General features: G+C 54.7%; 1 protein-coding gene across 2 annotated transcripts; it reads left to right on the top strand.

The window, feature by feature from the left end:
* Positions 1-12,098: 12,098 nt before the first annotated feature.
* NFAM1 (NFAT activating protein with ITAM motif 1) lies at positions 12,099-60,223 on the top strand. Of its 2 annotated transcripts, XM_032138707.2 has the most exons (6): positions 12,099-12,265; positions 33,361-33,690; positions 35,536-35,648; positions 47,093-47,191; positions 57,977-58,066; positions 59,856-60,223. In XM_032138707.2, exons 1-6 carry the CDS (start codon positions 12,145-12,147, stop codon positions 59,913-59,915), a joined length of 813 nt encoding a protein of 270 aa, XP_031994598.1. In that variant the 5' UTR covers positions 12,099-12,144; the 3' UTR covers positions 59,916-60,223. The 2 variants fall into 2 exon arrangements, with proteins under 2 accessions (XP_031994598.1, XP_058287104.1); XM_058431121.1 differs by lacking the exon at positions 57,977-58,066 and having other exon boundaries at positions 12,130-12,265.
* The last annotated feature ends 9,459 nt before the right edge of the window (positions 60,224-69,682 follow it).

The raw sequence follows: 69,682 nt of genomic DNA, 5'->3' as shown, positions 1-69,682 counted from the left end.
AAAGAATTGCCCAGATAGAAGCTGGCTGATCTGTTAGCGAGACTAACTAACCCCATACTTGCCCATGCCCTCTTCTAGTTCACAGGGCACTTTTGTGGCAGGGGAATATGAACTCTTCTTGCTAATGAGGATGGTGAAGCTCACAGGACCTGCACTTGTCCAAGGCCCCACAGTTAGGAAACGGCAGAGCTGGGCCTTTAACCCAGATCCCCTGCCTCCAAGTCCTGGAACAGTTGTTTCAGAGGCTGAGCCTTCTGAGATGATAAAACTAACAGGAGTCTGGCTGCTGAATCCTCTTTGGGGCACTTTCTCTAGAACAGCCAAAAAGTGGTCCCCAGACTCCACTTGCTTGTATGTACCTGGTAAGTCAGTGCCATTCAGTAAAAAGAAGTATTTTTTTTTTCTGCTGAATTGCAATATGTAATTGCAATGTGTTCCTATGTCATATGTTTCTGTAAAGTTTGCAAAGGTGAGACATCAGTTAGTCACACCAAGCCAGCTTGGTGGCACAGCACATGCTTGTAGTCCCAGCTACTCATGGGGCTGAGGTGGGAGGATGGCTTGAGCCCTGGAGTTCAAGGCTGTGATGAGCAAAGATTGCACCACTGCACTCCAGCCTGGGTTAGAGTGAGACCTGTCTCTAAAAAAAGAAAAAAAGAATCAAACCTGGGCAACATAGTGATAGACTATCTCTAAATATACACGTATGTCTATGAATAAGGTTTTTAAAAATAATAAAAATAACTCAGTTAAGTCTCTTTCCACTCTGATTCCCCGCCTTCCCCGCTCCCATCCAGTTGGATGGTGTTGGACTGGCTGTGGGTATTTTGGGAGAAGTTGATATGGAAATAGTTCAGAATTCAGGGGTATTTCTTGTGGTTCACGGTTCTATCCATGTGTAGCTCAGTTGTTGCTGGCTGTCCGAGGGTACAGATGGCTTCCAGGAACACGCTCACCAATGAATGAAGGAGGATGAATACAATGATCATGATGAAAAAAGATTTAAATTTCTTGCTGATTTGGCATAAAATATTGACACCAACAAAGACAACATAAAACTCAGAACAGCTCCCTGTGATGAGAACATCAAAGCCTCGCTTGGTAACCAGTGTGGTCCATCCAAGGAGCACTTAAGGTCAGGTCCCACATGAGAAAACTTGACACAGCCATGCCCTGAGCTCTTCCTGCTACCATATCAAAGAAATTTGATCAAAGTTTGTGTTTTCTCTATAGAATATGGCATTGCAAAATCCTTATTGTACAAGGAAGCAATCAGGGTATAGAAAAACATACGGAAGCCAGGTGTGGTGGCTCAAGCCTGTGATCCCAGCCCTTTGGGAAGCCGAGGCAGGCAGATAACCTGAGGCCAGGAGTTCGAGACCAGCCTGGCCAATGTGGTGAAACCCTGTCTCTACTAAAAATACAAAAGTTAGCCGGGCATGGTGTGGGCACCTGTAATCCCAGTTACTCAGGAGGCTGAGGCAAAAGAATCACTTGAACCCTGGAGGCGGAGGTTGCGGTGAGCCGAGATCGCACCACTGCGCTCCAGCCTGGGCTACAAGAATGAAACTTTGTCTCAAAAAAAAAAAAAAAAAAAAGGAAAAGAAAAAGAAAAACATAGGGAATGCATTGTAGAGGTGGTCAAGTTGTTGATACAAAATGCCCTGTTATGTTTCCGAGTGGCTTGATGTTTATGATATTTACCAACCTTCTAAAAATTGTAGTGTGATTTGTATTTGTCTTAGAATGGGCAGTTAAAATTCACTGTTGGCTGGGCGTGATGGCTCACGCCTGTAATCCCAGCACTTTGGGGGGCCGAGACAGGCGGATCACGAGGTCAGGAGATCGAGACCATCCTGGCTAACACGGTGAAACCCCGTCTCTACTAAAAATACAAAAAAATTAGTCAGGCGTGGTCGTGGGCGCCTGTAGTCCCAGCTACTCGGGAGGCTGAGGCAGGAGAATGGCGTGAACCCGGGAGGTGGAGCTTGCAATAAGCCGAGATGGCGCCACTGCACTCCAGCCTGGGTGACACAGCGAGACTCTGTCTCAAAAAAATAAAAAATAAAAAATAAAATAAATAAATAAAAAAATTCACTGTCATGCCTAATTTTGGTTTTGTAATTGTGTTTTTTTTGTTTTGTTTTGTTTTTTGTTTTTTTTTTTTAAATGAGTGTCCTCTTGAAATTGTATAAGCTTCAGATACCATAAACCCAGCTCGGCCCCAATGACCAACTCTCTCTGTGCTGTAAACAGGTGGTTTATAGAAAAGAGGAGGCTTGAGAGCCAGAGATATCTGGGTCCGAATCCTGGTTCGGCCTCCTCCTCACCCTGAGAATCCTGGGTGACTTGCTTCTTGCAGACTCAAGTTCTTTCCCTATAAAATGGGGATAACCTGCCTGACCAACACGGAGAAACCCTGTCTCTACTAAAAATACGAAATTAGCTGGGCGTGGTGGCGCATGCCTGTAATCCCAGCTACTCAGGAGGCTGAGGCAGGAGAATCGCTTGAACCCAGGAGGCAGAGGTTGTGGTGAGCGGAGATCGCACTATTGCACTCCAGCCTGGGCAACAAGAGCAAAACTCCATCTCAAAAAAAAAAAAAAAAAAAAATGGGGATAATCTGAGTTCCACAGGGGGCTGTGAGGTCTAGTGTGTGTGCAGCACCTGGAGGACTCTGGATTCCTTCACCTCTGCCATTCTTTGCCCCCTCCCTCAATCTTTCCTGCTCTGTGGCCCACCCTGTGGTCTCCATGCCTTCTGCTCAGTGCAGGGCTATTACCCTGGCCAGGCATCCTTAAGGAGAGTAGATCCCAGAACCTGATCATATCTTTTTCTAAATCAAAATGACAAGTGTACAATCTCAGCCACTGAGCAAGGTCCTGGAATGAGGATGGGACAGAGGAGAAGGGCAGTCAAGGGGTCTTCCAAAACAGCTCCCTCCCTAAGGGCCACCTCGAATGGGTCCCTGCGAGGAAGGAAGGGCCTCGCCATGAGGGAGGCCCAGGTGGTTCAGCATCACCAGGCATCCACAAGACAAGCATGTAGGGACGGCGCCCTCATCCCAAGAGGAAGGAAGGGCCTCCTGGGGCCCAGAAGGGGCACGGCAGAGGGTATCCTGCAGCTGGCTGGCCCTGACCCCAGCTGGAAGGAAATGGGGGACCCGAAAGGAGCCCGGGGTCTCCCAGGAGCCATATGTCCATGGTGAGGGGACCACAGTTCCACCAACCTCCATCCTAGTCAGACCCCATCTGAACTGTAAATGCAGGCTGGGGTCCCCCACGGAGAAGGGTCTGGAAGCCGTGTTGGGAGGGCAAACAGGACCAGGGATGTCTTGACCTGGAGAAGGGGAGGCTGCATAGCCACAAACCCCCATCGACACCTACCGGAGATGCTGGGGAGAAATTCCCCGGGAAAGGGCTGTTCACCAGGCCAGGCTGCGGGCAGTGGGGGAACAGAGTAGAGGGGGTGGGCAGGGGACTGAGCCACGAGGCCTCGGGCTAACCAGGGACCCGGTGGGGAGGGGCTGGCGACCCAGGAAACCCCTCCTTCCCCAGCCCGCCTCCCGGGCTTCCGGGCCTGCGTCCAGGTGGCTGGGCCTCGCCTGTACAACCCGAAGCAAGGGGAGAGGAGGGTCCAGCGGGGTGTTCTCTTTCCAGGTGCTCTCAGCGCTTGCTCAGGCCACCGTGGGGCTCCCTTAACACCCATGGAGTTGAACGAAAGAGAGACCCCAGATCCGAAGCCACCTGCCCTCTTTCGTCTGCCCCCTAGCCAGCTCCTTCCTACCTAGGGCCAAACACAGCCTCTCAGATTCTGACCTCCACTTTCCATAAGCCGGTGTGACCCAGGTCCTACTTATCTTCTATTAAATTTGGTAGAATCCACCGAGGTGTCCTTTTCACCTGCGCATTGAGGGAAAGGGCTCCACCTTCATGCGTTCATTCAAGAGATTCCTGGGCTTCAGCCTAAGCACTTGCAGAGAGCAAGCGGGGCCTGAAGCAGGGCCGGGGAAAAAGCGAGGGGCTGCAGCGAGCTCTGGTCTAGCTGGGAAGCACAGACACCTCTAGAGGTTATCTCCAGGCAGTGTGCCTGATCCTAGGATTCGAACCCCAGCCCCACCTCCACTGGCCACGTCGCCTTAAAACTGCGACTTCCCTTCTCTGAGCCACAGTTTCCTCATCCGCAAAATGCAGACAGAATAGCACCTGCCTCGCAGCATGGCTTAGAGAACGGACTCAGCCAAGCGTCTGGCAAGTAATCCTTTCCCACCTTGTGCCACCTCTTCCTCATCTTGCCCTCACCCTCACTCACTAGCCATGCACAGCAGCTGGTGGCCCAGTGCCCAGAAGGGGGTCTGAAGGCTGTGGCCACCTGGAGCCAGGCCTTGGGGTGGGTGACCAAGGGCCTCCCGCCCACTCCTAGGCCAGCTGCTCCTGGCAAGTGCCCAAGTCCCCGTCCCACGAGCAGCTCAGAGTTGGCCTGGCCCCATGCACCCTGTTTGACACAAAATCAGCAGACACCGGAAGGAAAGAAAAGGGAAGCTCGAGAGAAACAGTGACTCAGGCACATGCTCCCTGCCAGGCAGACGAAAAAGCCCCAAACACTTTCCTTTTGCCCCAGGGGAGTTTCCTGGGGAGGGGGCTTCTGACAAGTGAAGCCCTCGGTCACCTGTGACCTGCTAGAAAGATCATGGTCCAGAGATCCAAAGGCGGATTTTCCCTTCCTCATTCTATTCCGACGATGGAGGGCAGGCTGGGATTATTGTTGATCTGCACACCCCTGGGAGATTTCTGGTCCTAAAACAGCATCTCACCTGTAGTCCCAGCTACTCAGGAGGCTGAGGCAGGAGAATCACTTGAACCCGGGAGGCGGAGGTTGCAGCGAGCCGAGATCGCACCATTGCACTCCAGCCTGGACAACAGGAGTAAAACTCCGTCTCTAAAAAACAAACAAACAAACAAAAACAAAACAGCATCTCTTCAGTATTGCGGGGCATTTTGTACAGAATGGACCTTCGAGTTCAGTAAGTGCAGGAAGTCTCTAACTTCCCAAGGAGCTGTCTCCCAGAGAAAGCCGTTCCCACTCAGAAACCGGATTATAAATGACGTCGGGCTTCCAGGAACCACCCGAAAGCTGCTGAACTCTGAATGCAGCTGAAAATCTGTACATGTGAAATGAAAAGAGTAGAAATCAATACTAGTTGCAATACCAGTAATTTCTGAACAGAAAAAATAAATGGTTTTATGCATCTGACTGTAGATGCTGGAGAGAGAAGGTAGTTTTCATCAGAGGAGGCCTAGGGGAGGAGGGAGGCTTCTCATTCCACTTCCTCTGCATCTCTCTCCAGCCTCGGCCTCTCAGCCTGGAAGGAACACCCCAGTCCCTCCTGCGAGCCCTCCTGTCTACTCCTGGAAGCTTCTTTTTTTTTTAGACAAAGTTTCACTCTTGTTGCCCAGGCTGGAGTGCAATGGCGCGATCTCGGCTCACTGCAACCTCCACCGGCTCACTGCAACCTCCACCTCCCCACTCAAGCGATTCTCCTGCCTCAGCCTCCCGAGTAGCTGGGATTACAGGCATGCGCCACCACGCCCGGCTAATTTTGTATTTTTAGTGGAGACGGTGTTTCTCCATGTTGGTCAGGCTGGTCTCAAACTCCTGACCTCAGGTGATCCACCCGCCACAACCTCCCAAAGTGCTGGGATTACAGGCATGAGCCACCGCGCCTGGCCTAAAACTACTCTTCTATCAACGTCTCACTGTTTGCAGAGTGCTCTCACTTCGATTACTTCCATTGCTCTTCACTAAACCCTGACAAAGTGGGTATTTCATCCCCATTTGGTGGACGCAGTAACTGCCCCCCACTTCAACGCCTGAGGAGACAAGGCTGGGATGCAAACTGAGCTCACACCAGAGCCCCTGCCCTTCCCAGGACGCGGCGCTGACCCTCCAAGGAGGAGGGAGAGGGGAGGGAGTGGGGAGGGGAGAAAGGTTGTCGGAAGGAGGAGGAAAGAAGGGAGGGAGGGCAGGTGGGGGGCAGAAGGGGCGAGGAGGAGGGAGGAAGTGGGAAGGAGGGCGAAGAAGGGAGAAATGGGGGAACGGAGAGGGGGAGGGAGTATCAAACCTGTCCCATATTGGAGAGGTGCTTCGAGCAGTTTCCGAAGTGTGAGAGCCAGGGTCTGTTGAAATGCAGATTTCCTGGCCCTGCAACTCTCTGGGATGGAGCCAGCGTCTGCAGATTAGTGGCAGCCACACACACCCTCTGCTCACGGGAGACTGAGGCTCTGGTCTCACAGAACCTGGGAACTGTGGGTGAGGAAGCATGAATAGCCTCAAGGGAGGCTAATTGCTTCCTTAATTAGCTGAACCCGCGCTGGGGAGCCCTGGCCGGAAAGTCCCAGTTGCTGGGAAGGATGGGACTGGCTTGCCTGGCAGCCAATAACCGTCTCCGCTGGAGGCTGCCCTAGAGGAGATTGTGCGTCGTTTGCAGCAGAAACAGCACGAGGGGAAAGGGCCGGGCCACCGGGGTGCCCAGGAAGGGATTTAAAGAGGCGAGCTGAGGTCCTGCAGCCGCCACGCCCTGCACCCCGTACCCACAGCCCTCCGCCGGCACATTCCTGGTTCTGCCCGCACCGGACCCCCTGGAACCCCCACTGCCCTATCCCACTGCCGCTCAAGCCCTATCTTAATCTTGCTGGGCGGTGGCCTCAGGGCAGCCCAGGACCCCTAGAGGGGGAAAAAGGGTCACGGAGAGATCTCAGGTGAGGGCGTTCCCATGTCTACCACCAGGTGGCACCATCAGCACAGACCAATCCTGGGGCTGTCCTGCGTGGCCAGGAGGGGAAGTGGGTGGCACCGTTAGTGGGGGACTTGGTGGCTCTGGCGTCTGTTGTCTGAGGGCCTCCTGGTTCTGTGCTCCTCTCTTTCAGGGACATGGTTGTGTCAAGGGCCCGAGCCTCCCAGAACCTTGGCACATGGTGGACGCGGAATAAATGTAGAAAATTGTGGCTGGGTATGGTAGGTCACACCTGTAATCCTAGCACTTTGGGAGGCTGAGGCGGGCGGATCACTTGAGGTCAGGAGTTCGAGATCAGCCTGGCCAACATGGTAAAACCCCATCTCTACTAAAAAATACAAACAGTAGCTGGGTATGGTGGTGGGCGCCTATAATCCCAGCTACTTGGGAGGCTGAGGCAGGAGAATCACTTGAACCTGAGAGAAGGAGGTTGCAGTGAGCCAAGATCGCACCACTGCACTCCAGCCTGGGTGACAGAGCGAGACTCCATCTCAAAAAAAAAAAAAAAAAAAGAAAAAAGAGAAAAAGAAAAAATCATGCCACCTTTGTTTTTTGTTTCTTCCAGATCTTGAAGATTCCTTTTGGTGTGGCGGGGTTGGGGAGTGGACACTAGCTCCTTGCTGCCTCTTGGAAACCGAGCATAGCAGGGGGACCATGATATGTGTCCAGTAGGAAAGCCCGGGTCCCCTCTGTGACCGCAAGCAGGTGAGTCACTCTGTTTTTCTCCCTCACTAAATATGTCAGCTGAGGCGTATAACATCTGCCCTGATTAAAGGACCAGGTGAATTGCAGGAGAGCGCAGTGGTTAAAGCCAGGTCCCGGGAGCTGGAGCCCTTGTTCCACTGTGTCCTCGCTGTGTCCTTGCCCACTGTGTCCTTGGGCAAGTGGCTTGTGTTCTCTGAACTCCAGTTTCCTCATCTGCGAAGCAAGGGCAGTCATAACACCTCCCATACAAGGTTTCTGTGAGGGCCGAAGTACAAGAAAAGCCTTTAGAACTGTGTCTGGCATCAAACAAATGCTTAAGAGCCAAAAATGCAAGCAGCTGGAACTGAGAGGGGATTCTGGAGACAAGCCAGGCCGGGCTTCCAGCCCAGGCAGCCTGCGGGCAGATGGCCTCCAGGTGGGTCTGCCTGCCTCTGGTGGGGTCAGCGCCACCCAGCTGCAGGGCCACTGCGAGGCACAAGACGGCCCCAGAGGTAAACCCGGCTGCTCCTAGGATGGAGGCAGCCCTTTTTGATAGGGTGTTTGAGAGAGAGGATGGATCAGCCCCTGAGTACCCCGGAACCCTTTTTGCCTCAGCGAAGCCAGCTCAGAGGGTCATTCTGAGGGGTCCCTCCTGCTGGTCGGCTCTGCTCCTCTTGGTGCTGGTATCTTTGGGGAGGAAGGAAGTGATTTCTGCAGCTGCAGCGGGGAGCAGAGGGATCCCCTTCCCACGGCACTTCTGCTTCCTGTGCAGAAAGGAAACATGAAGAGCTCAGGACCTCACTGTGTCCCAGCTGGAGGCCCCTCAGCCGCCACTTGCTCGCTGGGGCATTTGAAAATCCTGGATTGAGGCCAGGTGCGGTGGCTCACGCGTGTAGTCCCAGCACTTTGGGAGGCCAAGGCGGGCAGATCACCTGAGGTCAGGAGTTAGAGACCAGCCTGGCCAACATGGTGAAACCCCATCTCTACTAAAAATACAAAAATTAGCCAGGTGTGGTGGCATGCACCTGTAATCCCAACTACTCAGGAGACTGAGGCGGGAGAATCACTTGAACCTGGGAGGCAGAGATTTCAGTGAGCTGAGATCACGCCACTGCACTCCAGCCTAGTGAAGTCTTTTTTGAGCCTGTCTCAAAAAAAAAAAAAGAAAAAATCTTGGAGGTGGTTGTGGGTAGGGGTTCTGTTCTTCTCCCTAGACAGGGAGTGCCTTGAGGGCAAAACCATGACTTATGTTTTGTCTGCCCAATGCCTGGCACGCAGTAGGCACATAATAAGTGTTTGTGGAACTAAACTGAAAACAGAGACCATCTGGGCAAAGTGGCTCACACCTATAATCCCAGCACTTTGGGAGGTTGAGACGGGCGGATCACCTGAGGTTGGGAGTTCGGGACCAGCCTGACCAACATGAAGAAATGCCATCTCTACTAAAAATACAAAATTAGCCGGGCGTGGTGGCACATGCCTGTAATCCCAGCTACTTGGTAGGCTGAGGCAGGAGAATCACTTGAACCCAGGAGGCAGAGGTTGCAGTGAGCTGAGATCGTGCCATTGCACTCCAGCCTGGGCAACAAGAGCAAAATTCTGTCTCAAAAAAAAAAAGAAAAGAAAAGAAAAGAAAAAACAGAGGCTAGTAATTGTGGTCTCATTTGGAAAGCTTTAGTCTTAGTGTTGAGGAGGCCCCTGGGGACTGCAGGGGACACCTGGGCTCCCCCATTTCCCCACCCAGCTTCCACCTCCTTCAGGGCTGCCACCTCCTCCATGAAGCCCTCCTGGGCAGCCACTCAGAAATTACATTAACTTCCCTGTTCCTCAGTTTCCTCATCTGTAAATTGGAGGTGATTAGAGTGCCTGCCCCATAGGGCTGCAGTGAGGATTAAACTGGCGAGGAGAGCAGGTCCCCTGGAGCAGTGTCAGGCACTTGGAAGCTGCCTGGAACTGCTCTATTATTGCTTCACTCTGCTGAGGTTTCTGTGCCCCTAGGCTTCCCAGGGAGGCTGGGCTCTTTCACTTCTACAGCCTCTGTGAGGCCAGGGCCCAGGGCAGGGCAGGCGTTCAGTATACTGTGAGGCATAGATGCACGGATAAACGGGGGATGGACGGAGGCCTGGGCAAAAGCCAGTGGCTGAGAGGTGTGGTCCCCCAGGGACCCCACCTGCAAATTCAGCTGCCAAGGCCTAGCTCGAAGGCTGTGCCACTGCAGCTGCCCCTGGGACACCCACAGAGCCTCCTCCCATTCCTCTGCTCCGCCTTCAGCCTTTGGGGCCTTTACTGTTTATTCACAGCTCTGGCTGAGGGCACAGGAGAGGAAGCACATGAGAGGTGCTAGAAAGTGTTGGTAGAAATGAGGCTCCTGGATGCGCTGCGGTTTTATTTCTATCCCCCGGCTCCCGAGGAGGATCAGGGCCAGACAGGAGGCCCCGACAGCGCAGCCAAGGCTGCTGGGCTCCTTGCCAAGGCCCGTCCCTGCCTCTCCCCAGCAGGCTGCGTGGCTGCAGAGCGTCTCAGAAACTGGGCAATGAGCTGGGACCCTCAGCTGCTTGTTGTCCAGTCATGTCTGCGCTCTGCAGCCCAGGGCCTGCCTGGGGAGTGTGCACGCCTCCTCCCACCCTGCCTCCCAGAGCCTACCCCTTCCCTTGAGGCCTCCTGTGCACCAGCGTGGTGTTGGGCACCTGCCTTCACATCAAGCCTGGAGGAAGGCTTCTCCCTGCCTTATGCTCACCCATCAGTCCATTCATGTACCCCTGGGCCAGGCTCAAGAAGGAGAGGGGAGGAAGACAGGCAGCTCAGGCAGGCGATCGTGGAAACCAGGTGTGCAGCAGGCTAGACCCAGACTCAGAGGCGGCAGAACTCCTAGGAGTCCGGGGTACAGAGCTGGGGTGTGTGGGGCACCGTGACAGGCTGAGGGGCTTGTCGTCTGAGAGGCAGGGGCAGTGAGCTGGCACAGGGGCAGGAGCAGAGGCGGCACCGGGGTTGGAAGAGCAGGCTCCCTTGTTCCGAGGCAGTTTGGCATTCAGCTACCTCCCAGTGCCAAGTCGTAATGAGACTTGTGGAGGCACAGACCGATGCTTTTCCAATGCTCCCCGTGTGCCCTGAGGCATTGACACGAGGTCTATCACCATGGCATCAAGGTGCTTAGACAACCTGCTACCCCCAGGAGCTGGGAATAGCATGAAGCAGCGGATCTGCATCTCACTGTGACATATGCGAGCATGTATCACTGTGATGGATCAACAGTCAATACCACTGAGGTCCCCGCCTGCCCCCTGCGCCATAGGAAACGTCTCCTGTTCATACGTCTTCCTCCCCCGGTGGGCGGCCCCTGCTTGTGCCAGCCTCCCAGTGCTCGTGGCATTGGTGGAAACGTCTTTAGGCTTTCACTGTTCATGTTTGGAGCAGCCCAGGGAAAAGCATGTGTGCAAAGAACTGAAATGGACCTCATGATGCCATCACCGGGGGCTGCAGCTGGACACACCTGAGCAGGCAGCAATGGGGTGGGAGAAGGCTCGGACATCACACCGCTGGCAGTTCAAATGCCTGCCCCAAGGACCTGCCCTGATCCTGGGCATGTTGTTTTGCCTCCTGGGGCCGAGGTCTTCTCTTTTGTACAACTGGGATCATCATATTTATCTGGTGAGTGAAGGGACACCTGCAGAGAAGGGAGGTAAGCGCTCAGCATGCGCTGAAACTCAGCCACCTTCCCGCCTGCATCTTCCACGTACCAGGTGCCTCCAGCTCCACCAGCCATCGCCACACCCCAGCCCCTTTCCTCTGCTACTTCAGACATGCAGGCAGACGTGTGGGTGCCAAGGGTGCCAAGGGTGAGAGGCTTCCAGTCTGCTGGGGAAGGGGGTCCCGGCAGCAAACAATTCCGGTCCCAAGCTGATGCTGCGAGAAGTGAGAGCAGGGGCTGTGACTTGCAGCTAATGGGGAAGCAGTTCCAGGGTCTCACAGTTGGGAGGCTGAGTGAGTTAAGCTTTAGGGAAGCCACAGGGAGGAGCTGACGTTAGAGATGGACCAGAGAGGAGGCGTCTCCTGGGCCTCTGCAGGGGACCCACAGAGGCTCTCGCTGGGTGAATGATGGGCAGCCTGCCTTTCACCTGCCCTGGGTGTTTGGCCCTCTTTAGGGCTGGGAACATGAGGCTCCTGCCCTTCACCCCAGCCTCCCTACCACCCCCCACCAAAAAACCTACGTTTGGTAAACACATTATCAAGGGATTCTCGGAATATTTTAGAGAAGTTTGTGTGAATATGCTTGTGGTCGTTTTAAAAGTGTTTCAGAAGTGAGAGGCTAAACCAAGGCCTGAAGTTACTCATGGAAATCCCATGACCCGTTTGCACGGTTACCAGTGTCTCCTGGATGGGGCCTCTGCTGGAAAGGGGCTGAGACGGAGTGAAGCCCACCAGGGGTTGGACTGGGGAGGCTTGGGTCCCGTCTCCAGCTCTTCTTCTGGTCGTGTGGCCTGGACCAGTCTCAGTTGCCAGGTTCCTCATCTGGCGGCCACCCTGCTGGGCTGTTCCAGCTTTGCTTCTGAGCGGAAGGTCAGGGGCTGCCAGGGAGGAGCTTCGTGGGGAAAGCAAAGGGGAAGCTGTCAGCGCAGGCCGTCCCCTCCTGTGAACTAAAGAGTCGCCGCGGACAAGCAGGCCCCCAGATGGGGAGCCAGCCTCTGAGGTGGCGGGCCCTGCCCGGCCTCCCATGCCCTCCTGGGCCCCCCACAGCCCCCTGGCTCCTCCTTGGCCTGCTGCTGCTGCCCGGGACCCTGCGACTGGCAGGTAGTGTCTGTCCTCCTCCTTCTCTCTACTCTCTCGCTCCAGAACATCAGAGCGGCTTTCATCCCGCCCGGCGAAGCTAATTCCCAGGGACCTGTCTCTGGGGATTTGCTGGTTGTCGTTTGAACGCTGCAGACTTCACAGGGGAAGCCTTCGGGGACCGAGAAGATGTTTAGCTAATGCCTTGCTAAGGTGGCTTTTGCAGGGGAGGGGGACAGCGCTCTCTCCCTCGCTGCTGTGACAGCTTCCCCCCAGCAGTCTGGCCTCCTGGCCTTTAAACAAGGAGGGTGGGCACTGTGTGGCTGGGGTCGGGGGCGGGGCAGGGGGGAGGGACAGCTCCCCACCCGAGGAACCTCACGTGGCTGCTGTGGGGGAGCCTGCGTTGAACCTGGCAAGTGGTGGGGCTACCCTCTGGGTTGTTGCTGGCATTGGCCAGGGAGAGAGGGGGGACACCAGGGCCAGCCACAGGGCGCTGCGCCCAGAGGCACAGAACTGTCAGTCACCAGAAAGGGTCGCACCTCCCAGTTCCTGAAATACAACCAGAGGCCAAGTGTTTTAGGACGCAAATGTGTCTTTCCACGCCAGCGGCGCTGCTTTCCTGGTCCCAGGCTTTCTTGGAAGCTGGGTGGCCGGGCTCCGAGCCAGGCTGTGGGGTAGGTGGCCTCACGGCCAGTTCATCAGGCCAGGGAAGGCCCAGGAGGGTCCCATTCCAGGGCTGCCAGCACGAGGGCTCAGTGAGTTCTGCCAGATTCTCTCCGCCCCTCCTTGGCCGGGCAGCAGCCAACCCTCCCTCTGGCCAAAGGGGTGGCCTCCACTGTGGAGACCGGGTGCCTTCCTTTCTATTCTCTTAGAATTTATGGGGCTTCCAAGAGCTGTCCCCACCCTGTCCTGCTGCACCCCCTCTCATGACCACGAATTAGGCTTTATGGAGCCCTTCGCAGGGCACGCACTGGCCACCCTCACAGCACCCCTTGGGGCCCCTATTGTCCTCACCTGCACCATTTTAAGGACAGGGAAAAGGAGGCCCAGGGAAGCCAGTTCATTTGCTCAAGACCTAGCTGGTAAGTAGAGGCCAGCCTCAGCCCCGAGCTGGGCCCCTCGGCCAGTAGGCTTGGAGGCTCCTCTTACTTGTAAAGAATGTTCTTCACCGGAAACTTACCCTGGGGAAGCAAAGGCTGACCTGTGTGTATCTCCCCAGGCTGGAGCCCAGAGCCCTAGGATCCCATCTCCTTTAATCCTGTGCACGCCTCCCCCCACACCCCAGACAGTTGGTGCAAACACAGTCAGACCCCAGAAATGCAGCCTGTTAGTGTCAATCTGTCTCAACTCACAGTCGTTTTTAACTTAATTTCCCCCAATTCCCATCCTTTCCCTTTGTGTGGCTCCTCCTCCCCAAAAGACACCCAGCACACCCTGGTAACCGAGCAGTAAGAGGTTTTCTGGGGTGCTGCTACCGAGGAAAAGCTCTTTTGTAACTGTCTCAACTACAACAAAACATTCCCAGTGCCACCCTCTCCCACCCGGTATTGCAACAAACATTACATAAAAGAGAAACTGTTCTTTCACAAGAGGTGAAAACACCCTTGTGGTGTCCTAGAGTCCCTTGGAGCAGCAGACAAACCCCCACCCACGCTTTTTTTTTTTTTTTTTTTTTTTGAGAGAGTTTCACTCTTGTCACCCTGGCTGGAGTGCAGTGGCACCATCTTGGCTCACGGCAACCTCTGCCTCCTGGGTTCAAGTGATTCTCCTGCCTCAGCCTCACGAGTAGCTGGCACTACAGGCGCCCACCATCATACCCAGCTAATTTTTGTATTTTTAGTAGAGACAGGGTTTTGCCATGTTGGCCAGGCTGGTCTTGAGCTCCTGACCGCAGGTGATCCATCCACCTCAGCCTCCCAAAGTGCTGGGATTACAGGCGTGAGCCACTGTGCCCGTCCTGTTTTTATTTTTTTGAGACAAGGTCTCGCTCCGTCCACCAGGCTGGAGTGCAGCGGTGCAATCTCAGCTCACTACAACCTCTGCCTCCCTCACTCAAATGATCCTCCCACCTCAGCCTCCCGAGTAACTGGAACCACAGGCATGTGCCACCACACCCAGCTATTTTTTAAATTTTTTTGTAGAGATAGGGACTGGCAGTGTTGCCCAGGCTGGTCTCGAACTCCTGACCTCAGGTGATCCACCCGCCTTGGCCTCCCAAAGTGCTGGGATTACAGGCGTGAGCCACTGTGCCCAACCCCCAACCTGCTCTTTGTCTTACCCCTGTGCATCCCCCTTCATCTATCTGTCACTCCATGTCACACCCCTGCCTTCTCGTCTCAGAGCTTTGAGGGTTTGCTCGAAGGAATCTTGCCCCTCCCACATCTTCCAAACCTCCCCTGATCATAACCATCAGCCTGGTGCAACCAGCTCTGCCACCTATCAGTACCAACCCAGCTTGCATCCCTCAGCTGCGTCCACAGGGGTGTCACTGAAGGCCAGCATCCCTGATTCTGCCCCGTATCCCTGAACTTGCAATAGGATGCTGGCTTAGGAGTACAGGCCAGGGGCATTCATCTTCAGTTTGATTTTTCATTTATTTATTTATTTTGAGACAGAGTCTCGCTCTGTTGCCCAGGCTGGAGTGCTGTGGCATCATCTCGGCTCACTGCAACCTCCGCCTCCCAGGTTCAAGTGATTCTCCTGCCTCAGCCTCCTGAGTAGCTGGGATTGCAGGCAACCACCACGATGCCTGGCTAATTTCTGTATTTTTAGTAGAGTCAGGTTTTCACCGTGTTGGCCAGGCTGGTCTCGAACTCCTGACCTCAGGTGATCCACCCACCTTGGCCTCCCAAAGTGCTGGGATTACAGGCGTGAGCCACCATGCCCGGCCCAGTTTGAGCCCAGGCACCCTGGGCAGATTACTTCTATCGCTATGCCTCAATTGTCTCCTCTGTTAAATGGTTGTGATAACACTGCCGCCTAAACACATCCTGAGGACTGAGTGCCCAGCATGTCATTAGCCCTCCCTCAGTGAGTGTCAGCCGCCTGCCAGCCTCGCCAGAGCCATGGAAACTTGAGGTGCAGCTGGTGACCCCACGGCCTCCAGCTCATCCTGGGTGCCCGCTCCTGCTCCCAGCCGCCCTCCTCCTCCCACTTAAGCCGGGACTTGGGCGTCCCCTCTGGCTTCTTGACCCCTCTGCAAAGCCTGCTTTTCTCAAAGGTGGTCTCCCCAGACGGGAATTGTTGGGGGCTTGGCTTTTCCAGGAGCTGCAACTCAGCTTCCACGGGCCTCAGTCCTCCCCAAGGACTTCGGGGCTGGACAGACCTGAGTTCCAGGCCTGCCTTCTTCTGGTGACAGCTGTGTGACCTCAGGCAATTACTTAACCTCTCTGCACCTTAGTGTCCTCTGCAAATGTCAGTCCCCTCTCTCTTTGTGGCCTTTCCAGAACTCTGGGCTGTATTTATTTCTCACATATCCATTGAGAAGGACCGGTTCTAGGCACAGGAGGGACCCAGAGGTGAACAAGCCATAGGCCCCACTCTCAGCCTGGTGGGACCGTGAGCCTCGGCGGGAGTTACCAGACAGGTTTGTTCTGGATCCAGGTGGTGCGCGCCTGTAATCCCAGCTACTCAGGAGGCTGAGGCAGGAGAATTGCTTGAACCTGGGAGGCAGAGGTTGCATTGAGCTGAGATCGTGCCACTGAACTCCAGCCTGGGTGACAGAGCAGGACTCTGCCTCAAAAAAGTAATAATAATAAAAAAGGACGTTCAGGAGCCCCTGCCTGCTCCAGGCTGAGACCTCCTGCCTCCCTTCCCGCCGCTCCGGACCTCGTCAGGAGTAGCCTCTGTTTTTCATCTTTGTCTAATCCCAATAAAGGACTTTCGAGGCACAGGCAGAGGCGGGCGGGGAGAGGCAGGGGAGTGCTGGAAAGGCTGCCCGCTGAGTGGGGACAGAGCGGGAGGTGGCTGAGGGAATGAGGGCTGAAAGCCCAAAAGGCAGGGCCAGGAGGGCCAGGAGAGGCTCAGCTTGACCACAGGGGAAGTCTGACACAGCAGTGGGATGCAGATTGTCATTGGGTGGATCACAAATGCCCCTCAGGTAGGGGTCCGGGCACACTCCCAGCGGGTCCTGTCTCACTGCCGTCTCCTCTGTCATGGTGAACTATCACACACAAAAACGCAGTGCTGTGTGGTAAGCACTAGAAAACAAAGTCCTGTGTGACTCCCACCAGGTCAAGAATGAGAACATCCCAGTGCCTCAGAGCCCCTTCTACTCCCCTCGCCCCACAGACACCGCCCCACCCCATGCCCCACCAAAGGTACCCCCATCCCAGCTTGTGGGAGAGATCACTTACTGGCATTTCTTTGTAGTTTTATCATTAGTACACATCCCGAAACCATATGGACTAGCTTCGCCTGTTTGTGAACTTTGTATAATTGAAGGATACTGTGTGTATTCTCCTGCGACCCGCTTCTTTCACTGAGCGTTGTGTTTTTTAAGATAGATCCAGTCCACAATATGGCTGAAGTTCGTTTTGTTGCTATAGATAGAGCAAGAGTTGAAACCACGGCCGGTGGGCTAAACCCAGCCCACTGCCTCTTGTATGGCCTGTGAGTTATGAATGGTTTTTATATTTTTAAGTGGTTGAAAAAATCAAAAGGTACTGTGCGGACTCATGTGGCTTCTAATCCTTGACTCCCAGCACGGGGCTGGCACCCAGCGGATGCTCAGGAAATGGTGACAATCAAGGATGAATTAAGCTCTGAGCAGGGTGGAGACGCGATGCCACAGGAGGGGCGCCTGGGGGAGGAGATGGAAGGGCTGGGTAGTCATCCTCTGCCCTCCCTGAGCCCTGGCTCCTCTCCAGCATTGGTAGGGTAATGAGACCCCCTGTGTAGTGAATGGGAGAGAGGACATCCTGGGGAAATGTGGACCCGGAGGCAGGATCTGACCCTCTGCTTGCTCCTCATGGATCTAAGCAAGGCCGTACCCTAGTGGGGACATGGGCAACAGGACCCAGATGGGGCTGAAACCAGAGAAAGGGACGGGGTAAGCCTGGTGAGAGGGAGGGGAGGGATATGGACATGAAATTGGCAAGTGGGGCACCTGGGCTCCCGGTGAGGTCTGAGCAGCCTGGATTTGGGTCCTGGGAGCCTTTGGCCAAGTCTCCGGAGCACGCTGAACCTCCACGAGCCCCCTTGCCTGGGTGCTCAGCATCCTCCCAGACAGCAATAGGAAGGCACATCCAGCACCATGATGGCCTCAGGGTGTGGCACCTGGGACCCCTCAGGGAGGGTCTGTGAGGCTTTGGCCCTAGGGACAGGGCTCGAGGGCACAGTGAGGGAGGGGACTCAGTGCTCACCTTCGGTCGTGGGTCATGGGTCGTGGGTCGTGAGGGTCCTGCCCACCAGGCTTCTGTGGGCCCAGCCATCGGCCCCACCTATTCCTCTGCACCCCGAGACTCAGGTCCTCGCAGGCCAAGGGGCTCACCATGGCCTCCCCAGTCCTCCTGCAGGCAGGGGTGATTCACTGTCCCAGGACACACTCAGGCCAGAGCCCTGATGGCACCTTTGCCAAAACAGAGGGCCTGGAGGGCCAGGCCCCACCTGAGCCAGTTCTCTGAGGCCGAGTCCAGCACCAGGCCGGCACAGAGGAGGGGCTGCAGAGTCTTGGCTGGGACTTGGATGTACTTGGCTGCTGAGGCTCTATTTGATGAGTGGCTGTACCTGGGGACTTCATTCTAGGGCCTGGGGGCTGTGCAGGGTGCGGAGAAGAGCCAGAAGAGGCGGAATGCTGACCCTGGCTGTTTCTGCTCCCCACGCACCCCACTGCGGGTGCTGAGGTGGAGGAAGGGCAGGGCCTGGGCCAGATCTTTGCTTGCTGCTGGTGGGCCAGGGGCCAGGGGTTCACAGAGCATAACCGCAAACAGTCTCACTGCCATCAGCAGGCCCCTAACCCTGGTGCATTCAGATAAGACCCTCCCCATCCCTGGGCCACCCCTTCTTCCTGGGTGCCTGCTCCTTATGGCCACTCCCACCTTTGAGGTTGGCTGGAGGCAGAGGAGTCCCGTCTCCTGAAGAAGCCAGCCACACCCACTCCCCTGAACCTTTGCTTCTACACTGCTCCCTGGATCTGGAGGGTATCCTCTCACTTGCCCACCTGGTGACATCCAAACTGTCTGTCAAGGTCAAACTCATAGGCTCCTCTGTAGTACCCCCTCTGGCTCCTTCCCCACCCTGAACAAACCCAGTCCCCCTCCCTCTCCCTCAAGGTGTTCACCTGTGATCCCGAGCACACAGGCGCTCAGAGGCATGTGGGGCATGACCGAGCTCGCCTGAGGCACATGAGGCTGTGGGCAGAGCCAAGGAACAAGCATCCAACTTTAAGAGGCAGGCTGTGTGAGAAAAGCCAGGGACAGTGCAGAGAGAGTACGCAGGCTCAGGAAGCCTGGGGGTGGAGGGGAAGAGGAGGGAAGGTCAAAGAGAGAGGTCTGCAGGGTCATGGTCAAGGCCAGAAGCCTCAGGACCCACCAGCATCTTTGCTGACCTCCTTGGTGGCAGCAGAGCCAGCCAGCTGAAAGCATCCCGTGGTGGGCAGGAGGCGGCGGACAGGGAGGGAAGGAGGGAGCTGGCAGGGTGGAGGAAGTAGAAGGGCAGGGAGGGGAGGACAGAGGGAAGGACGGAGGCCTGGAGAGGTTGTGTGCCTGGAGGGTGAGGGATCTTGTGGGAGGTGGAGATTTAGGAGAAGTCAGGATAAAAGTGAGATAGCCAAGTTGTCCAGGGGAAGGAGTTAGTGTGTTAACAGCCAGAAGCATATATATTTTAGAAGCAGGCTGAGGGCGAGAGTGCAACAGATCCCACAGAAGGAATCACTAATGCAAGGCAGGGTTTCAAAGGCTGAGGGAGACTGGAATTCTAGTATTTCTCTTGTCCTTGTTCTAAAATGCAAATATGGGCCAGGCACAGTGGCTCACACCTGTAATCCCAGCACTTTGGGAGGCCGAGGTGGGTGGATCACCTGAGGTCAGGTTCGAGACCAGCCTGGCCAACATGGTGAAACCCCTTCTTTACCAAAAATACAAAAAAATTAGCCAGGCATGGCGGCACGCACCTGTAGTCCCAGCTACTGGGGAGGCTGAGGCAGGAGAATTGTTTGAACCTGGGAGGTAGAGTTTGCTGTGAGACGGGATTGCACCACTGCACTCCAGCCTGGGCAATAGAGCAAGACTCCATCTCAGCCGGGCGCGGTGGCTCACGCCTGTAATCCCAGCACTTTGGGAGGCCGAGGCGGGCGGATCACGAGGTCAGGAGATCGAGACCATCCTGGCCAACACAGTGAAACCCCGTCTCTACTAAAAATACAAAAAATTAGCCGGGCGTTGTGGTGGGCGCCTGTAGTCCCAGGTACTCGGGAAGCTGAGGCAGGAGAATGGCTTGAACCCGGGAGGCGGAGCTTGCAGTGAGCTGAGATTGCGCCACTGCACTCCAGCAAAAAAAAAAAAAAAAAAAGACTCCATCTCAGAAAATAAATAAATAAATAAGTACGAAAAGAAAGAAAGGAAAGAGAGAGAGGGAGGGAGGAAGGAAGGAAAGAAGAAGGAAGGAAGGAAGGAAGGAAGGAAGAGGGAGGGAGGAAGGAAGGAAGGAGGAAGGAAGGAAGAAGGAAGGAAGGAAGAAAGAAAGAAAGATAGATGATCATGTCACTTTCCAATTTAAAAGCCCTCAGAGGCTCCACTAGGTTTCCAGGGCAGTGTTCAAGCTGCTTCCCACCTCTGAGGCATCCCCTTGTACCCCCCCTCCCAGACACAAATCATTCCTTCCAACTCCACCAAGGCGCAGTGCCCATTTCAAGAATTTGAGAAGCTTTACCCGAGAACTTTCTTGGGTTTAAAACCTCTCTCCACACCCCTCCCCCAACTGTCTGCCTCCTGCTCTTCTCTTCCTTCCAAGTTCAGCTTCGTCAAGTGATGGGAAGAAAGATAGCAAGATGCTCACAGCTGTGAGGTCGGGTGGCAGAACTGTTCAGCTGAACAAGTTCAGCTTGCTTCTTGAGATTTTGTTGTCATTTCTAGAATTTCTTTTTCTTGTTGTTTGTATGTTTTTTGTGTTTTCTTGTTGTTGTTTTTGTTTTTTTTTGAGACGGAGTCTTGCTCTGTCCCCTAGACTGGAGTGCAGTGGTGTGATCTCGGCTCACCTCAAGCTCCGCCTCCCGGGTTCACGCCATTCTCCTGCCTCAGCCTCCCGAGTAGCTGGGACTACAGGCGCCCACCACCACGCCCGTCTAATTTTTTGTATTTTTAGTAAAGGTGAAGTTTCACTGTGTTAGCCAGGATGGTCTCAATCTCCTGACCTTGTGATCTGCCCGCCTCGGCCTTCCAAAGTGCTGGGATTACAGGCGTGAGCCACCGTGCCCGGCCGTATGTTTGTTTTTTTTTAAGAGATGGGGTCTCAGTCAGTGTGATGGCTCACACCTGTAATCCCAGCACTTTGGGAGGCCAAGTCAGGCAGATCACTGCCTCAGTGAACAGGAGTTTGAGACCAGCCTGGCCAACATGGTGAGGTCATGAGGTCAGGAGTTTGAGACCAGCCTGGCCAACATGGTGAGGTCATGAGGTCGGGAGTTCAAGACCAGCCTGGCCAACCTGGTGAAACCCTGCCTCTGTTAAAATACAAAAACTAGCTGGGTGTGGTGGCACATGCCTGTAATCCCAGCAACTCAGGAGGCTGAGGCAGGAGAATCTCTTGAACCTGGGAGGCAGAGATTGCAGTGAGCTGAGATCATGCCACTGCACTCCAGCCTGGGCAACAAGGTGAGACTCCATCTCAAAAAAAAAAAAGAAAAGAGGGATGGGGTTTCATACTGTCACCCAGGCTGGACTGAGGTGGTACAGTCATGGCTCACTGCAGCCTCAAACTCCTGAGCTCAAGTGGTCCTCCCACCTCAGCTTCCAGAGTAGCTGGAACTGCAGGCACTGCTACCTTGCCCAGCTAATTTTATTTATTTATTTATTTCAGAAATGGGGTCTTGCTGTGTTGCCCAGGCTGGCCTTGAATTCCTGAGCTCAAGTAATCCTCCCACCTTGGCCTCCAAAAATGCTGGGCATTTTTAGAATTTCTACAGTGAACATGTTTCACTTTGTTACTGGGAGGTGGTAGGGGTACCTAAAGAATTCTAATTTAAAAACCAAATAATGACCCACACTCCAAGAGTTGCCTTCCCAGGAACGCTTTGCCCCTCCCAGGCTGAGATGGGCCCCCCTCTCTGGACTCCTGCAGCCCACGGTCTTTCCTTTCTCCCACCTCTTTCTGTCTCCATCTGTCAGCTCCCTTCCTGGTGGCAGGGCCTGGCCCTCCTTGGTGAGACTTTGGGTGAACACACACTCCCTGCTGAAGGAGGCACTCTGGGGGGTCTGTTCCCCTCACTTCATTTCCTTTTTTTTTTTTTTTTTTTGAGATAGAGTCTTGCTCTGTCACCTAGCCTGGAGTGCAGTGGCGAGATCTTGGCTCACTGCAATCTCTGCCTCGCGGGTTCAAGTGATTCTCATGCCTCAGCCTCCCAAGTAGCTGGGATTACAGAGGCCCACCACTGCGCGCAGCTAATTTTTGTATTTTTAGTAGAGACAGGGTTTCACCATCTTGACCACGCTGGTCTCAAACTCTTGACCTCGTGATCCACCCGCCTCGGCCTCCCAAAGTGCTAAGATTACAGGCGTGAGCCACCGTGCCCAGCCTGTTCCCCTCACTTCATTTTGCCCACTCCAAATCAGAGACAAGAAGCAGACCCCAACCTCACCCTTTTGGCCCTATTGCCACCTTCCACACCATCCTGATGCCCCTTTGAGGGTAGAGAGGTGGCTATAAAAGGAGAGGCTGAGTCCCCTGATGACCCAGACCACACTCTCAAATGAGCTCCAAAGTTGGAGCGACTTGACCTTTTTTTGACCTTCTTTTTTTGTTTGTTTTTGTTTTGAGACAGAGTCTCACTCTGTCACCCAGGCTGGAGTGTAGTGGCACGGTCTCGGCTCACCTTCCACCTCCCAGGTTCAAGCGATTCTCCTGCCCAGCCTCCTGAGTAGCTGGGGCTACAGGCGTGTGCCACTATGCCCAGCTAATTTTTGTATTTTTAGTAGAGATGGGGTTTCACCACGTTGGCCAGGCTGGTCTCGAACTACTGACCTCAGATGATCCACCCGCCTCAGCTTCCCAAAGTGCTGGGATTACAGGCGTGAACACCTGCGCCCGGCCTTGACTTTCAAAACAGGCAAAAATGAGGCAACTGCTATAAAGACACTGATTGACCCTTGTGAGGCTTATTCCCGATTCAAACCATGGACATTCTGCACTTGGTTTGTGTCCCTGAGCGGCCACCGTACACACTGGTTCAGGGGTCTACAGGCATGAAAATGAGCCGTGGATGGGCTGTGGAAATGGCCACGTCTTGATGCATCTTTGTAATTTGGAGGTGTTGAAAGATGTGACAATCTGTCCGATGGCGCCATTCCAAAGGCAATGGTGCTAAAAGCTCCGAAATAGTCTCTGTTCAAAGGTTGCCTTCCAAGTCCTGCAAAATGCCCCTCCCTCGCCAGCCACTTGGTCACACACCTTTGCATTTGATGCCTGTGTCCTGCCCGCCTGCTCGTCTGTGGCATCCTGGGATTTGTGCTCAGGCACATGGCTGGGGCTCTGAGATAAAACCAACAGCCCTGATCGCAGCCTTTCAGATGGGCCTTTAAAAAGGCACAGCTCTGAGAGATGCCAGAATTAAATTGGAGGGCAAACCCCATGCCTTAAATAAAGACCGTGGGAACTGCTTTCTTCTGTAGCTGGGGAATCAAAGTGTTTTCCTTTAAAATCGACCTAACTTGGGATGGATACCTTTGATCAGCGTTGTCTGGGTCCTCACGCCCTTGGCTGACAATGCGCGCTTGATGCCATAGAAGGGATTGAGTTCCATGCAGCGGGGAGCTGGGACCAAAGCCCTGGCCCATGACTTGGTGGTGAGAGGAGCCTCAGCAGCTGGAGCAGAGTGTGAGGGATGGGGGAGATTGTGGGTGGCAGATTCTGGGGGTGAGAGGAAGCCACAGAAGCATTTTCTTCTTCTTCTTCTTTTTTTTTTTTTTTGAGACAGAGTTTCACTCTTATTGCCCAGGCTGGAGTGCAATGATGTGATCTCGGCTCACTGCAACCTCTGCCTCCCAGGTTCAAGCGATTCTCCTGCCTCAGCCTCCCGAGTAGCTGGGATTACAGGCGCCCACCACCACGCCTGGCTAATTTTTGTATTTTTAATAGAGATGGGGTTTCACCATGTTGGCCAGGCTGGTCTCAAACTCCTGACCTCAGGAGATCCACCCACCTTACGCTCCCAAAGTGCTGGGATTACAGGCATGAGCCACTGCGCCTGGCCCATGGGAGCATTTTCAATAAGAGCATACCAAGTTTTCCACGGTGCATTCCTTCCCCAAAACGTCCGCCCCTGCTGCAGAACAGGGATGCCACCTGGCCCTTTGCAGCACTGGCCTTGTCACAGGGCCAGCCTGTAGAGGGCTCGGGGGTCACTTCTGTTTTGGGAGCCACAGGCTCTGCTTGAGCTGAGGTGACAATAACAGTCCCCTAGTGCTGCAGGGCCATTTCTGACTACCATTGTTCCCAGGCCCCTACCTATTGCTGGCCCTGTCTACCTATTACATGACCCAAATTTAAGGAAACAGCCTGTGAATTTTTGACTCCCTTTAAAGAAGTATATTTCTTTCCTTTGAGAATGTTTTCTTTTGCTTGCTTTGAGGAGTTTGTTTGTTTGTTTGTTTGTGACGGAGTCTCGCTCCGTCACACGGGCTGGAGTGCAGTGGCATGGGCGATCTCGGCTCACTGCAACCTCTGCCTTCTGGGTTCAAGCGATTCTCTTGCCTCAGCCTCCCGAGTAGCTGGGATCACAGGCGCCTGCCACCACACCCGGCTAATTTTTGTATTTTTAGTAGAGACAGTGTTTCACCGTGTTGGCCAGGCTGGTCTTGAACTCCTGACCTCTGGTGATCCACCTGCCTTGGCCTCCCAAAGTGCTGGGATTACAGGCGTGACCCACTGCACCCAGCCTGTTTGTTTTTTGAGAGAGGGTCTCTCTCTGTCACCCAGGCTGGAGTGCAGTGGCATGATCATAACTCATTGCAGCTTCGAACTCCCAGGCTCAAGTGATCCTCCTGCCTTAGCCTCCTGAGTAGCTAGGACTACAGGCATGCCATCATGCCTGGCTAATTTATTTATTTATTGAGTAGAGATGGGGTCTCGCTATATTCCACGGGCTGATCTTAAAGTCCTGAGCTCAAGAGATCACCCAAGGTCAGGAGTTCGAGACTAGCCTGGCCAACATGGTGAAACCCCACCTGTACTAAAAATACAAAATTAGCCAGGCGAGGTGGCGCATGCCTGTAATCCTAGCAACTCGGGAGGCTGAGGCAGGAGAATCGCTTGAACCAGGGAGGTGGAGGTTGTAGTGAGCCGAGATCGTGCCATTTCACTCGAGCCTGGGTAACAAGAGCAAAATTCTGCCTCAAAAAAAACAAAAACAAAAACAAAAACCAAGAGTGGGATTATAGACTCAAGGGACCCACCTTAAAATCCCATGTCTACCACCGCAATTTGGGCAAACCTCTTGCCTTCTCTGAGCCTCAGTTTTGTCATCTGCAAAAGGTGAAACCAAACCCAGGGGACATTGGTCTTCTGATCACATGGCTTAACAGTGATGCCTGAGAGTCTGTGCAGTGTGGGGCAGCCAGACACCCAGGAGTGGCTCAGGGAGGAAGTGAGCACGTCCTGGAGACAGAGAGGGGGACCCCAAAGCCCAGGAGAGGAAGGAATGGGTAGGACATTCCACGCAGCTGGAACAGCACGGGCGAAGGCGCCGGAGTGTGGCAGGCTGATGTCTACGCAGGAGTGGGAGAGTGAGGGCCAGAGAGCAGCTGAGCGGGGCTATGCAGGTCCTGGGAGGCAAGAACTGGATCCTCCAAGCCCGGGACTTTCCATTTTTCTAGCTGTGGCCCAAAGTTAAGAGATGCATGTTTTAGCGTGACCCTGTCTGAACCCAATTGTATGAATATAACTGAAACTAGAAGGTCGCAAACAGTGCCCTTACACGCATGAAATGCTTCATGTTCTTTTTTTTTTTTTAATTGCTTGTCTTGACCCCGTAAATTGATTCCAGACTCCTTCCTGGGTCTCCTCCAGCAGGGAGCCCCTGCCGGTTCAGGCAGGGCAGGAGCAGGATTGAGTTTGTGGATCGCTGGGGGCTCAGAGCCACAGCGACAGCGCTGGTTGGGTAGGAGAGGGGACTGGATGGGAGCTGTTGAGTTGGAGGGATGGGGATATTGTGCAGGTGGTGGGCAGGTCTGATTCTGAACATCAGTGATCCACAGGAAAGCTGCCGGGTGGGCACACCAATGCGTGGGGGCACACCCCGCCAGGGATTCACTCAGCATGGGGTCCCCGCGCCAGGTGTGGGAGGATAGCAACCCCGCCCAGCTCTCAAACTCCAAGTTCAAGCAGCCACAGATTCATAAGAAGAACCGGAAAAGGAAGGACTCAGGCACCCACGGGTGGTTGACAAACTCTTTCCCAATAAGGGTGGGAGAAGAGCAGCTGGAGGCTGAAGGTAGAGGGCTGTTGGTGCCCCCAGCCCTGCACACACCACACCCCTGAGGGGCCTTCAGCCAGGCCAGGCCAGCGCCCGGGACAGGGACGGTGCCCAACCCTGGGTCAGGGAAAGACCCCTGGGGGTCCTTCTGCACCTGGACCATCAGGGCCTACGTGCCCTGCGCTGAGGGCGTGTCATTTAACCCGGCAGAAGGATATAGGGCTGGCATTTGCCTTTTTTTTAAAAAAAAAAACAGACAGCTCTTGTCACCCAGGCTGGAGTGCAGCATTGCGATCTCGGCTCACTGCAACCTCCGCCTCCTGGGTTCAAGCGATTCTCCTGCCTCACCCTCCCAAGTATCTGAGACTATGGGCTTGTGCCATTACACCCAGATAATTTTTTGTATTTTTAGTAGAGAAGGGGTTTCACTATGTTGGCCAGGCTGGTCTTGAACTTCTGACCTCATGTGATCCGCCTGCCTCGGCCTCCCAAAGTGCTGAGATTAATAGGCATGAGCCGCCACACCTGGCTGGGATTTGCCTTTGTAGATCCCCAAGGAGGACTCCCCGTCTCATTCTTGTCACTGGGGAAAGGCAGCCTGGCCCGTGGCAAGTAGCTGGGTTCCAAGTCTCAATTAATCCCACCACAACCCCTTAAGGCTGGCATTGTTGCTCTCCCTGTGTTGCGGGGAGACGCTGAGGTCAGAGAAGTAAAGCCAGCTGCCCAAGTTGCACAGCCTTGAAGTGGCAGAGCCAGGAGCCACGTCCAGGCCTGTTGCCTCCAGAACCTGGGCTTTTCCCAAACGCCCCCGCTCATCGCCCCTATTTCTGGCCAGGCCCAAGGCTTCCTCACAGTGTGGGAGGGACTTCCCTGGAACTGCAGAGAAGTGAGGGATGGAGGGTGTGTCACCCCCGAAAACACAGTCTCCTGTAAAGCGGGGTGGGCAGACTAAGCAGGGATCCGCGGCGCTGCCCAGATGAGACGTCTGTGCTTGCAGTTCTGTGGGGGTGGGGAGGCACAGGAGAGGAGTTGAAGACTCAAAACAAACAGCCAAGCCCGGGGATGGGGCGGGGGCCCTCCCAGACACCGTGTGGCAGCCCTGCCTCTGATGGCTCTGCTGCCCTCCTGCTCCACCCCTCCTCCCCCATGGTCCTCACTATGGGTGCCCTCTCCCCTCTCCCTGCACCATCCTATCCACATTCACCAGGCTCAAGACGCTCCTGTTCAGGAAACTCCCCCTGGGCCAAACTCCCTGCCTGTGCAGACTTCCATCCCGGCAGGGCAGGCCAGGCAGGAGAGTTCAGGTCCTCACCAGCCCCTCCTCACTCTCTGCCCCAACTTTGCCCTCCCTGAGCCTCAGGGGTGCTCCTTGCAGCCACCTCCAGGCCCCGCCTCTCCACAGGGCGAATCTCAAATCCTCCTAAATTCTCTAAATGGAAGGGAAGTTCTCAAATCCGTTCCCTGCACAGAAAACACCTGGGGCTCCTTGAGACGTTTCCTCTCTGCGCCCCAGGACCTGTTCCAGCTCTGCCTGCCCCAGATTCCATGGGACCCTGGAGAATGACCAGAAAAGCAGCTGGGAGCAGCTCCTGGGCCCTCTAGACCCCTTAGTGTCGGGGGATTTCTCCCGGCAAAACTCAGCTCCTCTGGTCACTCTAAGTCAAAGTTCTATGGTCACCGAAAGTCACAAATGGGTCCCAGTTCTTCACATCTCTAACCCTGTATAACAGACAAAACTTCAAATTCTAAGGCTGAAGTGGTTCCCCAGCCACCTGGGGCCTGTGTGAGGGTGAGGGGTGAGGTCCCTCTTCTCTTTCCCACCCAGACCCCCTCCTCGTCCGTCCCCACCGGTCAACCTGGGTGGAGGCAGAAAAGACCTGCCTTGTCAGGTGCGGGGGAGGCTGGCCCTGGGCTGTGGGTGCTTGGCGTGGAGTCCGTTGGGCCTCCCACGGAAGTGGGGGAGTGCTAACTGGAATTCTGCGGCTCTCACTCCCTCCTCAGCCCCCAGGAGTCTGGTATCCACCCTGGTCTTCTTCGCCAGGCCGTGGGCCCCTCTAGGCAGCTGCATGAGCCAGTCTAGAAGGACACTCAGCCAGCTCACTGCCCCAGACCACGTTATCCCATGGGGACACACTGCCTTTGCCAGAAAAGGGACAAACCATGATGCAGCCACACCATGCCCTGGCATGAGATAGACAGCGGCCGAGTCCCCTCCCTCAGGGGATACTGCTCAAGTTCAGCCAGGGTCCCCCTAAAGCCCCTGTCAGCCTGGGGTGAGAAGCAGGCACCCCCAGGGCAGGCCAGATGCCCTGCAGCTCTCCCCAGCCCCCTCTACACCCACCTTCTGTGACCCTGTGGTCTCCATGTGATCTTGGAGCCAAGTAGCCACTTGTTGGCCATCTGGAGGTGAAAATTTGTGAGGCCCACCAGGGTTCTGACAAACCTCTTGTTAGCATCTGATGGCTACTGTGCCCAGTGCCACCATGAGCACCCCCTGCCATATCTGATGGCAGCCTCCCAGCCCGGGTGCTGGCTCTTCTTCCTCAACATAGCCAGACCAACTGGGGTCCAAAGCCTGGCCCCACCACTCGTGATCTCTGTGATCTGGGGCCTTTAAGATCCTCTGCTTTTTGGTTTTGGTTTTGAGATGGGGTTTCACTACGTGCTCAGGCTGGTCTCAAACTCCTGGGCTCAAGCGATCCTCCTGCTTCGACCTCCTGAGTAGCTGGAACTACAGGCGTGCGCCACCACTCCTAGCTAGACCCACTACAGAACGCGGTGGCAATAGTTGCCTCCTAGGATCGTCGTGGTGTTTAATTGACACAGGACCTGTGTCACACCAAGCCAGGATATGATTTCTGTACTTTTTCTTTTCCTTCTGTCTGTGGGTTCCTGCTTCTGGGTCATGGACGCCCTCTAGACCCCTGGGCCACCAACCCTGCACCCCAACCCCATCCCAGGCAAACTCAATGCTCCCCATACCAGCCCTTATGCCTCAGGCTCCTTCTGCTCCTTCCCTTTTGGACTGGGGGTGTTGCCAGGGCAGGGAGCCCCTCCTGGTCTGGGACAGGGCCTGTGACCTAACTGGTAGCCCTCCCATGTTTGTGGGAGGCACAAACAAAGGACAGCTGAAAAGAATTTGTGGACTTGGAAATGACCATGAAACCTATCAGCACTGTGCCTTCACAGGGGACTGCTTCTAGTCGGCAGCCTACTAGGGCCTAGACCTCTACAGCCTACACCCCTGAAGGGGCCTCTGGGAAGGACGGGTCCAGGAGATGGGGTGGGAGCTGGGCAGTTGCAGGGGTCCAGCTCTGGGGTGCTGATGCCCCATTGAAAGGAAGGTGCAGGCTGGGCGCGGTGGCTCACGCCTGTAATCCCAGCACTTTGGGAGGCCGAGGCGGGCGGATCATGAGGTCAGGAGATTGAGACCATTCTGGCTAAACACGGTGAAACCCCGTCTCTACTAAAAATACAAAAAATTAGCCGGGCGTGGTGGCAGGCGCCTGTGGTCCCAGCTACTCGGGAGGCTGAGGCAGGAGAATGGCGTGAACCCAGGAGGCGGAGCTTTCAGTGAGCTGAGATCACGCCACTGCACCCCAGCCTGGGCGACAGAGCGAGACTCCATCTCAAAAGAAAAAAAAAAAAAAAAAAAAAAAAAAAAGAGGAAGGTGCAGGTGCAGGGGAGGTGGTGAGCTACATTCACAGGCCAGAACCCAGAGGCCTTGGCTGCAACTGCAGACCTCCTCTCCCTCCCCGGGTGTTTTGGCCTAACGTCTCCAGACTGGCTGTTATTGACTGAGCTCGTCAGAGACGGCTTCCTCTCTTTACTTTTTGGACACAGCAGTTTCATCAGAGGTCTGAGGTTCTCACTTCGAAGCCTCTCCTCGCTGTGGCAGATCTGAGCCAGAGCCGTGCACTGTCATGAGCCTAACCCAGTGACCTTAAAGAAATGAATCCCAAAAGAATATAGAACAATGGACGTCTGTTTTTATAGATTTCCCTGGAATTGTAAAGATCGGCTTAATTGCAGTAGCAGAGTTCATCATTTTCTAGAAGGGTACCTCAGACAGGGAGAATTTTTAAAGAAATTGGTCTGAAGTCTTCCTGCCCAGGACAAACAGGAAGGTTTCATGGTGCTGACAGTGTATCTGCCCTCCCCCTGGAGTGGCCTCTTAGATACCCTGTGAGGAGGAGCAGGAGGCCCCTGGTGAGGAGATGGAGGTCACAGGTGGAGGGGGCCACAGGGTAGGTACACAGACAGGGCAGTGGCCTGTGAGTGCTGTGCAGGGCTGCTGGGCAGGGTCGGTGGTGATGTCATTTGTGGTTCACCCTACCCCTCTTGTCTCTAACAAAATTTTTTTTAATCAAAAAAAAAAAAAAAAAACTGATGCCCAGGCTGGCCTTGAACTCCTGGCCTCAAGAGGTCCTTCTGCTTTGGCTCCTGAGTAGCTGGGATTACAGACACGCGCCACCATCCCAGCCCACCTGGGTCCCTGGGGGACAATATAACAGCCCCCACCTCTATATGCCTACCCTGCCCCTGCCCCATCTCGGATAAGTCCCTGCCCTGAAGCGAGGCTCTTAGTTTTATGACAAAACAAATGTAATGTTATCACTAAACAGCAGCAATCCTGCAGTAGAGTCCAGAGATACAAAGTCCAGGGTAAAATCCCTCCTGCTCCGTCCACCAGAGGGTAGCCCTGGAGGGGGCCCGAGTGCCAGCTCCCTGGAATGACATTTCACAAGTGAGCGTCGTTATATCAATTACAAGTCAAACCCACCGTGACTGCCAGACATGTGAGTCAATTCCCTGGAACTGTCAGTGCCTTTAGTTCTTTGAGGGAGGGGGTGTCTCTCTTTTTCTTTCTTTTTTTTTTTTTTTGAGACGGAGTCTTGCTCTGTCATTCAGGCTGGAGTGCAGTGGGGCGATCTTGGCTCACTGCAACCTCCATCTCCCAGATTCAAGCAATTTTCCTGCCTCAGCCTCCTGAGTAGCTGGGATTACAGGTGCCCACCACCACACCTGGCTAATATTTTTATTTTTAGTAGAGATGGGGTTTTGCCATGTTGGCCAGGCTGGTCTCGAACTCCTGACCTCAAGAGATCTGCCCACCTTGGCTTCCCAAAGTGCTGGGATTACGGCCACGAGCCACCAGGCCTGGCCAAATTTTTGTTATTGTTGTTATATAGATGAGGGCTTTCTGTGTTGTCCAGGCTGGTCTCCAATGCCTGGCCTTGCCTTCTTATGTGACAGAACAACAGGCCTGAGCCACCGCGGCTCCTGATTTTTTGGGGTTTTTTTTTGTATTTTTAGTAGAGGCGGGGTTTCACCATGTTAGCCAGGCTGGTCTCGAACTCCTGGCCTCAAGCAATCCACCCGCCTTGGCCTCCCAAATTGCTAGGATTACAGGCATGAGCCACCCTGCCCAGCCTGGGGGTGTCTCTTTAGTGGCTCAACAGGAACCTCAAAATATCAGCATTGCCAGAGTTTTGAGGAATTAACTGAAGCACAGGGCCAACTCCATCTCTGTTCCTGCATCTTCCAGAAGGCTGGCCTCCCTTTGGGACCCCCTTCCCAGAGCTCTGGCTCAGAGCTGAACTGAAGAGACCTGGGAAGAGATCAGCCTGGCCTCACTCCAGCTCCACACCACAGGCAGGGCCCACGCCTCACTTTCCCCAATAAAATAAATCTTGTGGCTCCTCTGAGCATCTCAAACACGTGATCTTCTCCCGATTAACAACCCGGCCTGCATGTTCTTGGCTGCTGGCTGCCGACCTCAATTTAGAACTGTCTGCTGCTCAGCTGCTGGAGAAGGAGGGGCCTGGAGAACCTAGGAGCGCTAAAGCCGAGGGGCCTGTGCAGCTGAAGTCTGGGGCGGCGGGGGGCGGCTGCTGCCCCCAGCCCAGGATCCAAACAGCATCTCAGAGGCCTGCAGCAGGGGTTAGAGCCCCCCAGGCAGGGCTGCTGCTTTGGGAATTTTCAAACTGTTTTCTGAGGTGCCTCTGATGAGTGGGGGGAGGGGTGGCTCCTGCAAAACTGGCTTTGTCATGGTCATTGACATCATGATCACAGCCGAAATGGCCCCACGTGGAGCACCTCTGCGCTGTTGGAAAAACCGCTCTCAGGATGTTGCCTGTTATACTATATAAAAAGCTGACAAATCCTCTCCGAGCCCAGAGTCCGGGAGAGGTTTGTGTCTCCCGCTGCCTGCATGCCTCCTTACTTTGGCACGGGGAGAACTGTGGGCAGACCTGCCTCCCTCTCTGTCTACCGCCAGGAAACGCTTGGGTTTCTTTATTTTGTTTTCCTGCCTCCTTCTTTATTTCTCATCCATCACCAGCTTTCTCTCTTCTCAGGCCTGTGCTTTGATCCCAGGTGGCCTCTTGGCCTTTGGGAAGAAGGAGAGTTGGGAGTGCAGGCTCTGGTATGCCCCAGCCCTGGATGGGGTTGTAGCTCCACTCTCTACCTGCTGAGGGATCCGGAGCTAAGTGCTTCAACTCCCTGACCCTCAGACTCTTCTTCTTCATAAAACAGGGGCTCTCACTTTGCCTTGGGGTCCATTAGGAGAGGTAGAGTGGTGTGCGTAATATGCTTGGCACAACTCCGGCACACAGCAAGTGCAGGAGAGGCAGGGGCTGCACCTGCAGAGGTAAGCTCACAGGATGCACGAGACTTGTCTTTCTTTCTTTCTTTTTTATTTTTTTGAGATGGACTCTTGCTCTTGTCGCCCAGGCTAGAGTGCAGTGGCATGATCTCTGCTCACTGCAACCTCAGCCTCCCAGGTTCAAGTGATTCTCCTGCCTCAGTCTCCTGAGTAGCTGGGATTACAGGCATACACTACCACACCTGGCTAATCTTTGTATTTTTAATAGAGACAGGTTTTGCCATGTTGGCCAGGCTGGTCTCAAACTCCTGACCTCAGGTGATCGGCCCACCTCAGCCTCCTGAAGTGCTGGGGTTATGGGCATAAAAAAGTTAGCCCGGCTGATTTTTGTATTTTTAATAGAGACGGGGTTTCACCATGTTGGCCAGGCTAGTCTCTGTTATATAGTATAACAGGCTAGGCTGTTATATTATATAAAAAGCTGACAAATCCTCTCCGAGCCCAGAGTCCGGGAGAGGTTTGTGTCTCCCGCTGCCTGCATGCCTCCTTACTTTGGCACGGGGAGAACTGTGGGCAGACCTGCCTCCCTCTCTGTCTACCGCCAGGAAACGCTTGGGTTTCTTTATTTTGTTTTCCCGCCTCCTTCTTTATGTCTCATCCATCACCAGCTTTCTCTCTTCTCAGGCCTGTGCTTTGATCCCAGGTGGCCTCTTGGCCTGAGGAGTCTCGAACTCCTGACCTCCGGTGATTCGCCTGCCTCAGCCTCCCAAAATGTTGGAATTACAGGTGTGAGCCACCGCGCCCGGCCGTGAGCCTTAACAGGCAAGTGGGTGGGATTGAGGCAGCCTCAAGTGACCTGTCGCTCTCTCCCTTTGCTTCCCCTCTAGGAGGACAGTCAGTGACCCACACTGGCCTGCCCATCGTGGCCTCCCTGGCCAACACAGCTGTCTCCTTCAGCTGTAGGATCACCTATCCATACACTCCCCAATTCAAGGTTTTCACAGTCAGCTACTTTCATGAAGATCTCCAGGGACAAAGGAGCCCTAAGAAGCCGACCAACTGCCACCCTGGACTGGGCACAGAGAACCAGAACCACACCCTGGACTGCCAGGTCACCCTTGTGCTGCCGGGTGCATCAGCCACTGGCACCTACTACTGCTCTGTCCGCTGGCCACACTCCACGGTGAGAGGCAGCGGCACCTTCATCCTGGTCAGAGGTAAGGCTTCCTCTGTGGCTTTTCCAGGGCAAAGGACACAGAGGTTTCAAATGGCAGTTTGGGACTTTGGATCGGAAATAGAGAATGGAGCCAGGTGCGGTGGCTCACACATCCCAGCACTTTGGGAGGCCGAGGCGGGTGTATCACCTGAGGTCAGGGATTCGAGAACAGCCTGGCCAACATGGTGAAAACCCGTCTCTACTAAAAACACAAAAATTAGCTGGGCATGGTGGCAGGTGCCTGTAATCCCAGCTACTCAGGAGGCTGAGGCATGAGAATCGCTTGAACCCAGGATGGGAAGTTGCAGTGAGCCTAGATCGCACCGTTGCACTCCAGCCTGGGTGACAAGAGCAAAACTCCATCTCAAAAAAAAAAAAAAAAAAGAGAGAATGGTTTGCCTTGTCTGCCAGTGTTGGCAAAGCAGGCAGAGCCACTTCAGGGAGCCCCAGCCTGTGGCTGTGCCAGGGCTCCACCTGGGTGTGGAAAGGGCAGGGCCGGGCATGCAGATCTGCCCCTAAACGCTGCTGGCAGGTGACCTAAAAGAGCTCACTTGGGCCCTCGGTCTCAGTGTGCCATGGCCATCATGGTGGGGGAACTTCTGCAGAACTAGGTATGTGCATGTATGTATTTGTGGGGGCCTCGTGGATGTGAGCACTTGGCTCATGTATCATTCACCTTTCCAGGGACAGATCTTTAGTTTTCATCACATTCTCTTTTTTTTTTTTTTTGAGACAGAGTCTCGCTCTGTCACCCAGGCTGAAGTGCACTGGCACAATCTTGGCTCACTGCAATCTCTGCCTCCCGGGTTCAAGCGATTCTCATGCCTCAGCCTCCCAAGTACCTGGGATTACAGATGTGCACCACCACACCCGGCTAATTTTTGTATTTTTAATAGAGACAAGATTTCGCCATGTTGGCCAGGCTGGTCTCGAATCCTGACCTCAAGTGATCCGCCCACCTCGGCCTCCAAAAGTGTTGGGATTACAGGCACGAGACAGCACACCCAGCCAGTTTTCATCACATTCTCAAAGGAATGATGATCCCAAAAGTTAGGAGTGAGCCCATCACCAAAGCCCTGATTCTCTGACCTACCTCTGCGATCCCCTGGAAGGAGCTGGTGGCTTCGGAATCCCATAGACCTGGGTTTGAGCCTCTGTCCTGCTGCTTGCCCGATGTGATCTTGGGCCTGGTCTTCATGGCGACCCTCTGCCTTCCAAGGACTTGGAGGAGGTTGAAGGAGATGGTGCCCATATGCTCTGGTGGCTGACAATAGGCAGTGTTGGGGAAATCATGCTCATGTGGCTGGCACGTGGTTGGCACTCCGTGTGTTTTTGCCAGCCAGATGGATGGATGGATGGGGGGAGGGGAAGGAGGACTGGATGCCAGCAGGAGGGACCAGGGGATGGCATGGGGTGGGAGGGCTGGGCCTCACCTAGCCTGAGTGCAGCCCCCTGTCAGTCCCAGGATAAACCCGCCTCCTTCAGCCCTAGCCACATCTACCCGTATTATCACCACCTCACACAGGGAAAAGAAGAGGCCCCGAGAGGGGAGACATCTTGCTCAGGGCCCTACAAGCAGCCTGCAGGGGAGCCAGGTCACTGGGGCAGGGGCACCGGAAGAGCAAATGGTCCCTGTCTTTACAGAGAATCAAGGCAGTGAACATGAAAATGAGTGAGGGGGACAATGAAGGCCCGAACCCTGGCTCCCAGGGGGCCTCGTGGGGTGTGGAGCGTGTTGGTGGGGTAGCATTGAAAACAGGGTCTTGAGTGAGGGAGAACATCAGGTGTGTATGCCCCGCTTTCTCCTGGGTCACTGACCCCTCTGCTCCCCTGCACTTCCTCCTAGACGCAGGGTACCGAGAGCCCCCGCAGAGTCCACAGAAGCTCCTGCTCTTTGGCTTCACCGGCCTCCTGAGTGTCTTGAGTGTAGTGGGCACGGCCCTGCTGCTCTGGAAGAAGGTACGGGATCAATGCTCACAGCCACGCAGCCCCTCCACCCGACACGCCACGGGCTGGGGGTGCCTCCCGGGGGCAGACAGGCTGCATACCTGCCCTCTGCAGGGCGTCTGGTGGGCCCTGGTGAGGGCACATCCACACCTGTAACAGGTGGCCCTTGTGGCCCCTTGCACCGGGGCTGGGGGCACCCCTCCTGTGCCGCTCCCTGTGCTGCCATGGGGCACCTTTTGATCTCGTTGCAAGAAACCAGGGCTCTGCAGGCTTTCCCAGGTCCCACGTCCCTCTGAGAACCTGGGAGAGGCTGCAGGCCCTCCTGCCTACCATTTCTAGCTCCCCAGATTAGGGAATCCCTGCTCAGGTTTTCTTGATCCCAGCAGGCTGGAAGGGATGAAGGGGCTACCAGCCACTCGCACAGGTGCCCTCCCACATGCCCTCCCGCTCGCCCTCCCACACGCCCTCCCACTCGCCCTCCCACACACCCTCCCACTCGCCCTCCCACACCCTCCCACTTGCCCTCCCACACGCCCTCCCACACACCCTCCACCATAACTCCATGAGGAGGCTTCTTCCCATTTCACAGCTCTGGAAGGTCAGGCTCAGAGACATTGTCATTTGCCCAGGGCCGCATAGTAAGTGTACTGCAGTCAGGGCTAGAGTGCAGGATGAGGCAGCTTGGTCCGTTTCCTCACCTGGACGGCTCCTACTCACGCTATGGGTGGCACCTGCCTGGGGAGGGAGCCTCTCTGCTGGGGCTCCCCTCACGCTCATCGTCACCCAGCCCTATGGATTCCTATTCGATGCCGGCCCACCCTCCCTGCCTGGCAGCAAGTGCCAGGGGGCCAGAGGCCGAGGCAGTCTTGCTCAGGGGCTCCTTGCCCAGCACATGACGGTGCTCAGACGGCATGCTGAGTGAAAGGATGCAGTGCCCAGCGGGTACCAGGTTCTCCCAGGCTCAGGGGTGCAAAGGTGATGGGTCAGGGCTCGTCAGAGGCTGCTGTTAGCAGCTCAGGCTACTGCTCCACCCTCCGGGGACCTTCGGGGCCAAGCCTGGGGGCAGCTGAGTCAGCGACAGCCCTGGGTGTGAAGGGTGAACACCGGCACCATCACCGGGGTCTCCCTGCATCCAAAGGCCGAGACCCTACCCACACCCAGAGAAGAGCTCTCTTCCACAGGAATTTATGTGTTCATTCATTCAACAAACACTGAAAATCTACAACATTCCAGGCCCTGTTCTAGGCACCAGGGATACAGCAATGACCAAACTGAAATCAAGAAATCTCTGTCTGAGGCCAAGCGCGGTGGCTTATGCCTGTAATCCCAGCACTTTGGGAGGCCAAGGTTGGTGAATCACTTGAGGTCAGGAGTTCAAGACCAACCTGGCCAACATGGCAAAATCCCGTCTCTACTAAAAATACAAAAATTAGCTGGACGCGTTGACAGGTGCCTGTAATCCCAGAGGCTGAGGCAGGAGAATTGCTTGAACCTGGGAGGTGGAGGTTGTAGTGTGATTACACTACTGCACTTCAGCCTGGGTGACAAAGCAAGACTAAGTCTCAAAAAAAAAAAAAAAAAAAAAAAGAAATCTCTGTCTGCCAGGTATGGTGGCTCACACCTGTAATTCCAGCACTTTAGAAGACTGAGGCAGGAGGATTTCCTGAGCTTAGGAGTTCAATATCAGCGTGGGTAACAGAGAGAGACCCCATCCCTACAAAACATTTTAAAAAATTAGCCAGGCATGGTGGCATGCACCTGTGGTCCTGGGCTACTTGGAAGGCTGAGGTGGAAGGATCGCTTGAGCCCAGGAGGTCAAAGCTGCAGTGAGCTGTGATCACACCACTGCACTCCAGTCTGAGCGACAGAGGGAGACCATCTCAAAAAGAAAGAAAGTTTGAGACCAGCCTGACCCCCGGGGTGAAACCCTGTCTCTACTAAAAATACAAAAACATTAGCCAGGTGTGGTGGTAGGCGCTTGTAATCCCAGCTACTTGGGAGGCTGAAGTGGGAGAATCGCTTGAACCCAGGAGGTGGAGGTTGCAGTGAGCTGAGATCACGCCAGTGCACTCCAGCCTGGGCGACAGTCTCAAAAAAATAAAAATAAAAATAAAGAGGCTGGGTGCGGTGGCTCATGCTTGTAATCCTAGCACTTGGGGAGGCTGAGACAGGTGGATCACTTGAGGCTGGGAGTTCAAGACTAGCTTGGCCAACATAGCAAAACCCCATCTCTACTAAAAATACAAAAACTAGCTGGGTATTGTGGCACGTGCTTGTCATCCCATCTACTCAGGAGGCTGAGGCAGGAGAATAGCTTGAACCCAGGAGGCAGAGATTTCAGTGAGTTAAGATGGCGCCACTGCACTCCAGCCCCTGGGCGACAGAGCGAGACTCCACCTAAAAAAAAAAAAAAAAAAGGAAGGTCTGGGTGCGGTGGCTCATGCCTGTAGTCCCAGCACTTTGGGAGGCCGAGGCAGGCAGATCACAAGGTCAGGAGATCGAGACCATCCTGGCTAACACAGTGAAACCCTGTCTCTACTAAAAATACAAAAAATTAGCCGGGTGTGGTGGCCACACGCCTGTAGTCCCAGTTACTTAGAAGCCTGAGGCAAGAGAATCACCTAAACCTGGGAGGCGGAGGTTGCAGTGAGCCGAGATGGCACCCCACTGCACTCCAGCCTGGGCAACAGAGTGAGACTCTTTCTCAAAAAAAAAAAAAAAAAAAGGAAAAAGAAAAGAAAGGAAATCTGTTTTCATTAAACTGGCGTTCCTGTTGAGGCAAGACAGACGATGAACCACCCAGTGAGTAGGTCGTATATATCAGATGGGATAATTATTGGGGGAAACTCAGCAATATGAAGGGAGGTCAGCATGGGAATGGAGAAGCGCCTGGAATGAGGGAGGCAGGTGCACATCAGGGCTGGGCGTGCCAGTGGGAAAATAGTGGCTGCAGGTGCTCTCAGGCAGGAGCGGGCATGGGGTGTCCCAGGAGCTGCATGGCGGCCCATGTGGCTGGTGTAGCCTGAGCGCACAGAGAGTGACGGATGGGAAGTGGAAGGAGATGCAGCCAGGTAGGGGGCATTGAAAGGAGTTTAGCCCTTACTCTATGTGATACAAGGGAGGGGGTGAGATCAGACCTAGATTCTGATGGACCCTCTGTCTGGGTGAGGGACACCCAGTGAGGAGCTACTGCGAAGTCCAGGCAGAGGTGACAGGAGCCAGGACCAGGGTGGCCTCAGGGAAGTGGTGAGCAAAGCGGGTGAAAGGCTGGAAGCGGACCCAAAGGGACTCGTGCGAGCGGTTTGCTCTGCTCCCTCGGGGAGTAAGGCCCGAGCCTGGGGGTGTTTGGATCTGGGCCTGCCAGGCAGGTGTCAGGTGAGCTGTGGACCGGAAGAGCAGGCGAGGAAGCTGAAGGTCAGAGCGTGCCTGAGCCAGAGCAAGTGGCGGGCCTGGGTCTGGAGCCTGTGCCTTAGTTTCCCATCCTTGTCTTAAGGCTGGGGATGTCATGGCTTCTCCAAGAAGGCTCTGAGGTGCTAAAAAAGCATGAGCTTGGCCCCTTTTCCCCCCGGGAGCCCCAGGGGCTGCATTTCCTGCCTTCTGTGAGCCGGTGGCTGGGTCAGGGCCTCAGCGACGATGCTGGCTCCCCTCCTTCCTATGGGTCTGACACTGGTGCTAATGGCCCTACTTTGACCTTGCCCTGTTGATGAGCTTCAGGGTGAAGCGAGTCGCAGGCCCTGGGTGCCACTGTGAAGCCCAGGAGGGCTCTGTGCTCCGCCTTGACTCCAGCCCAGTCAGAGGGACGAGCTGAGCCAAGAAGACCCGAGATGGGTGGGAAACACTTCCTTCAGCTTCCATGAACCCAGGGTTAGGATGGAGACCCGCCGGCTTCAGGCCGCCTCCCTCCCCAAGCCAGCACGAGTGTGCACCTGCCATGTGCCCAGCCTGGGCCTTTCTTGCACACCCGACTCTCGCCCTCAATATATGCCCTCCCTCCCCGCTTCTGCTTTTCCCATGATGATAGCAAGTAGGGTATCTCTCGATTTGTTCACTACCGAGCAGCCCCCAGGCACTCAAAACGAGGCCAGGGGAGGAGCTGGGGCGTGGACACAGAAACTGGGCTTCCGGCACAGGTGACAAGGGACTCCCCCCACCTGCGGACCCCCACCCAGGCTTACAGGAGTAACCCACACAAGTGCCCTCTGTGTACATGAAACACAGTGGGCAAGGAACACAACGGGGCCAGGCGAGATCTTAACCTTGAGCCCCGCATTTGCTGAGCAACCCCAGCTCCTGCCCTACAAAGATGGGACCAGACCATAGAGACTGGATCACAGTATCAGTAAAGGAGGGGACAAAGCTCAGAGCCCAAGGCTTGAGTTCTGGTCACTGCTCCCTCCCCTCCAGGATGGCCTCAGTGACTCCTGCCTTCCTCTTCCTCCTCTCACCACCCTGCCTATGCTTCCAGGAATGTCTGCAAAGTGTCATCACTAGGCTGAGTGCCAACAGGGTGAAAGCAAGCCCTCTTGTCAAGTATGGATCCTCTCTGAGCCTCAGTTTCCTCCTCTGGAAAAGGGGTAAGGAGGATAGACCCTGCCCACTAAGTGAACGTGGAAGGAGAGCACTTTTTTTTTTTTCTTTTTTTTGAGATGGAGTTTCACTCTTTGCCTAGGCTGGAGTGCAATGGTGTGATCTCGACTCACTGCAACCTCCGCCTCTCAGATTCAGGTGATTCTCCTGCCTCAGCCTCCCAAGTAGCTGGGATTACAGACGTGCGACACCACGCCCGGCTAATTTTGTATTTTTAGTAGAGACCGGGTTTCACCATGTTGGCCAGGCTGGTCTCAAACTCCTGACCTCAGGTGATCTGCAGGAGAGCACTTCTGAGGCACCAGTTGGGTGCCTGACACACAGTAGAAGCTTCCTGCTGCCCACACACCCTCTGTACCTGGGGAGGATGGCTGATGTGAGAGCCTGGGCTGGTAGGGAAAGAGAACCCGGAGGCCAGAGCAGCTGCTGCATTTGCATTGCTAAAGCAGCCCTGGGAGCCCCTGGTTCACTGTGGTTGCCCCTGATGGCAGCAGCAGGATGGGGTAAGGAGAGAGTCCAGTAGAAAGAGGCTCCCTCCAGGCACAGAGGACCCGGGAGCACCTGCAGTGGTGGATAAATGAATTGAAGCTGGAAACTACCAACCAGAAGTGGCAGAGGGTGGACCCGAACCGCAGTTGGCAGCTTTGGGGACAGTGAGGACAAAGAGCAGAGTGTGCAACTCCACTGGGGCGAGTCTGGAAGAATGGCATTGCCTCCCGGGGCAATGCCTGCACCTGACTTCTGCAAAGGCCGGCAGGGAGGGCATGGAGCTCACACCCCCGGGAAGATGGGAGCTGAAGGGTGGCAAGAACTGGAGATGCATGAAGTCTGCCCGGAGGGGCTGGGGCAGCAGGGATGGGGGTAGAGCCCAGGAATGGATGACCCGCAGGTGGCACAGTCAGCCCTGCCCACAGGCCCTTCAACAGCAGAGGCTTCCCAGGCCCTCCTTGTTCTCTGTGTTCCGGCACGTGGGATCCCTCCCAGAGATCTCCTTCTTTGCTTTCTGGATCCAGCTTCCATGTACCCAGCTCAGAGAGGCCCTCTCTGACCCCATGGCTTTCTTCCCTGACACCTCCTTTGCCTCTGCCCTCGTCATCTGTAGGTTCCCTGAGCTTACTCCATTTCTTCCTCAAGGCCAGCTCTGTGAGTCTGGGTACCTCTCGGCCTGTTGCCTGCCCAAGCCCCAGCCTCTAGCACAGGCCCCCCAACATACTAGGCCCTCAATAAACATTTGCTGAAGGGCTTACTATTTATAGGGCCCTTTCACACCTGTCATTAAATTCATTCGTTTAGGCTGGGTATGGTGGCTCACGCCTATAATCCCAGCACTTTGGGAGGCTCAGGTTGGCTGATCACCTGAGGTCGGGAGTTCAAGACCAGCCTGGCCAACATGGCAAACCCCCACCTCTACTAAAAACACAAATTAGCTGAGAGGCAGAGGTTGCAATGAGCCAAGATTGCGCCACTGCACTCCAGCCTGGGCGACAGAGCTGAGCACCTACTATGTGTCAGGCCCTGTACAGAGGCTGGGAACACAGCAAGCTAAACTCTTAGCTGGGGAGATCAGCTGTTATGCTGTCATGACCTGTTCAGGAAGGAAGGAAGTAGAAACCAGCAAGGGGCTTAAAAGCACAGACTTGGGCCTTCGTTCTGTTCCAGCTCTGCCACTTACCAACTTCTGCGAGCTTGAGCTGGGCGCTCCGGGCTTCAGTTTCCCCAGTGGGGATGCCAAACAGAGGAGCTGTGTCATGGGGTTGTAGAAGGCACAGAGGGGGCCGGCGTGGTGGCTCACAACTGTAATCCCGGCACTTTGGGAGGCCGAGGTAGGTGGATCACGAGGTCAGGAGTTCAAGATCAGCCTGGCCAAGATGGTGAAACCCCGTCTCTACTAAAAATACAAAAAAAAAAAAAAAAAAAAAAATTAGCCGAGCATGGTCGTGGGCCCCTGTAATCCCAGTTACTCGGGAGGCTGAGGCAGAGAATTGCTTAAACCCGGGAGGCGGAGGATGCAGTGAGCCTAGATTGCGCTACTGCACTCCAGCCTGGGTGACAGAGCAAAACTCCATCTCAAAAAAAAAAAAAAAAAAAAGAAGGCACAGAGGGACCAGTGTGGGTCTGAGGCACTTTGAGTACCAGGAGAGGTCTCTCTCTTGAGAAGGCAGCGATCACCATGATTCCTGCTATGAGAGTAGGTCTGGGGGCTCCCGCCTGGCTTGAGAGGTCAAGGTGGTCTTCCCAGAGCAAGCGCTCCCTGCGGCTGGCCCGTCCTCACCCTCATCCTCTCATGGCGTTGGACACAGCAGGCCTCCCGCCTCACAGCACACTCCTCCTCTTGGTTCCAGGATGCCATGCCCTCCTGGTTCTGTTCCACCCCATAGGCAGCTTTGCTGGGTCACCCCCCTCTTGGTGACCTCTAAATTCTGACTCTAAATCCCAGGCCCCTTCCTCTGAGCCCTTCTGCGCTCTGTCTGTGCTCCTGCAGCGAAGGTTCTGCTCTGCAGGTGGCATTCCCTGTCCACAGATGCTGCTGCTCAGACCTCTCCCCAAGCTCCAGACCATGGTCCACAGCCCCACGTGGGGGCCTGAGGGCGCCGCCACCTCGTGCGTCCAGAGCAGTGCTCAGTCCCCAAGTCCTCTGCGTCCCAGCACACGTGCTCCAGATGCTCAGGCCCAAGCCTTGGAGTTGTGCTGGGCTCTTCTCTCTCCCCACATCCATCCCTCAGCAAGCCCTGCACTCAGTCTGTCCCGGATCCAGCCCCTTCCCTGGGGCTTCCCAGGCATCCCAGGCTGGGCTCCGTCACCCTCTCCTGGAATATGGGTCTCTGCTGCCACACCCTGGCTTCCGTCACACCCTGGCGTCTGTCTTTATGCTGTCTGTCCTGCCAAAGCATAGCCCCTGCAGGCGGGGGACTTAGTGTCCCCAGCACCTGGGGGGAGCCTGGCACACAGTGCATGCTTGTGGAAGGAATGACAGGATAAATGCATGCGAGGACCTGGAAGATAAGGCAGAAGTGGCCAGGGTGTGAGGTGGGCAAGGCCCCATTATCGCTCCCATTTTACAGAGGAGGAAACTGAGGCCCAACAGGCTTCCTGAGCTGCTGATGGCAGCACCCCTGGTGTGCAGAGCTGGATCTCAGCCCAGGCCTGGTGACTCCCTGTCCCACCACCGTCTACTAGGGAGGGGAGACTTGGGCCACAGAGAGCTGGGCGCGGTGAGAGAAGCCACACTAGTGATTCATCTGAAAATCACAGTTGAAAGGCAAGTGTTGGCCTCGAGGACAGAGCGCTCGGTGGGCAGGGAGCAAAGCAGCCCCACCCCCGTAGTGTAATGTGGGTTTTCAAGAAGGCTGCCTCCCTGTTCCAGGGGACCCCTTGCCCCGACCCAGCACCCCCAGGAGGCCTCTCTTCTGGAGATTCTGCCTCCTCCCCTTGCCAGCCTCAACCTACAGTCCACCCCGCATCTGTGGCAGCAGAGAGAGGTTTATACAATGCAACTGCGGCCCTGGTGGCCCCCACTGCCCTTCGGGTAGACACCATGGCATTTGGCCTTTCGTGGCCCCGCCCATGCCAGCCTGTGGCTCATCTCCTCCTTTCCGTCTAACTGTCCATTCTTCTGTGCATCCATGACACTCCTGCCCCTGAGCTGTTCGAAATGCCTAAGACACCTTCTTAGACTGGGAGAGCTTTGAAGTTCCTCCCGTGTCTTCAGAAGACAGCGCAAGATGGCCCTGAGACGTCCGCTTCAGTCCCCTGCAGTCATGGGGCTCCTTCCTGGGACCCCCAGTGGCACTCACTTCTCTGGCAACCCCATCAGTCTCACTAACAGAGCCTCGAGGCCAGGCGTGGGTCTTGCTCACCACGGGGTCCTCCATGCCCAGCCCAGGCCCAGCGCGTAGGAGGGTAAGGGAGGGACACCAAGAGCTAACTGAGCTCCAGGGACCTTGCTTTCCAGTCCCGGCAGGTCCAAAGAGCTGAGCCCAGGTCAGCCTCCTGGGAGACCCACTGCCCATGAGCTCACATCCTCAGCCCTGGTGGTGTCCAGGCCGGCCAGCTCAGCGAAGAGACAGACACTAGGTCCCTAGCTGCCTTGACAAAAGGAGGCACCCAGGTGAACTGGGAGGACCACAGCCTCTGACTGTGACGGTGCCGTCAAGAAGCAGGTGGTGGAGGGGAGGCAGCCCCGGATTTCAGGACACATATCTGGGTTTGCTCCAAGGACAGCCTTTTACCAGCTGGACAAGCCTCAGCTTCCCCCTTCTGTTTTTGTTTTGTTTTGTTTTTGAGATGGAGTCTCACTCTTTTTGCCCAGGCTGGAGTGCAATGGCCCAATCTCAGCTCACTGCAACCTCCACCTCCCAGGTTCAAGCAATTCTCCGCCTCAGCCTCCCAAGTCGGTGGGACTACAGGTGCTCACCACCACACGTGGCTAATTTTTGTACTTTTAGTAGAGATGGGGTTTCACTATGTCGGCCAGGCTGGTCTCGAACTCCTGACCTCAAGTGATCCACCCACCTTGGCTTCCCATAGTGCTAGTATTACAGACATGAACCACTGCACCTGGCTCCCTGTCTGTTAAACGGGCAATTCCATGCCCTCCTCCTCTGGCTGTTATGAGAATTAAATGAAAATAAGGACAAGTCCCAGCAGACTTCATAAACTGTCAGCTGGCTACACAGATGCCAGCACTGCTCTGTGTCTGTGAGGCTTACACATTCTAACTAAGCAGAGGAGTCAAAACTCCAGCTCCTGTCTCGTCAATATCTTGGTGAAACACAGACCTGGATTCAAATCTTGCCTCTGCCACTTCCTGGCTGCATGGCCTCAGCAAGTCACCTGCCCTCTCTGAGCCTTCACTACCTCATGTACAGAACACAGAGGATGGAAAGATTCACCTGCGGTTTGTGGAGGGTGCGTGAGAGAAGGCAGGTCAGGTGTTGAGAGCCCTACCTGGCTCCATGCTCTGAGCCATTATGTGCTGTGACTAGGGGTGGCGCCGGCTTCTGCCTGCGAGTTAAGTAGCTCTCAGCAGCTAATCCCGCAGTAAATGGGCTGGGGTTTGGCAGGAGGCCAGGGTTTTTAATTAGCTTCTGCCCTGAGATGAGGCAGTTGTGGCTCCACTGTCAGCAGTGGCAGTGTGGTGCCTGCAATGAAGGGGGATGTCCAGGCCACCTCCTTCTGCCTCCGGAGGGCTGCCTGTACCGCCTCCTGACTCCCCAGCCTTCACCTTCCCAGCAGGCCCGGCCCAGCCTCCACCACGACCACCGGGAGCTTTGTCCAGCACAGCTCTGACCCTGGCGCTCCCACTTCCAGCCGTGAGATGTTTCCTATGCTCTTCACGCAGCCTGCACGGCCATGCCACGCCTGCCCCTCCCAGGCAGGCTCCCCTCTCTGGCCACACACTGACCTTCTCTCTCTCTCTCTTTTTCTTTCTTTTTTTTGGGGGGGGGGGGCGGCGCGGATGGGATCTTGCTCTTTCACCCAGGCTGGAGTGCAATGGTGTGATCTTGATTTACTGCAACCTCTGCCCCCTGGGTTCAAGCGATTCTCCTGCCTCACCCTCCCAAGTAGCTGGGATTACAGGCGTCCACCACCACGCCCAGCTAGTTTTCATATTTTTAGTAGAGACACGGTTTTGCCATGTTGGCCAGGCTGGTCTCAAACTCTTGATCTCAGGTGATCCACCTGACTCGGCTTCCGAGTCCCAAAGTGCCGGGATTACAGGCATGAGCCACCACGCCTGGCCTATGCTGACCTTCTCTAAGTGCCTGGAGACCTCCAGGCCTTGGCACCTGCTGTTCCCTCTACCTGGGGCTCCCTCCTCCCTCTTTTGCTAAATGAACTTCTTGCCCTCAGGATTTCACCTTTAATATCGCTTCTGCCCAGTGGGGCATTGGTTTCCTCCTTGTGTGCCAGAGGCTCTGTGCCTGGTGATCAACCCACATGCCATGTTTTGGCAAAACCACTGGTTCATCCTTCATCTCTTCACTGGTCCCTAAACTCCAGGAGGGTAGGGACAGTGCCCACCTCCTCACACTGCCTGGCTTGCCAGTGCTATCAAGTGTGTGTTGGTTGACCAAGGGCCTTCTAAGCACCACCTCCTAAGCACCAGGCACCTACTCCTTGTGCCTTCTTTGTAACTTTGCAACAATCTCACAAAGGAGGGTTATTGCTGAAGAAACCAAGACCCATGGCCGGGCGCGGTGGCTCATGCCTGTAATCCCAGCATTTCGGGAGGCCAAGGCGGTGGATCACCTGAGGTCAGGAGTTTGAGACCAGCCTGTCCAACATGACGAAATCTCATCTCTACTAAAAATACATGTGGGAGAATCGCTTGAACCCGGGAGGCAGAGGTTGCAGTGAGCTGAGATCGCACCATTGCACCCCAGCCTAGGCAACAGAGTGAGACTCCATCTCAAATAATAATAATAATAATAAATAAATAAATAAATAAACCAAGGTCCAGAGAGGGGAACTGGCTCGCTCAAGGCCAGAGCCAGTGACAGCAGAGGAGGACTGGACACTGGACCTGGCTGGCACCACTAGGGGCCCACCCATGGCTGCTGGCTCGGTCCCTGGGGCCCTGCCCCACTGGCACTGGTCCCAGTAGATTGTGTCCCTACCAGCCAGGTGCTCTGTCCAGGGACAACACCTCGTGTGGGCCTTTTCCATTACCTGTGTCTCCAGGAATGGCTCGATGCAGGTCTTGTAGGCATTTGCCATGTTTCCCTGGAGAGGGTGAGTGGGAGAGACTGAGTGATGAATCTCTGTGTGACCTCATGACAATCTGCCATCCTTTCCCCTGGTGGGGTCTGTGCGGGGAGGAAGACGAGAGCCACTCATCCCTGGCCCTGACGACTTTCTCCTTACAGAAGCGGATGCGGGGTCCAGGGAAGGACCCCACCAGGAAGTGCCCAGATCCAAGATCTGCCAGCAGCCCCAAGCAGCATCCTTCAGAATCCGTCTACACAGTGAGTCCTGGGGCCCCCGGCTCCCTCCACCTCTTTCAGGCCTTAGGCAGAGTCTGTCTTGTACCAGGGTCTGTCTGGCTCAGTCTTGTACCAGCTGTGTGGCCTCTCTTAGCCTCAAGTTCCTCATTTGTAAAATGGGGATAACAATTCTCACCTCGTGGAATTTCTATGAAGCTGAAAATAGATGACACGTGCAGGGCTCCTGGAAGGCATACAAATGTCAGGTGCCCCCCATGCCCTGTTCCCCTGCTTGGCATGGATCCTCATTCTGGGACAAGGGGTAGTGACGGCACAAGTTGGTGAAGAATGAAGAAGGCGCCTTCATCTGACCAAACAGCTGTTACCACTTCCTCCTGTTTTTATTGTACAAACAACAAAAATCACAAAAAGAGGAAGAGGTCAGGCGCCGTCCCACGCCCTTAACACATCAGTGATTTTTAATTATTTGCTCTCTCCCCTCCTGACACATGCAGATATTGTCTTACATGGTCACAATCACAGCAGAGACACGCGTTGGGACCCTGTTTGTTCCACTCTCTGCTGTGTTGTAGGCATTTTCTGAAACAATCTTCCTGGAGGTGTGGGCGTATCTCCAGGAAGTGGAAGGTGGGTGCAGCGTAGGGGCCGAGGAGGCCAGGCTGCCCCAGCCCGGCCAGCGAGCCAGCCCTCTGCCCAGGGGCTGGGGCCCGGGAGGGCTGGGAACACTCTTTTTGCTACGTTCCTTTCGGCTCCACGAACAACATATGCTCCAAGTAGAGCAAGTGAAGAACAAATGCCACCCAGTGCCAGCTGGGGTCCCCATCTCGTGAGATCTGGCACCGCCAGGTGGGCTCCCCACTCCACGCCTGGAAGGCACACAGCCCTTCTGGGGCCCTGCAGGTTCCCCAGGTGCACGTTCCCCAGGTGCACGCCCCCTGGCTGCGTTGGCGCTTGGGTTCTGCTCCTACATGCTGCCGTTTCTGTTCCCACAACATCGACACTCTAATAATGCCACAAAACACCACACAGAGGACGTCCAGGATATGGCCTTGTCTGCTGAGGATGGGGCGGGTGGCAGCGAGGCCAAGGAAATGTGCCTGTGGGGCAGTGCCAACGATTCCAAGTGGAATGTGACGGTTCTCAAAGGGCTTTTAGCTTCCCCATCCCGGGGAGTTTCCGTCAGCCACGGTTTTGCACGTGGCCGGAGACTTCCTCATGCTCTCTCCTGTCTCCCAGCATCTCATAGTGGTATTTTCCCTACCAGGGATTCTGGTGTCAACTGTTAGATGAAAATATTTCTCTCTCTCCCTCTCACTCTCACTTTCCCTCTCCCCCAACATACACATATGTGAGATATATATATATATATAAAAGAAGAAAATAACCAGCATCCTAATCCCATCTTCTTCCAGGATAAATACTAAGAACATTGACTAATATGCTGGGTGCGGTGGCTCACGCTTGTAATCCCAGCACTTTGGGAGGCCGAGGCGGGCGGATCACGAGGTCAGGAGATCGAGACCACGGTGAAACCCCATCTCTACTAAAAAATACAAAAAATTAGCCGGGCGTGGTGGCGGGCGCCTGTGGTCCCAGCTACTCGGAGAGGCTGAGGCAGGAGACTGGCGTGAACCCGGGAGGCGGAGCTTGCAGTGAGCCGAGATGGCGCCACTGCACTCCAGCCTGGGCGACAGAGCAAGACTCCGTCTCAAAAAAAAAAAAAAGAAGAACATTGACTAATATATTTTCCAGTATTTTTTCTATAAATATATACAGAGAAACCCATACACAATCACACATACTTCTTTTTTAATTGGAGTAATACAGCTATTTTTTTCATGAACATCTCATGAACATCTTTCCACATGAATAAATATCTTTCTATGAGATTATTTTTAATGGAAGAGCTCTTTAGAGCAGAGCTTCTTTTTTGCCTGGGTTTCGAAGCCTCTAGGATGCAGGCTGACTTCTCTGGAGTGAGGTGAAGAGACCTAACTGCCTGCAGAGTTGCAAGGCAGCTTGGAGAGTAGAGGTCATAGAACTTTGCCAAGCCCTTGACATAAGGGTCTACCAGCTGGGATTGGGCCTGGGCGGAGAAGACTGACAGTCACAACAATGATAATGGTATCAAGAGCCATTTGTTGTATACCTACTATGTGCCAGGGATCATGGTAGGACTTTATACCTGTTATATTTTATCAATCCTCTTGATAAAGTTTTAGGGTAAAGGTTTTGTCCCCATTTTCACTCACCCAGGCTGGAGTGCAGTGGCACGATCTCGGCTCACTACAAGCTCCGCCTCCCAGGTTCATGCCATTCTCCTGCCTCAGCCTCCCAAGTAGCTGGTACTACAGGCATCCACCACCACGCCTGGCTAATCTTTTTGTATTTTTAGTAGAGACGGGATCTCACTGTGTTAGCCAGGATGGTCTTGATCTGACCTCGTGATCCACCTGCCTCAGCCTCCCAAAGTGCTGGGATTACAGGCATGAGCCACCGCGTCCGGCCTTCCTTTGGATTTTCTATGAACCCAGTCATGTCATCTATGAATAATGCAAGTTTTACTTTTTCCTTTCCAATCCTCATTATTTTGTTTTTTTTTATTTATATTTATTATTATTATTTTTTGAGACAGAGTTTTGCTTTTGTCGCCCAGGCTGGAGTGCAATGGTGCAATCTTGGCTTACTTCAACCTCTGTCTCCCGTGTTCAAGCGATTCTCCTGCCTCAGCCTCCTGAGTAGCTGGGATTACAGGTGACCACCACCATACCCGGCTAATTTTTTTGTATTTTTAGTAGAGACGGGGTTTCTCGGCTCACTTCAACCTCCACCTCCTGGTCTCCAGCGATCTTCCCACCTCAGCCTCCCGGGAGGCTGGGACTATGGGTGTGAGACACCGCACTTGGCTAATTTTTTAATTTTTGTAGAGACGAGGTCTCACTATATTGCCCAGGATGGTTTTGAGTTCCTGGGCTCAAGTGATCCTCCCACCTTGGCCTCTCAAAGTGCTGGGATTACAGGCGTGAGCCACCGCACCTGGCCCAATCCTTACATCTTATTTTTTTCCACTTTACTGCACTGCCTGAGGCCTCTGATATAATGATGGTGAATAGAGGTGGTGATAGCAGGCATCCTTGTCTTGTTTCCCAGTCTCCGGGGAAGGTTTTTTTTTTTAATATATTCTTCCTTCTTTGGGTGGATACTTAAATAATTTCCTATCTTTCTTCTTTTCTAATTTGTGCACTTATAGTATGAACTTCCCTTTAATATGGCTTTAGCTGCATCCCACAAGTTTTGATATGTCACGTTTTCATTATCTTTCAGTTTAAAATTTCCATTGAGAATTCTTCCTTGCCTCACTGGTTACTTAAATGTCATTTGCTTAATGTGATGTGGTGGCACACGCCTATAATCCCAGCTACTTGGGAGGCTGAGGTGGGAGGATTGCTTGAGCCCAGGAGTTTGAGACCAGTCTTGGCAACATAGCAAGACCCCATTAAAAAATTTTTTTTTAATTAATAAGGATCAATAAGGATATGGAGGGCTGAGCGCAGTGGCTTACCCCTGTAATCCCAGCACTTTGGGAGGCAGAGGCTGGTGGATCACCTGAGGTGGAGAGTTCGAGACCAGCCTGACCAACATGGAGAAACCCCATCTCTACTAAAAATACAAAAAAATTAGCCAGGCATGGTGGCGCATGCCTGTAATCCCAGCTACTTGGGAGGCTGAGGCAGGAGAATCGCTTGAACCCGGAAGGCAGAGGTTGTGGTGAACCAAGATCGCGCCATTGCACTCCAGCCTGGGCAGCAAGAGTGAAACTCTGTCTCAAAAATAAATTAAAAAATAAAAATAAGGATATGGAATATTTTATCAACATGATCAACAAATTTGGCCTAATTGACGTATATAGAATACTCATTCTACCAGGCATGGTACATGTTATTTTCAAGTGCACACAGAATATAAACTGAGCCATAAAGCAAGTCTCAAAAAATTCAAAAGGATTAAAAACCATACAGAAGATACTCTCTGATCACCGTGGAATTAGGTTAAAATAAAAACACCACATAGCCATAATATAATTAGACATTCAAAACTGTTGAATGAGTACTCTCATTCATTAAGGATTAACAATTGATCCTTACTAATTAAACTTTTTTTTTTTTTTTTTTTGGCTTGGTGCAGTGGCTCATGCCTGTAATCCCAGCACTTTGGGAAGATGAGGTGGGCAGATCATGAGGTCAAGAGATCGAGACCATCCTGGCCAACATGCTGAAACCCCGTCTCTACTAAAAATACAAAAAAAAAAAAAAAAATTAGCCAGGCGTGGTGGCAGGCGCCTGTAGTCCCAGCTACTCAGGAGGCTGAGGCAGGAGAATCGCTTGAACCTGGGAGGCAGAGGTTGCCATGAGCCGAGATTGTGCCACTGCACTCCAGCCTGGGCCACAGAGCAAGACTCAGACTCAAAAAACAATGAATAAATAAATAAATAAATAATTTTTTTCATGAGGTCTCACTATGTGGCCCAGCTGGTCTTGAACTCCTGGGTTCAAGTGCTCTTTCTACCACAACTTCCTGATTAGCTGGGATTACAGGTGCATACCACCACATCTGATTCTTACTGATTTTTTTGGCCTGTTTTCTCAATTTTTAACAGAAGTGAGTTAAAATCTGCCAGTATGATTGTGGATTTGTCTATTTCTTCTTTTAATTATGTCAATTCTTGCTTTTTATTCATGTGGAAGAGTGCTCATGGCATATTATGACATGAAAAAAAAAAAGCTGTACTACTTCAATTTGTTTTAAAAAAAACTTGACCTGTTCTTTGGGAGGCCGAGGTGGGCGAGTCACCTGAGGTCAGGAGTTCAAGACCAGCCTGGCCAACATGATGAAACCTCCTCTCTACTAAAAATACAAAAATTAGCCAGGTGTGGTGGTGCATACCTGTAGTCTCAGCTACTTGGGAGGCTGAGGCAAGAGAATCACTTGAACCCAGGAGGCAGAAGTTGCAGTGAGCCGAGATCATGCCACTGCACTCCAGCCTGGGTGACAGAGCGAGACTCTGTCTTAAAATAAATAAAAATAAATAAAATAAATTTAAAAAGAAAAGAAAAAACTTGACATATTAAAAGCATGAATTTGGGGTGGGTCAGACAAACCCACCAAAACCCCCATCCGAGCCTTGTTCTTCTGCTTACTGGGTCTGCTACTTAAACTTTCTGAGTCTTAGTTCCATAATCCGCAAAATAGGGTTAACAGTACAATATTGGTTTACAGCTTGCAAACATGCTGTGATTTCTTCCATCTGGAATTCCTTGAGGCCGCATCCCCCTCCAGCTCCCTGCCCTTTCTCCACAGCACCTTAGAACAGAGTTCCTCCAGCGTTGACAGAGCCCTCTCACCTTCAGCCCCTCTCCCTCTCCTTTCTGTTTCTCTCTGTAGACTTGCAGCCCTCCTCTTCGCCAGAACCTTCCTTCTCAGGGTCACCATTGACTCCACATTGTTAAACCAATGGGCACTTCTCGGTCCTCACCTTTGTTGATGAATCAGCAGCATCTGACACCCTCGAGCTCTCCCTCCTTCTCAACACACTTTCTTCACTTGCTTCCAGAACATTCCACATTCTCCTGATCCTCCCCAGCCTCACCACCACGCCTCCTCAGCCCCTTTCACTTGTTCTTCTTCCAGAACCAGTGGAACCCTGAACTGTAAAGATTGGAGTAAATGTTGGAGCCCATCCTGGGACCCCTTTTCTTCTTCACTCCCTTCACTGGGTGATCTCATTTAGCCACAAGGTTCTGAAGACCATCTATATCCTGACAACTCCCATTCTAGCCCAGACATCTCCTCTGAACACCAGAGTCAACCCCACTTGAATATCTAAGCGGCAAATCCCTCAAACCAAACTCCGATTTTTTTTTTTTTTTTTTTTTGAGACAGAGTCTCGCTCTTGTCGCCCAGGCTGGAGTGCAGTAGAGCGATCTCGGCTCACTGCAACCTCCGCCTCCCAGGTTCAAGTGATTCTCTTGCCTCAGCCTCCTGAGTAGCTGGGATTACAGGTGTGCACTACCACACCTTGCTAGTTTTTGTATTTTTAGTAGAGATGGGATTTCAACATGTTGGCCAGGCTGGTCTCGAACTCCTGACCTCAAATGATCCGCCCGCCTCAGCCTCCCAAAGTGCTAGGATTGCAGATGTGAGCCACCGCGCCCAGCCTCGAACTCCAATTTTTTTACCCCTCTGAGTGCCTCTTACCCCCGTCTCCTCGTCGCTGCTCCATCCTTCCCGTTGTTCAGGCTGGAAATGTTGAAGTTGTTCTCTCCATCTGTCTTTCAATCACTGCCAATATCTGATCTATCAACAAATCTTGCTTCAAAACGTATCCAGAATCCAGCCCTTCTCACTGCCCCAGCGCTAACACTGGTGGGAGCCACTCCTGTTTCTTGCCTGGAGTCCTGCAGTTGGTCTCTCAGCAGCTGGTCTATTTTTATCCTTTCCCCTCCCTGTGTCCTCCTACCCCCACCCCCAAGACCCCTGTTCGTTTTTCACCTGGCAGCAGCCAGTGATCCTGGTAAGCCATCGACAGATCACGGCCCTCTGCTCAGAGCCCTCTGAGACTGAGACACCAAGATGGGGTTAGGTGAGCAAGGGTTTTACTGGAGAAACCCTCATGAGAGAAAATGAGGAAGGGGCTGGGGAAGACTGGGAGAGCAGCCCCTCCGTGGAGCAGGTCTGATCCCAAGGGAAGGTAGCCCCTAAACCGTCACACTGCCTAGGGGTGTGAGGAGTGCCCAGGTCAGAGGCATGTGGCCTCCATGCAAATGTGGTGACAGGTTTCAGGGCCCAGCAGCTGGGTGGTTTTGAGCCCTTGGTCGGTTCTGATCCCTCGAAGCGGAGGTCTGTGAAGCAGTTCTCACGACTGCCACCGTCCCGCAGAGGTTCCCCTCTCACCAAGGGTCAAGGTCAGTGCCCTGGGCCTCTGTGCTGGCTGTTCCCTCTGCCCCAGGGTGGCCTTCCTGACACTGGCCAGGGCCGCTCCCTCTTTTTTTTTTTTTTTTTTTGAGACGGAGTCTCACTCTGTTGCCCAGGCTCGAGTGCAGTGGCACAATCTCGGCTCACTGCAGCCTCTACCTCCCGGGTTCAAGCGATTCTCCTGCCTCAGCCTCCTGAGTATCTGGGACTATAGGCACCCGCCACCACACCCGGCTAATTTTGGTATTTTTAGTAAAGATGGGGTTTTGCCATGTTGGCTGGGCTGGTCTTGAACTCCTGACCTCAGGTGATCTGCCCTCCTCAGCCTCCCAAAGTGCTGAGATTACAGACATGAGCCACCACACCCGGCCCGCTCCCTCATTCTTTCAGCTCTCTGCCCTCATGGGACCTTTCAGTGCAGCCTTTTCCTGACTTCCCTTTCAAAATTGCAGCCTCTCCCCTTTCCTGTCCCATCCCAACCTCCCTATCTTCCTTCTCTGAGTCTCTCCAGTGCCTTCATGACCACCTTTTACTGTGATTATTGTCAATCTAGAGCCTCCTGGTGCCCAGCACACAGTAAGTGCTCAGGGGTCACCTACTATATGATGGGCAGAAGCCTGTTCTTACCTCCCAGGGTGTCCGGGGTTCCATGGGGCCCAGCACAGGGAGGGGGGTACACTGAGTAGCAAATGTGAGGCGTCAGGATGTGATCTGCATCCTCGTTCAGCAGCAGTACTCAGAACCCCCACCTGCCCGGCGGCTCTGTCCCAGCCCAGCCTGGCCCAGCATCCTCGATCTTGCTCTCAGCCTCCAGTCCCTCCTGCTCCCGTTCCTGCTCCGAGCTGCTGCCGGAGGGACCTTTCTAACACAGGACTCTGATGCCTGGTGAGGAAAGCCTTCAGGGGCTCCCCATTGCCAGTGCCTGGTCTAGAGCTGAATTGCTTCTCCACAGAGTGTGTTCCTTCCTGAACAACACCCCCAGATCTCACCCATCACCCCTAATGTCCGGGACTCTCAGACTAGGTCCAGGCCCAGGGATGCTAACTTCAGCTCTGGCCTCAGGCTGCCTGGAGAAGGCCTCAGCATTGACTTCACACCTCTGCCAGTCGGATGACCACTGGGGTCGGCACCATTGCCCACTGGGCAGCAGGAGGCAAAGGGCCTGGAGGGCCTGGATCCCAGACAAACAGCTGCAGCCCAGCCCAGCCCCCAGCCCAGCCCAGCCCAGCCCCCCAGCCCCCAACACCCAGCCCAGCCACAGCCCAGCACCCTCCCAGCCCCCAGTCCCCAACCCCCAGCGCAGCCCAGCCCAGCCCCAGCCCCACAAGTGTCCCACTCCAAGGCCTGTGCAATCTCCCAGCAGGCATACCTAAGGGAGGGCCAGGAGGGGATGGTTCAGGAGCTCAAAGAGTGTCCTGTTGCCAAGGCTGCACCCTGCATTTCACAGCCTGGTTATGCAGGTCATACCCTGCATATAAATGCACCCAGCGGGTCAGGACTTGTCAAAGGCCTCACTCAGCAGCTGCTAATTGGTGGCCACCTCTGCAGCCTCCCCGCCCTCAGCCCCGCAGATGCTCCTGCTCTGCCCACTGCTCCACCACCCACTCGCCTATTCCCCGACCCCCCCACTGTATGGGTTGAGGGCCTGCAGCATCCCAGGGCAGGCTAGTCTTCTCTGGCCCTCATCACCTGCCCTCTCTGGGCTCATGTGTTCTGGGCAGCCCGGCTGAGCTGGGCAGGAGGGAGAGGGAACCCCAGATCTGCTCCCCTGCCGAGACATGGGCAAAGAGGCTGCTCCCCTCCCTTCTCTCTGTGACCAGAATCATCCAGCTCAGAGAGACTGTCAGATCTGTGAGACTGCGAAGGGGTCTGGGCCTGGGTGGGTGGAGGGTTGGGAGCACAGGACCACAGAGGAACATTCCCATCCTGGGTGCCAGGCCAGCCAGGGTGGTTGGTGCTCTGGGCAGGCACGAAGGCCGCACAAGGCAGGGCAGGCCTTGGAAGTTTCCCTCCATTGGAAATGAGGCTTCTTCCTGGGGCAGCCCTGGTCCCTTTCCTACAAGGAAGCAGGTTGGAAGCCCCTCTCCCCAGACCCAGCCTGTTTCTGGCTCAGAGACCCCTTGAACTCGTCCCCAGGGCCGCCCCACCATCCCCATGTCTGATGCCCTTGAAGTGAGGGTCTCCCAAGCACCAAATGGTTTATTACTTGGATTTTCATGCCCAGCTGCCTCTTGGCGCCTGCCTCCCTCCCTCCTTCCCTCCTGCCTCCCGCCCTCCTCCTGCCTCTGAGCACCACCTGTCTCTCCAGCCTGCCTCAGCAACCCCTGCTTGCCTGTTGCCAGGGAAACCGCCTCCTTGGCAACCAGCCGGCATCCATATGACACGTACACTCAGGAAGGAAAGGCTTCTGCTCTTGCTTAGGCTGTTGGTGGGCTCTGCTCCGGAGTCCAACAGGTTCTGAGGGAGGGTCCGGTCTGTGATCCCAGAGAGGGGAGGTGGGCAGGCCTCATGCCTCTCTTGACCATTCAACAGCAGCTTATTAAGCACCTACTACTTCCCTGACTATGTGTGTGGCCCTTTGTGCACAGTATCTCATTTAATCATGCATTGAACCTGCAAAATAGATGTGATTATTCCCATTTTACAGACGTGGAAACTGAGGCATGGAGAGGTTAAGGGGTTGCCTTTGGCTGGCCGAAGTCAGAGCCGAGATTCGAACCTACTCTTGTCTGACTTTAAAGCCCTGGTTCTTTCTACCATCTTGAGGTCTCTGGCTAGGCCTCTCTTAGCTGGGCCAAGAGTGAGTGGGCCTAGGACACACCCAAGTGACGGGGAAGTCCCCTCACCATAGCTCATTTGGTGCTGCTCCCTTTGTGCCAAGTACAGCTATAGAATCAGAAACCCAGAGATAAACTAGGCATTGTCCCTGCCCTCAAGGGGTTCCCAGTCTGGTGAGATGCTGGTGGGAGCAGGACTCTGACGTGACCCAGTGCAGGAGCCATGAGGCCAGGGGCAGGGCCTTCAAGCCCAGATGAGCTCAACACTGACTCGGGCTTCCTGGGAGGAGGCTTGGGCTATGGGGAGGCCGTGGTCAGAGAGTGGGTGGCAGGAGCTTGAGACCTCCAAGGAGGCGCATATGGGTGATGACGGCAGCCCAGGTGGCCCGGGAGGGGTGGCTGAGGGGAATGAAAGGAAAGTGACAGGCAAGGGGGATGAGGGGTGTGCTGAGAACCAGGACTGGACTCTGGATCCCCCAGAAGGGCACAGGCTCGATGGCCAGGGAGTGTGACCCCAGTAGGTTCCTGGGTTATCCTTGAATACAGGCTGGGGTGGGGGTTGGGGAGAGCTAGAGGGTATGGGTGGGTGGGAGGACCCTCACAGGGGCCGGGTCTTTGGAACAGGGGGGGTGAAGGCAGAGGTCATGGGGGCATCCTGTTGGAGCAGTGGCCACAGGTATCATGCAGGGGGCTGCTGGCTGCCAGGCCCTTAAGAGCCTAGGGACAGGCAGGGACAGCAGGAGGAGGCCTGGCCCTTCCTCTTGCCAGCCAGGTGGAAGCCTGGATAGAACCCTCCAGGTGGAATACGAGGCTCTACTGGAGGTCCTTAAGGGGGGTTAGGGAGGTGGCCGAGAACAGAGAGGGGTCAGCCCTGTACAGGCAGGGAAGGGGCAAGGTGACTCTGGGAAAGGGGGTGGCAGGTGCAAAGGTGTGGCTGGGCTTCACCCTCCCCTGGGCTCTCACGGTGGGGTGTGTAACAGGCAGGGGGCCGGCTGCTGGGGCCAGGGACTGCCCCTCTACACACTTGCCCCCGATCCTGGCACCCCGTCTCTTGCAGGCTCTGCAGCGCCGCGAGACCGAGGTCTATGCCTGCATCGAGAGTGAGGATGGCAGCCCACCCGCCGCCAAGCAGAGCCCCCTCTCCCAGGTACACAGGTGCTGGGGCACCAAGCCTGGCTTCTCACTCCATCTGACCCTCCCATCACCGGTGAAGTGGGGGGGCAAATGGGACATGGAAGTGAGCCACCTGCTGTGGAATCCCAGCCCTCTCCTTGTGGCAGCTGGCCTGCTGGTTAAGAGGACTGATGGGTTTGAGTTCCTGTTCTGTCCCTTAGCCACTGTGCAGCCCTGGCCGAGGTGTCTGACTTCTCTGTGTCTGAATCGCCTTGTGTGCAGATTGAGCAACCGAACAGTACCCACCTCATAGATGTTCAGTGAGGATAGAATGTTGTAGTGAGAGAGCTGCCTGGGACCCAGCTGTGCCCATGCACTGTGAGCCATTGTAACTACCACTGGGCACGGTGTCCACACTGCTCAATCAGACAGGGGTGTGAGGCTTCCAGCTGCCCCCAGGTTGGTGTTGGCTAAAGTCTGGAGCTAGTGTGAGCTGTTAGAAGCTGGGCTGGCCTGGTCAGCATTCTGTGATTGTCATGATAGGGCCTCAGGCATATTACCCAATCATACTTTCTCTCTTTTGTGTGTGTGTGTGTGTTTTTTTTGTTTTTGTTTTTGTTTTTGTTTTGAGACAGAGTCTTGCTCCATCACCCAGGCTAGAGTGCAGTGGCGCGATCTCAGCTCACTGCAACCTCCACCTCTCAGGTTCAAGCAATTCTACTGCCTCAGCCTTCCGAGTAGCTGGGATTATAGGCGCCCGCCACTGTGCCCAGCTAATTTTTTGTGTTTTTAGTACAGACAGGGTTTCACTGTGTTGGCCAGGCTGGTCTCGAACTCCTGACCTCATGATTCACCCACCTCAGCCTCCCAAAGTGCTGGGATTAAATGTGTGAGCCACCGCGCCTGGCCCATACTTTCTCTCTTAAACCTGTTTGCTCATCTGTAAAGTGGATGAGCAGTGTTTTCCTGCAATACCAACTGCCTCTGAATTCAGATGTGTTCCAAACTGAATAACATCTGCACCAGAGCTTCCAGCACTGTAAAGTGTGAGGCGTTGTTCAGCCAGAACAGGAGCCCACAGGCCTCTTGGAGCATCTGTCAGGGAGTGCGGGCGGCTGGCACTTGGCCTTCTCTGGCCCAGGCTGGCACTATTTGTTAAATCGCCTATTCTCAAAGCCCTTTCTATACTCAGCCCTCAACTAGACCCCGAGTGAAAGCAGGGCTTCCCCAACCCTGGGATCTCCAGGGATGTCTGGGACATCTCAGGCAGTGCCCACCCTGTGCCAGGCCCTGGGGTGCTGGACAGGAGAACTAGGCATGTCCCTACCCTCTGGGAGCCATATTCTGCAGGAATAGGTCACTGAGCCCATGGACACACAGAGGCATTTGTAGCCCTGTTGTGAGGGGTGGTCTTCTGGGAGGGACCAGCCAGTGTGGGAAGGGAGGGAGGGGGTCCCTGGGACCCTGTGATGAGCCCGCAGGCAGGGTGAGTAGGAGGCAGTCATGGAACAGGTGTGTCTGTGGGAGGAGGCGCATCCCACACAGAGGGCAGAAGGCAGAGGGCAGAGCTGTGGGGGAAGCTCTGAGGCTGGAAGGGCAGGCCCATGTGGCTGGAGGGCAATGAGCAGGGGTGGGGGCAGCATGGTGGGGGAAGAGGCTGGGGAGGTGGGCTTGGAGACAGAGGGCAGGCCCCCCATCAAAGCTACACAAGAAGTGATCTGTTGCCCTCTGGCTAAAACTAAATTTGTGCAAGTTCATTCTTTTCCTACTTAATGGTCATTCTCTCTTTCTCTCCCTCCCTCCCTTTCTTCTTTTCTATCCAGGAGAGACTGTATAGATTCGAAGATGCTGGCGAACTTAACCTCGTCTATGAAAATCTCTAGGATGGGCTGCACTGTTCATAGAGCTTGCCCTGGGTCAGAGGACCGGGGCAGCCCCTGCCACCAAAGGACTTGACCTGAGTTGGGAGTAAGGCCCCCAGGGACACCCCATCATTTCACCCTCACATTCAAGGCCCTTCCTGCCTTGGCCGGCTCCACTGCCCCCCATTCTATGCCCCAGCCACCAAGGCTTTCCCATCTTGGGGCCTTTGCCCAGGCTGTTCCTTCTGCCAGGCAGGCCCTTCCTCCCTTGGCCCAACCAGCAAAGTGCCCCTCAGTCTTCAAGGGCTTTCCTGGATGCCACCCTTGCCCACAGCCCTGCTCACTGCCTCATGCTGATGGAGCAGCATGCTCTCTTGGCTCTCTTGGCACCAGCCTGCACCTCAGCCAGCAGGGCAGCCTCTGAGCTGAGGGAGGACCCTGCAAGGGCGCCTAGCAGTGCTGTGTGGGGAGCCGAGGTATGGAGGAGCTGGGGAGCAGCTATGCAAATCCCTACCTGCCCAGCTGGGCCAGAGGCACGAGGCAGCCAGGCAGGGTGGGAGCAGGGGCTGGCGTGGGAGGTCTGGGGGACAGACAAGGATGATGGACCCCGCAGAGGAAAGACTGGGATCAGGGACAGATCTGGAGGCCCAGGACATGGCTGAGAGGTGGTCAGCGGGCTGGGGGCATGGAGCAGAGAGGGCTTGGGTACAAGCCAGTGAGGAAGGAGATTCTGACATGTTTGGGGTGTGGGCAGAGGGACATATGAGCGGAGGAGGGTGCTGGCTAAACAGGAGCTGAATGAATGGCCTGAAGCTCCCCCTCCCAGGGGTTCCCACTCCCATTGGCCCAGCCCTGTACAGGCACTGTGTCACCTCCTTGGTCACCCTCTGCTCCAGGCCTTCTCCACCGCAGGACCTCAGCTGTCCCTCCTTCTACCCAAGGTGGAGTCCCCCAAAGTCCCTTCTGTCTGGCCTATCCTGTGCCCACCACCTGTGGCTTCATCCAGCCCTCCTCCTCTATCTTTATCTGCCATAGGCCCCAGCCCTGGCCCCCTGTGGATTGAGGTCCCAAGCGGTCCAGCTGTGGGGTTTGGTGCTGGGACCCTCAATGGCAGCCAGAAGGTCCCTCTGAGGCAGAAGCTCAGGCCCCATGGGGACAGTGGCTCCCCAGTGCCTGGCCCTGAGCCATTTCCGCTGTTTCGAGTGCCCACATCACCCTCCTTTCCTCCTCACAGCAGCCCTGCACTGTGGCCAGAAACCCATCCACAGGCAGGCAGTGGCTGGGGTCCGGGTGGCCCCGGGCTGTTGGGCTCTGCTTCCTCCCTCTGCTCCCCCATGTCTCCCTGAATTCTCCCACCTTTGCTCATTTGTAAAATGGGCAGGTCAATCTTCCCACCCCACCGTGTGGGCTGCCCCAACCCCAAATGTGCCCAGGGAGGGTGGGGAACCCAAGGCACAGGCCCCACCCCTGCCCCAAGCAGCACTGGGCTACTGGCTCGCAGAGGTACCTTTGGTTCTGCGGGTCATGCCCCTCCCTGCAGGGAAGGGAAAGCTGGTGGTAGAGGCTGAGCACAGACTGACCTCCAGAAGAAGTCCATGGGCCCTGCTAGGGTGGCGCCAGACTTCTCTGGTCCCACAGGACAGCCAGTGGCCTCCCAGCTTGGTTCTGGGCCCCCGCCTACAGGCACACAGGGCAAGGAGGGCTTTACCAGGCTGGAATAACCGAGTGGCAAGGCCCCTGCTCCCAGAGGCTGGATTTGAATGAACTCTGGGCCTGTTTGGGGAGGTGAAGCTGCCAGGTGTGCACAGGGGCCTCCTAGGCTCCTGGCTCCACCAGCCTGAGGTGGGGGCAAGGGTCAGGGCAATGGGGGACAATGCCGCTCAGGATGCAGTGAGCTCCCCTGGGAAAACCGAAGCCAGCAAGACCAGGAGAGGGCCACCTCACTGGGCCTGCCTCCCCCATCTCCTGGGCCTCTCTGACCTCAACTCCTGGACCCTGGACCCTCTGGCTGGGACTCAGCATTTTCCAGTCTTTTTCAGGGGTAGAGAGGGGAGCCTGGGTTAAACTTTACCACTGTGCCCTGGCCCTGGCATCACCAACACGGCCTCCCTGCAGCTGCCCTGCCCCCGATAGACCCCGATTAAACCCACACCTGGCCTTGGACTCCCCTGCTCCATACCTTGCATGGTTTTTGCCTCACTTGGAATAAAATTCCAACTCCTCCCTGTGGCCTAGGAGGTTCTTGGGGACTGACCCATCATCCCTCTGGTGGACATAGACATTGCCAGCGTGGTGGTCGTCTGTGCTTGGTTCAGGGCAAGGCTGGGAGGCAGTGGGTGCTGAGGTCTTCACTGAGCAAGGAGAGAGGCAGGGAGGAGGAGGAGAGCACAGCATGGAAGATGGGACCCTAAAGGGCTTTGGCCCAAGGGAGGGTGGGGCAAGAACGTTCTGAGACTTCTGTGGGCAGCAAAGAGGACTGAGCACCTGTTCCCCAGCCCCCAGGACTGAGAGCCTGCAGAGACAAGCTGACGCAGGGTGAGGGGTGGCAGGGAACTTCAGGGTGGGAGGTGCATGGGGCAGGCGGGAGGAGGAAGAACAGAGAGGGGACAGAGAGGGTACGAATGGGAGCTCCCGGGGTGCAGGCTTGCTTTCCACTATGAATGGGTGGAGGAGGGAACAGAGGAAAATTGCTTTTGAGAGCCACGCAGGCTGGGTGGCCCCAGGGCCTCCCTTGAATCCCTGCTCCACCTCCCACAGCCCTGTGGACTTGGGCAAGTCACTGGCCACCTGAGCCTCAGTTTGCAGTGACAGTCAAGACAGCTCAGGCCGGGCGTAGTGGCTCATGGCTGTAATCCCAGCACTTTGGGAGGCCGAGGCAGGTGGATTACTTGAGGCCAGGAGTTTGAGACCAGCCTGGCCAACGTGGTGAAACCCCATCTCTACTAAAAATACAAAAATTAGCCTGGTGTGGTGGCACGCACCTGTAGTCCCAGCTACTCGAGAGGCTAAGGCAGGAGAATCTCTTGAACCTGGGAGACAGAGGTTGCAGTGAGCTGAAGTGGCACCACTGCACACCAGCCTGAGCTACAGAGCACGCTCTGTCCAAACAAACAAACACCACTCAGTGTCTCAGAAAGGACAGAAGGGGACTCCCTGGCTCAGGCAGAAGCTCAGTGGGTGTGCATTTCCTTCAAGACTCATCCTTCCGAAGAAATAGGCTTCTGGGGCAGTACAGAGGGGTCTAAGTGAGAGGCAGGCCTCCCTGGGAGCTGGGCCCAGGCTCTCTGCAGCCATGCCTTTAAGGAGTGCCTGTGGGGTAGCACGATCAGATGGACAGGCCAGGGCTGCCCAGAGCTGGGGGTGGGAGCAAGGTAAGCAGAGAGGTGAGGGGAGGAGGGTGCTGGCTTAGCAGGAGTTGAATGAATGGGCCTGGAGGGGAAAAGCTAAGGGGGATGGGGTGGCTTGAGTGGAGTAGGTGAGGCCCAGGTGAAGGGGAGCTGTGGACCTTCCAGGACGGACGGATGTGAGCAGTCCTGAGTGGGGACTGGGGTTAGGGCGGGGAACGGAAGCCCCAGGCAGCCCCTGCAGGCCCCTGTCCCTGGGCCCTACCGCAGCAGGGCAGCCGTGTCTCTGGGTCTCAGCTGATGCTTCCCTCTGCCCACTGGCCCCTGACCTGGTGGGATTTCTCACCATCTCTCCCAGCCCAGCCTGCCCTGCCCTCCTAGGTCTTCCCAACCTCCCCTCTGCAGAAACATCTCGGCCACGTCTGGCACCCCCAGGCATCCCTGCCTTCCTCTGGGAAATTGACCCCTTCAAGGGGTTTCAGCCTCCAACCCCATGCCCGCTTGACTCCTGCTCTGTCAGCACTTGCTTGAGAAAATCACCCTGGGAAACCAGCCTCTGGGAGCAGGGGCCTTGCCACTTGGTTCTGCCAGCCTGCTGAAGCCCTCCTTGCCATGTGTGCTTGCGGGGGGGGGGGGGCAGAACCAAGCTAGGAGGCCACTGGCTGTCCTGTGGGACCAGGGAAGTCTGGTGCCACCCTAGCAGAGGGCCCATGGACTTCTTCTGGAGTTCAGTCTGTCCCCAGCCTCTACCACCAGTCCAGAACTTGCAGCGGGTGCGGTAAGCAGTGTCCCCTCCTCAGCAAACATTTCCAGGGGATTCTGGCAGCAGAGTTTCCATGGGAACGTGTGCTGGTTCTGCGCTGAAACCGGTGGGGCTGGGGTTCCCTTCACAGCCGATATTGCAGGAACTGAGCCTGGTGGCCTCGGCCAGGGTAGGCAGTGCTCTTTGGCACCCAGTGTCACAAACCTGAACTCAAGTTACAGGCAAAACCTGCTTTTCCTTTTTTCTTTCTCTTTCTTTTTTCTTTTGTTAAAGCACATTCTAATTTAAAGTCCATGCTCCATTCTAAAGATGCCTCTGGGATTTCAGGGATGGATTTTTATGTAGTTCAATAGTTTTCTTGGCAGACAGCTTATGCAGGAGAGGTGGGCCGTTGGCTCAGTCCAGCCAGGCTGAGTGGCGTCACTCCGTTCCTTGCAATGCCAGGGGATGTCATTTGCCCACCTGAGGGGGCTTCCCCGATCTCCCTTCCCTGACCTGTGGTCAGAATGATGGCCTCAGCCTTGACTGAGCGCAGGTCAGGCCAGACTCTCTGAACTTGGTGTTGGCGTGTGTTTTGTGTGTGTCTGGAGGTGACATATGTGGGTGACAGAAGCATATGTTACAGTGAAACATTAAAACTACAGCAAAGTGAAACTCGTCTGATGCACCTGCCACCTCCCAGCCTCCATACCCATCCCCTCCCCAGTAGTAACCAATCGGGTCATTTGGGAGTGTTTCCTTCGTCACTGCTTTTATGGCATCTAGATGCCTACCTGTGAACATGTAAAATATGGAGCGCCGTGTGGGCTTCCGAACAGCTGCGATGCATTCATTTTGTAGCCGTTGTTTGCACTTGCTTTGTTGATGCAGCCCCACAAGGTGGGATCTGCCAGAGACAGCACACAGGAGCTGCCGGACTCCAGTTACAGCAAAGGATCCTGCAGGACATCGCTTCTCGGCCTTTTGGCTAAGATCAAGTGTAGGATCCTGCAGGACAGATGGATCCTAATTTAATCAGGCCCCCTATCGAAGGCCTTTTCAGTTGTTTATGATTTTTCAACCTCACATAAGGGGCTGCAGGGAACACCCTTGTACACACACACATCTGCAAAACTTTCTTTATGGGAAATGAGGAGGGATTCCTGGGACCTAGTGCATAGAAGTTCACTGTTCTAACAGTCACCACCAAATCGCCAGGCCCCGAGGCTGGACTGGTTTCTATTCCTCGGACTCTTTATCTAGAATACTTTATTTAATCCTGAAAATAGGTCTGTGATGGTGGGCAGGGGTTATCTCCCCATTTTACCGAAGCAGAAGCTACCACTCAGAAAAGCTGACTGGCTCCAGGTCACACAGCCCAGGAGGAGCAACTCTGGGCTGCCTCTGCCTGTGTGCAGTCCTGCTGTCCCCAAGGCCAGATGACAGAGGTGATGGGGGAGGCAGAAAGAGTCATGGAGGGATGTGGTGCCCCCAGGACTAGGGAAGCCCACAGAAGAACAGGTTTCCTTCAGAGATGGGCTGGCAGCCTCACATTCCTCATATCCAATTTCTCAGAAGTGTGTGTGCGTGTGTGAAGCCGGGGGGTCCTCCTGCCTCCCGGTATTCTATCTCTTTGGGGAAATGGAGGCAGGTCCATAGAGCCCCAGGGGTTGGGCCTCCCCAGCAGCCCACGCCCGCTGTGAGTCCTGGATCCTGGCAGCCTGGATGCTCTGATCCCAAGTCTACCCTGGAAATTCCCAGGCACAGCATGCCTGGAGGTGTGAGCTGCCTCTTAGAAGCTTTATAATCCCGGATAATGCTGCTGTAATTGGCATTGTTTTTCCATTACAATCCTCTCATTACCTGAAAACTGACTTTGCAAATGGCTATATCTGGAGTGGGTTTTATTTTACCACTTTGAGGACCTCGAGGGGCTGAAGAGTGGGGGCATTTTCTCTGTCTCTCCCTTGACTGCCCCATCCCCATCCCCCAGTGAGTTCCACAGGCCCAAGTGGGCCAGATCCTGGCCTTGGCTCAGGACATAGCCCTGTACCTTGCTCCCCACCATGGGCTGATCCAGGGATGTCTCTTCTCCCCAGATGCCCCTTCTGTCCCCCTGCCATCAAGTCCACCCATAAGATCCTCCCTCCAACCCCTCCTCCTCCCAGCCATTCCCAGTCCAAAGAAGTCTCACCTGATCTTTCTATAGCACATATCTGACCACATCATTCCTCTCTCAAAAGCCTGCCATACCTTACGGTAATGGTCAATTCATTCCAACAAGGGGGCCACCATCATTCAATGGGGAACAGTCTTTTCAACAATTGGTGCTGGGAGAGCCAAACCTGCACATGACCCCTACCTCACACCCTATACCAAACCTCACAGTGGTTTCCACTGTCCACAGGATCGGGGCTCAACCCCTTAGTCTCACATTCAGGGCTCTTACCACTCCTACCACTCCTTCACTCTTTTTTTTTCTTTTCTTTCTTTTTTTTTTTTTTTTTGAGATGGAGTCTCTCTGTGAGGCCCAGGCTGGAGTGCAGTGGTGTGATCTGGGCACACTGCAATCTCCACCTCCTGGGTTCAAGCAATTCTTCTGCCCCAGCCTCCCGAGTAGCTGAGACTACAGGCACGTGCCACTGGGCCCAGATAATTTTTTTTGTATTTTTAGTAGAGACGGGGTTTCACCATATTGGCCAGGCTGGTCTCAAACTCCTGACTTCAAGAAATCCACCTACCTTGGCCTCCCAAAATGCTGGGATTACAGGTGTGAGCCACTATGCTTGGCTTTTTTTTTTTTTTTTTTTGAGACAGGATTTCCCTCCTATCACCCAGGCTGGAGTGCAGTGGTGCAATCTCGGCTCACTGCAACCTCTGTCTCCCAGGTTCAAGCAATTCTCCTGCCTCAGCTTCCCAAGTAGCTGGGATCACAGATGTTTGCCACCACGCCTGGCTAATTTTTTGTATTTTTAGTAGAGACAGGGTTTCACAACGTTGGCCAGGATGGTCTCAAACTCCTGACCTCAAGTGAACCGCCTGCCTCAGCCTCCCAAATTGCTGGGATTACAGGTGTGAGCCACCACACCTGACCACCCCTTCATTCTTTTAACAACATTTTTCCTGCTCCAACTATGTGTCAAGCCCAGTGCTGTGGCTGGAATAAGAAATGGACAGTCCTGTCTTCATGGAGTCCACCAGCTCATTTCTGACTGGCTTCTACTGGCCCAAAGTCACCCCAGCTCCATTCATGCTTCCATCTATGGCTGCAGTTCCCCAAGATGCTGAGGTCCCCACCTCTGAGTCTGGGCTCCTACCATTCTCCCTGCCCTGAGGCCCTGCACCCTATTCTTTGCCTGAGGAATTCCTGCTCAAATGCTACCTCCAGCCGGGCACAGCGGCTCACACCTACAATCCCACCACTTTGGGAGGTCAAGGCAGGTGGATCACCTCATGTCAGGAGTTCGAGACCAGCCTAGCCAACATGGCAAAACCCCATCTCTACTAAAAATACAAAAATTAGCCGGGTGTGGTGGCACATACCACAGATATCAGCCACAGAGTAAAACTCTGTCTCAAAAAAAAAAAAAAAAAATGCTACCTCCACCGTGAAGTCTTCCTTAAAGCCCCCTCCCACACCAAGCAGTTTACTGAATCCTCTTATCTCTTTCACCTCTTTGAACTTAATCAGTTCACACACATCCATCTCCCCCCAGAACTCCCGAGTTTCCCAAGCACGGCAAACACCTCATTTGTCTCTCTTTGTCTGTGCCTGACTCACAGTAGGGGCTTAGGAACTGTTTGTTCAAAAAATAAAGGAGTCTTTTCCTTTGCTGTTGATTCAACACCTGTTCTTAGTGAAAAAGGGATAATTTTTTTTTCAATTTCCAGGAAGTGATCTTTAATTAGTATATGACCCATTTTACATATGTGAAAATTGAGACAGACTGCTGCTGCACCCACAACACCAGGAGAAGCAAGGCAATAAAAAGTGCAGGCTCTGGAAGGCCAGCCGCCTCCGCCTAATGGGGAGGGCGGGGGAGGCTCTGTGCTGAGCTGTTGGAGGCGAGGCCGGGCACAGGGGAAAGGCCGACATTCCCCTCCCCCACCTCCTTTCCATTCCTGGCTGCCAAGGCTGTCAAGAGGCTCTGAGGACACGTGCCTGCGTCAGGGGCCATGAGCCCTGTTAGGGTGGTTCTGCTAATTGCTCCCAGAAGCCCTTGTGACTGCCAGGGGATGCCTCAGCGGACTCAGCAATGTCCTGACCGCTACCTCTCGCCTCACCAGATGGCCTCCCTCCTGCCTCAGCTGCCTCTAGGCTAGGCCACATGTCCCTGATCATTCAGGGCCTGAGACTCTCCCAAGTAGCCAGCAGAACTGAGCCCGGCCAGGGGTGGTGGCGGGGGTGTGTGGGAAGCACTGGAGAAGCTCCTTTTTTTTCTCTCTCTCTCTCTCTGGCTGATTGGATGGTTTTCCAAAAAGAAAAATTGTAATGTGTTTTCGGTTTTTTTTTTTTTTTTTTTGAGACAGGGTCTAACTCTGTCATCCAGGCTGGAGTGCAGTGGTGTGATCACAGCTCACTGCAGCCTCAACCTCCTGTGCTCAAGCGGTCCTCTGCCTCAGCCTCCAGAGTAGCTGGCACTACAGGTGCGCACCATCACACCTGGCTAATTTTTTGTATTTTTCATAGAGACCGGGTTTTGCCATGTTGCCCAGGCTGGTCTCAAACTCCTGAGCTAAAGCGATCCTGCCACCTTGGCCTCCCAAATGCTGGGATTACCGGCATAAGCCATTGCTGCTTAGCCAGCACTCAGCCTCAAATGCCCCCACAACTTCCTCCAGCAGCCCCACAATCTCCTGCCCCTTATGGGTGGGGAATCCTGGCATGTCATGTGACGGGGGTGGAGCCAGGAGAGCTGCTGTCCTTCCTGACCCATTGGGAAAAGTCTGTGCAGCTGAGTCCCAGGGAAAAGGGCAGGACCCACAGCCAAGTGACCAGTTCCAGAAATATAGATGGTCATTGTGGTGCTTAAGGCACCCCTGCCTTCTTCCTGGGTTCAAGCCTGGAGCTCAAGATTGGAGTTCAAGATTGCAGAGAGCTTTAGAACTGCTAATGGGGGCCAGGCGCAGTGGCCCACGCCTGGCCAACATGGTGAAACCCTATCTCAACTAAAAATACAAAAATTAGCCAGACGGCTGGACACGGTGGCTCACGCCTGTAATCCTAGCACTTTGAGAGGCCGAGGCAGGTGGATCACCGAGGTCAGGAGTTCGAGACCAGCCTGGCCAACATGGTGAAACCCTATCTCTACTAAAAATATAAAAATTAGCTGGGCATGATGGTGGGCGCCTGTAATCCCAGCTACTCAGGAGGCTGAGGCAGGAGAATTGCTTGAACCCAGGAGAGTGAGGTCGCAGTGAGCCGACACGGTGCCACTGCCCTCCAGCCTGGGTGACAGAGTGAGACTCCGTCTCAAAAAAAAAAAACAACTGCTGGCCGGGCACAGTGGCTCACACCTGTAATCAGCACTTTGGGAGGCTGAGGTGGGCGGATCATGAGGTCAGGAGATCGAGACCATCCTGGCTAACACAGTGAAACCCCATCTCTACTAAAAATACAAAAAATTAGCCGGGCGTGGTGGCGGGTGCATGTAGTTCCAGCTACTCGGGAGGCTGAGGCAGGAGAATTGCGTGAACCCAGG

Source organism: Hylobates moloch, unplaced genomic scaffold (assembly GCF_009828535.3).
Source record: "Hylobates moloch isolate HMO894 unplaced genomic scaffold, HMol_V3 SCAFFOLD_19, whole genome shotgun sequence".
In the NCBI taxonomy this organism is placed as follows: Eukaryota; Metazoa; Chordata; class Mammalia; order Primates; family Hylobatidae; genus Hylobates; species Hylobates moloch.
Note: the sequence above shows the minus strand (reverse complement) of the source record. Positions and strands in the feature narration are given on the sequence as shown.

Excerpts from the sequence above, each read along its gene's own strand:
- NFAM1 (XM_032138707.2), top strand. The coding sequence starts at position 12,145 with ATGGGGAGCCAGCCTCTGAGGTGGCGGGCCCTGCCCGGCCTCCCATGC. Across the intron at positions 35,649-47,092 it reads CCCTGCTGCTCTGGAAGAAG|AAGCGGATGCGGGGTCCAGG; the intron begins GTACGGGATCAA and ends TTCTCCTTACAG. Across the intron at positions 47,192-57,976 it reads CTTCAGAATCCGTCTACACA|GCTCTGCAGCGCCGCGAGAC; the intron begins GTGAGTCCTGGG and ends CGTCTCTTGCAG.